At 46.5% G+C, this 58,404-nt stretch overlaps 3 protein-coding genes across 3 annotated transcripts; 2 read left to right on the top strand and 1 right to left on the bottom strand.

Moving 5' to 3' along the window:
* The first annotated feature begins 607 nt into the window (after positions 1 to 607).
* Chrnb4 (cholinergic receptor nicotinic beta 4 subunit) lies at positions 608 to 22,243 on the top strand. Its single transcript, XM_021172517.2, has 6 exons — positions 608 to 1,030; positions 5,547 to 5,695; positions 13,132 to 13,176; positions 13,280 to 13,389; positions 14,151 to 15,141; positions 19,765 to 22,243. Exons 1-6 carry the CDS (start codon positions 979 to 981, stop codon positions 19,903 to 19,905), a joined length of 1,488 nt encoding a protein of 495 aa, XP_021028176.1. The 5' UTR covers positions 608 to 978; the 3' UTR covers positions 19,906 to 22,243.
* A 1,019-nt stretch (positions 22,244 to 23,262) lies between these two features.
* Chrna3 (cholinergic receptor nicotinic alpha 3 subunit) lies at positions 23,263 to 37,652 on the top strand. Its single transcript, XM_021171529.3, has 6 exons — positions 23,263 to 23,465; positions 25,365 to 25,504; positions 25,602 to 25,646; positions 27,799 to 27,908; positions 32,970 to 33,981; positions 36,189 to 37,652. The coding sequence occupies exons 1-6, from the start codon at positions 23,387 to 23,389 to the stop codon at positions 36,315 to 36,317; spliced, it is 1,515 nt and encodes a 504-aa protein (XP_021027188.1). The 5' UTR covers positions 23,263 to 23,386; the 3' UTR covers positions 36,318 to 37,652.
* A 2,452-nt stretch (positions 37,653 to 40,104) lies between these two features.
* Positions 40,105 to 51,298, bottom strand: Chrna5 (cholinergic receptor nicotinic alpha 5 subunit). The gene is made up of 5 exons (XM_029482092.2): positions 51,218 to 51,298; positions 48,635 to 48,679; positions 46,628 to 46,737; positions 43,976 to 44,804; positions 40,105 to 42,692 (listed from the first exon to the last, which is right to left on the bottom strand). The coding sequence occupies exons 2-5, from the start codon at positions 48,659 to 48,661 to the stop codon at positions 42,531 to 42,533; spliced, it is 1,128 nt and encodes a 375-aa protein (XP_029337952.1). The 5' UTR covers positions 48,662 to 48,679; positions 51,218 to 51,298; the 3' UTR covers positions 40,105 to 42,530.
* Between the last annotated feature and the right edge of the window lie 7,106 nt (positions 51,299 to 58,404).

Here is a 58,404-nt window from a genome sequence, read left to right as displayed (position 1 = left end):
CCACACCCCGGCATCCTGTCGAGGACTGGGGTGATTTCTGGCTCTAACCAAGGGTCTGCTAGTTCCACTTTATGCGAAAGGACCTACCCTTGCCTTTAGCTTCCAAAGCCCCACAGGTCTCAGGCTTTGGCTTTCTACATCTCTTTCCCGGTTTGGGTTCGAACTTACTTTCAGTCCTGTTCGGTCTGTGGGTTCACCTTGTGAATCTGACCTGTTACTGCAGTTTAAGGAGGAGAAGATGTCCTCAGACCTAACTTCTCGGAACCATCTCCAAGGCATTTCATCATCGACTTCCGTGCTTGTTGGTTTGCTTTTGTTTTTAAACTCCCGTGCCGACATGTCAGATTATAGCAAGAAGAAATCGGGGAAAGCGACTGGACTTCTGTCTTATTTTTAGGTCCAGAGGTCGTCCCTTCTCCAGGCCAAGTAAGCTCTGTTCACTTTGCCCCTGAAGCTGCTGGGTGCCCAGGTGCAGGGCTGTTTTGACTTGTCCTCTAACTTTAGATCCTAAAAACCTAGCGTGGACCACCTAGGAGTGGGAAAGGCTAATGTATGCTCCTTTCAGCCACTTAAACTGCCTTGGGTAAGCCAGGCTAAGATTAAGATGGGTGAGGGGGATGCAGCCTGCCCTCTCAGACCCTCCCTTACCCTGTAACTCCACCCCTTCCCCAGTCCCCAAGACGAATGAGACAAGAGCTAGTCCACCCTCCGGAGTGCCACGCACTACTCGGCTCCTGAGTGTGGGAAAGTCTCGGGACCATCATCCATAGCCACAGGTTCCCCCAGACACACCCTGCTCTGGGTCTACCCCAAACTCCAGTTCAGTCCTCTAAGTGGGTGGGACCCACAGCAGCTTCCCAGGTGGGGAGCACAGGCTCCATCGGGTCCTAGTGCCGCCGGGCACAGAGAGACTGCCAGCTGGGACAGACGCTCACTCGCGGTTCCATTGTGGGGTGACCGGCAGCCACCCGGCCGGCCATGAGGTGTACGCCCCTGCTCCTCGTCTCTCTGTTTGCTCTGCTTCAGCGTGGTGAGTTCTTTTTAGAGAAGGTGGGAGGGACAAGGGTCGCAGTGTGGGAGGAGTGGCCGGACCAGCTGGGGAGTGGGCGGGGCAAGCCCTATGGGGATGCAGGCTGGCTTGGGTGGGTGGCCCGTGAGGTTTGGGGTCCCCGCTACCTTATTCCATGCTGCCAGGTCACCATCACTGACGAGTGTCTTCAAGCTGGGCAGTGTAGATCAGTCCCGGAGCTAAGAGTTCCCCAAAGGGTCCCCCGAGGCTCTTTCAACTCTAGTGAAGTGATGAACTTGCTACGGTATAAATGTGTGGGAGCAAGCCTGTTGTTTGGAGAGAGAGAGGGGTCACCAAGACACTAGCATTCCATATGTGCGAAGTATTTTTGCACTTTGGGGCAGATCTTCCAGATATCACATATATGGTGGGCACTGCCATGGCTGGTCCCTAACCCTGCTTAGCTGAGGGCAGGTTGATGAACTGGGGTCTGCAGCTCACAAACTTAGCATTGACACTGAAGAGACTCTCTCAGCTCTCCTCCCCAGGTTCACTCAGACACAGTGAGGGTTTCTTCCAGACTTAGCTACCCTCCCCCTTAAATTCCAAGGTCCTTTGTAGCTTCTACCCTCACCACCTCAAGCTGTGTGCACACCAGCTTGTTCTCTGAGCTCCAATGGACCCAGAGAACCAAGGCTGCATCTTCCTCCCATAAAGATCGCCTCCAGAAGGTGCTAGGATTGGGAGTGGGGAACATTCAACCTCTCCTAATCAAAGTAGTGTTGGCACAGTATGCATTATGGCTTTGGGTCACTGCTAGGTGCCCCTATTCTGTTACCCTCTCTCAAGCTCCTTATCTGTTCCATGACAACAATCCGCCTTGCCTGTCATCTGGCAAACACTGGCAGTATTTCTGAAGTATGGTCCCACTAGGCTGTCTGCACCTTCCTCTACAGACTCCTGAACCCCAGCCTAGGCTCAGGGGATCTGAACCTCTGGAAATGGAACCTGGGGAATCGGCTTTTATATAGCCAGGTGATTGTGACCTGTGGTTGGAGAAGCACTGATAGCATTTGGTGAGTTCCTTCTAAGACAGCGTTCTGAGTTTCTAAGATGCTCACAGCTACCCTTTAGTGAGCACATATCTGCATCTCACAGGCCCCTCCTCCACTAAGCACATGCCCTCACCTGGCAAGCCCTGCCCTTCAGATACACACTTGCCAATGAGATTCTGTTAACCATTGCATCCCCAGATAGCTCTCTATTTCTAGATTGGATATGCTTTCTCAGACTGGACACACAGAGAGACACTCACAATTCCACTATGGTTGAGAATCCTATCAGATTCTCAACCTTTCTCCTTTTCCTCAAGGGAGCATTCTTGCCAAGGAAAATCTCCAAAGGCAAGACCTTGTGCAGCAGCCAATGGGGCTCTCGGTTGTTTTTTTGTTTTTTTTTTTCAACATTGTATCACGATGACCTCTAGTGGTGGCTTATCTGCTTAACTGTATAAAAGTTTGACTCAGTGAAAGCCCTCAGGAGCTGATGGTGACCCTTTGACATGTTACTTATCTCTTGGATCTGATAGGCTCTGGAAAGCATTAGGAGTAGATGGCAAGGCCTGCCTATGTGCTCTTGGGGTTCCTTTCCACTTTGGAGGTGAAAAGAGGGGGTACATTTCAGCCATAACAGCCCTGCTGGTCATTTCACTTCTCTGCCCCATCCACAGGCATGCTAACACTAACAAACACAGATACAAGTGATAGGCCCAGCAGGGCGACCTCCCTCAGGGGCAAGTTAGCAGGGGTATTAAACAAGTACAGGGGGAAGGGAGGGCTTCTGTCTTAAAGAAACCCCTGGACCTGGCTTTGTTTGACTTGCTAGAGCCTAAATGGTCTAGGGCAGTTGTTCTCAACTTTCCTGATGCTGTGACCTTTTAATACAGTTCCTCATGTTGTAGTGACCCCCAACCATAAAATTATTTCATTGTTACTTCATAACTGTAATTTTGCTACCATTCTGAATTGTAATTTAAATATCTAATATGCAGGATATCTAATACGTGACCCCTTAATGGGTTGTGACACAAAGGTAGAGAACCACCGATTTAGGGGAACTCTGGGGTCCATAATTGGTTCATGAGATGGGGAGAGTCCCTTAAGTCAGCTAAATATTAAAGAGAACAAGCTGAAGGTGGTAAAGATTAGTACCCCAGGTGGGCTCAGAGCTCAAGCACAAGCCCCACCCCCACCCCGCCCTCAGCCTAGAACCTATAGTCCAGCCAGACTAGCCTCCCAGGGCAGCAGAGATAGATCTACACTCCCCTAGAATTGCAGGACTGGAGGTTGGGTGGTGCAGAGCCTATCCCAGTGCTGCCACAGACTGCCAGGTAGACCTTTGACAAGTTAGATTCATCTCTATGAAATGAGAGGTCAGCTCTAATAAACAAAAAATTGTGAGAGGAACCTAGATTTATCCTTTGGTTACAGATAGGCCCCAAGGGTATTTAAGCTGGTGGCTTGTGGAGAGGGAATTGAAACTGTGAGGAGCCAAGCTCAGAACCAGTCTACCCATATGCTGGACAACCCTCCCACCCTGCCCCCAACCCAGTGTGGGGGTGGGGCAGCAGGCAGCAGGTGTGCCTGGAGCATCTTTCTCAAGGCTCTAAATATTGCATCTGTTCTAGATAGGCAGCCAGTTGGAAAGCGCGTGGAGAAGACAGGGTAGCGGCTGCTCACCATGAACATGTGGCCAGCCCAGCACCCACCCACAAGTCTACTTCACCTTTGCTAGACTGGGGTGATTCACATTCTAAGTACTTGGCTCCATCCAAAGAAAGGGGGAGTTTGGTAAGATGTGAAGGCTCTTTAGGAAAGATCTGACCAGACTCCTGGGCTTGGTAAGATAGTCAGCACCTCACCAGCATCCCTACCCTGATCCCTCTAGCCTTAAAGCATGCTACCTTCTCTCCTTCCCTGATGGTGTTTCTTCTGACCATCCTCATCTCTTTTCCTGCTCCTGGGCATCCTGTTCATGTGCCCTTGTCCTTCCTTCCTGTCTCCTTCTTTTTCATGTCCCATCCTCCACTCTTCACAGTCTCCTTAATGACATCATAGTACACAATCCAGTCCTTAAACTTCACCTTTACCTCATTCCCAACACAAGAGACAGATGAAACAAAGACCCAGATACCACTTGGCAAGGAATCTCGGATGCGCAGGAGGGACAGATCTCGGGCTGTGGGTGCTCGGAGGGATGATGTCTGTCTGTGCAGGATGCTGATCTGGAGCTGGTCCTCAATGTGGCTTAAAGCCAAGAACTCTGTCTTACCAGAAACCAGCTGCCAGCTGGACTACTCCGTTTGATGTCTCAAAGAGACCTTGTGTTCTGTAGGTCAAAGTCTGGATCCAAGAAAGGCTCCCCTAGAATAACCTTGTTTCCTTATTTCCTTATTTATTGCATGTGTGTTATGCATGTGTATAGTGTAGCAGGTGCATATAGGTGTCTTTCCTTGAGCACTCTTTTTTTTTTTTTTTTAAGATACACTCTCTCAGAGTACCTTAAGCTTACAAGTTTGAGCTAGACTGGCCAGCCAGTATCATTCAGGGATATGCCTATCTCTGCCTGCCCCACAAGGCCACAAAGGTTTTTTGTGGGTGTTTAAAGGATCCAAGTTCAGACCCTCCTGCCTGCATGGCAGGTAGTTTACTGACAGCCATCTTCTTCAGTCCCCTTTGGCTTTTTGTTTTCTCTAGGAAAACACTACCACATACCCAGCTCTATCTACAAGCCCACGTTTCAGGAAATGTCCCTGGTAGAGGTACCCATATGCCTTCCCCAGGGCCAGGAACTGGTCCTGGGCTTTGCTGTTTATCCTCAGCACACAGCACAGCACCCGGCACAAACTCCACTCAGATGTTGGTCAGCTGGTGGGCTGGGAACAATCTCAGTGAAAGAAAGGGTATGCTCAAAACCCGGAAGTGAGACGGGTAAGAAGCAAGCGGTGTGTACGCCAGAGAAGAGTCTGGGGCAGTCCAGGGCAGGAGAGGTAAAGGAACGCTTAGCTAAAGGGTGGAACTGGAAGGACAAACTAGAGGAGTTGGGAAGTGGAGCAGATAGGTCTCAGTGGCCGGGGGTAGGGGGAGACGTTGGGGGTGGGGCAGGAGTAGAGAAGAACAGATGCCCAAGGTTGGAACAGGATGTTGCAGCAGGGAACAGCATTTGCTGCCAGGAAGAGCACGAGGAAGAGGTCTGTCCCAGAGGAAAAAATGACACAGACAAGTCTGTTGGCACCCCCACCCCCGCACAGCCTCACCCCCCAGGTCCCCTACTCCCCCCCTCCACCCTACTCCGCGTAGCTCCACCCACTGCAAGCCCCCCCACATAGCCCCACCCCTCAGTTCTCCCCCCCCCCCCCCCCCCGCCGAGCTCCAGTGCCCCTACACTCTGCTTCTCACAGCCCCCCTCTTCGCCGCCACAGCCACAGTGGGGTTCCTCCAGACAAGGGCCCAGCAGGTCTGACTATGCGATTTCCCAGGGGACTGCCGCCTGGCCAACACAGAGGAGAAGCTGATGGATGATCTCCTGAACAAAACCCGCTACAACAACCTGATCCGCCCAGCCACCAGCTCCTCCCAGCTCATCTCCATCAGCCTGGAGCTATCACTGTCCCAGCTCATCAGTGTGGTAGGTGCCTGGGCAACTGTGGCCTAGGGCTTAGGAGAAGAGGCAGGACTTTTTGGGGAGAGAAGTGGATGACTTTTCATGGTGCAGGGCTGGGAGTTAAGTGACAGGCATGTTACTTCTGACCTTGCCAGATGGGTAACACTCCAGACTGCTAAACTTTTCTTCTACTCTTTCTTCCTTCCTTTCTTCCTTCCTTTCTTTCTTTCTTTCTTTCTTTCTTTCTTTCTTTCTTTCTTTCTTTCTTTCAGTTTTTCGAGACAGGGTTTTTCTGTGTAGCCCTGGCTGTCCTGGAACTCACTTTGTAGACCAGGCTGGCCTCGAACTCAGAAATCCACCTGCCTCTGCCTCTGCCTCCCGAGTGCGCCACCATGCCCAGCTTCTTCTACTATTTCTCAAAACATATATTAATACATATGTTTGATGGACACATATTAATTTTCTTTTGTGGAACGTAGTGTGACGTTGCACATGTGTGTAGAAATATCCAGTCAATTATTATCAACCATGGGAACCAACTGCTACCCAGCTCCACCCTGCACCCATCTCTCATTCCTCCTCCAGGCACAGCCTTTTGTAAACAAATATTCCCCACTACTTTTTGGACAGTCAGGCCTTTCCCCCATATCTAAACAATTGACCTAAACTGTGAGGATCATGATTCCAGGTTAGGATTCTTTCATCCAAAAAAAGTACCACCTGTGCCTATTCTCTCTCTGCTCGGGATATTCTACCCCCTCTGTGCACCTCTGATTCGTAGTTGGAGCCATCTGAAAACCCATGCTCTCATGGCATTTAGTAATGGAACATCAAACGGAGAGTGGCTACAACAAAAAGGGCCATTCATCAGATCAAATGACCAGGAGCAGGTCAGTGCTTGCAGGGTTGCCTAACTCCATAATTCAATGGTGTCAGGACTCTAGGGCATAGCCAGAGATGCAAATGGTTGTGGGAAATCTTTTGAATTCCTTTTGGAATAACAACAACAAAACTCTCTCAGAGTCCTGCCCTCTTGATAAATACTTACATCTCACTGGCCAGGGCTAGTAACTTACATCTAAGCCTAATCAATCATTGGCCAGAGAATTACTTTGGCTGGTTTAGATCTGTCGGGGTGTGGCAAGGAGACCATGAGGTTTAGTTGTGAAAGAGGAAAGATAGAGCAGGACCATTAGGCAGGCATCCTATGGACCCCTTGTGGCCCCCTTTAGCTGGGTCTCCAACAGTCACAGCTCCCAGCTTGCTCAGAGACATCCTCCATGTTGTTAATTTGGTGGGGGAAATAGGAACCAGGCCAGGAGAATGATGGGTACAGAGGCTCAGGCCTGTGGATGAAGGTCTGGATGGGCACAGAAGGTTCAACAGGTGTGGGAAGGAGGGTGCCAACATTCCAGGTGTTCCAAGCTGGATTTGAGGCAACAGGGGCACTGAGGAAGGTGAACGTGATCGCAATTTCCTTCCTTGTTCCCCACAGCTATCTCAGCGTGGGGTTGTCTGAAGGAACCGAGGTTCCTTGTATACCTTCCCATGTCCCCACCAAAGGGTTAGAACCTTTGCCCCTGGAAACCACTCGGAAGAAGTGATCACATGGGTGATGTGTCTAGCCATCAGGTGCTAGCTGAGAGAGGCAGGCATCCTCTGCACAGTGTCACCTTCTCTCTCCAGCCCAGTGAGCCCGACAGGCTCCACTTCTCCCATCTGTACTGCTCAAGAAAGGTTTGCCCAAATTGGTAAACCTCTATCCCCTAGGAGGGAGCCTAGCCCCAGAGTGGGAAGAGGCACACAGCCTGCCTCTGCCCTTTCCCTGTCATGGAAAGCTGAAAGCAATGAAGGCTTCTGACCAAGCCACACCAAGACTACTGTCTGAGCATCCCCGACCGGCAAAGGCCTTGTACTTAATTAGCAAGCCAGCTGCCTGCTCTGGCAAGGGTAGACAGGCAGGCAGCTCTGGCCACACTGCCAGACTCAGACTGTTCCTGCCAGATCTGAGCTGTGGACCCTATGGAGTAACAGAGGCTTCCAGAAGCAGGAGAGAACACAGCCTGCAGCTTCACTTCTGCAAGTGCCCCATGGGCTGTCTCAGCCCCAAAGGCAAAACCCTTGGCTTCTATGGGGAGAGTTTCCTTCTGGTTTGGGGAAATGTATTTGGTTCTGAGGAGTGAGTGTTAGAGGCCTAGCCAGTTTAAAGATGGAATGTCTAGGGAATAGACTAGGAGTTTGTGCTGGGGGGCAAGCAATCTTTCCCACTCTTCTCTCTGAGGACTGACAGCCAAGGTCTTATACCAATGTTCCGTCACATTCAGCAGCCATTAGTGGAGTAGAGAAAAGTAAGAGGCAGAAGAAATGCACAGGAGAAATTTCTGGAAGATAGAAAAGACCCATATCTTTTTGTTTGTTTTTGTTTTAGAGGCAGGGTTTCTTTGCAAGGTCCTTCCTGTCCTTGAACCCACTCTGTAGACCAGGCTGGCTTTGAATTCTGCGGTCTGCCTGCTTCTGCTTCCTGAGTGTTGGGATTAAAGGTGGACGACACCACTGCCCAGCTAAAGCCTCCCATATCTTAAAATGAAGAGGCCGAGGAGACAGCTCAGTGGACAAAGCTCTTTCCCGTATCATTCAAGGACCAGACTATGGATCTCTAGAGCCCACCTAAAATCTAGGCAGACCCAGTGTCCACCTGCAAATCAGGGACTCAGGAGGCAGAGACAGAGCATCCCGGGGCAAGCAGGTTCTGTAGAAGAGCAGGAATCAGTGAGCTCCAGGTTCAGCAAGAGACCCTGCCTCAATCAGTAGAGCAATTGAAGATGATGCTGGCCTGTGGTTTTGAGCCTGCATACACACCTGTACATCTGTGCACCCACACATGTACACACGCACACGCACACACACACACCAGAGCAAAAACTGCATTTGTGAAAACTGGTAGGCAGGACACCAGACACTAGTATCACTCACTGTGGAAACCACGAGTCCACATAAGACAGTGTCTTGTTAGAGACAGGGTCTAGCTATGTAGTCCTACCTGTCCTTTACCTCAAGAACCTCCTGTCTCAGCTCCGTAGCTCTGCAGATGCTGGAATTATAGCTATGCACTATCATGTCTTGCTTTAAAACATTTTAAAAAGATAAATGGAGGTTTTCAGCTTTCATTGATGGCTGCTGGAGCTTTTCTGAGGAACAATTAGAAAGGCTGAACAAAATGCTGGCGCCTCAGCCAGGGCTTGAATGGCCAGCTTCCAGGAGGTGACCCTGACAGCCTATGGTGCCTTTTCCCACACTTGATGGCTGGCCAACAGTATCTGCCCAAGAAGCTAAGGCCTGGAACAGAGCAGCAGCTGTGGAGCTGGGAAGCTGGCTGGTGCCGGGGCCATCCCAAGGGCTGAGAGGATGCTCAAAGGCAACTTGGATCTGACCAAGGACATAGAAACCTGGTGAGGGTCCTGGAAGGGTCACCCCAGTACTGGAAATGAGCAACAACAGTAAATCAGCACACACACACACATGCACACACACACACACACACACATGCACACACATACACACACATGTACACACATGCACACACATACACACGCACATACATACACACACATGCACACACATACACACACATACATGCACACACTCATGCACACACACACACATACACACACATGCACACACATACACACACACACACACATGCACATATATACACACACAAAACAACAACGGTGTTCTTTTTAAACCAACTCAGCACCAAACTTGATTAAGATGATCTTTGTTCTGCCTGTGGAGGGAGGTGCAGTCAGATGGAAATTAGGCGTGGGGGCGGGGAGACGGTCCAGTCAGTATGATGATTGCCACAGGAGCATAAGGACCTCAGCACCCTGCAAACAGTCCTCTGACCTCTGACCTCTGACCTCAGAGCATAGCAGGTGCATGTATGAACATCCACACAAATAAACTAATGCAGTAAAAAAACTTTTTAAATATTTAAGTTTTATGCTGAGTGTATTTTATTTATGCTGCACAATTCAGAATTTTAAAAAACCTTTTCTTAAAATGAAAATAGCTGTCATTATATATTCAAGGAAATGATAATGGAAATTTTCTTCGTGAGCTAAGAACTTTTAAAAAGATCCAATGGTCTGATTTCTAGAACTCAAACATATCAGAACCTTAAAACTCACTGGGAAAAAAAACTTATCAGAACAAGACAGCCAACATTCCTTTCTTCCTGCTCTTCTCCTCACAACAGCCTGGGTTGTGGGTGTTACGGTTGGAGCCCAGGGACCATCGTGAACCACGTACATGAACCATCCAGTGAGGCAGCAGAGAGCTGGAGAGGCGCCAGATGGGCTTGTAGCGCGAGCATCGGGACATCTGTATATGAGCAAAGTGTCACACGGGGGTCGATTTTGTTCCTCTGATGTAATTACCTGGTTGAATTGCTCGAGGAAGTAAGAACACTGGGAATTAGTTAATAAAGAGGAAGCAGAGAGCACAGGATACATTCAAACGTATAAGGTAGGCCAAGAGGGCTGGGCCACAGAATAAAGGAGCCTAGGGCAGTAAAATAAGGCCGGGGGAGTTACCAATCTAACCCTGTAGAAGACAGGCAGCCTAAGTAGAGATAAGATTGAAGAGAAATGGCAAGAACTTTAGAAAACTCATTCTTCCTGCAGGAAAAAATAGGTGTGTGTGTGTGTGTGTGAGAGAGAGAGACAGAGACAGAGACAGAGAGAGAGTCAGAGAGACAGAGAGAGACAGAGAGAGAGAGACAGAGAGACAGAAACAGAGACAGAGACAGAGAGCTGCAGAATGGATTTAGACCAATTAGATTGTGCAGTGGTCCAGGTGAGGGTGCTAGCCTGAGTTATGATAATAGGATTAATTTATTCATCCAAAAATATTCATCAGGTATCCAACATATCCCTGTTGCTGTATTTTTTTTTCTCCTCAGTGTCCTTGGATCCTAGAGGGAGGTAGGGACAGTACACAGAATTATAGTGTCCAGGGCTAAAAGTGTTATGAAGACAGTATACGGCACGTATGGTGAAGGGAGGCAGGGTGCTATTTAATGTAGGAAAGTTGGAGATTTCTCTGATAAGGTGACATTTATGAGAAGTGAAAGAAAAAAGTCAAAACAGTGTGAGTTTCCAGGGAAGGAGAGCGTATGCAAAGGAGAAGAAGCAAGCATGGCCACAGTGGGGCTTGCAAAGGCAGAAGCAGGCATAGCTAAGGCCATAGGCCTGAGGAGGGCTTTGACTTGGGCTCTAAGTGAGCTTCGAAAGTGCTAGATGGTTTACACAGAACCATGGTCTAAGGACCTGAGGTTCTGAAGACCAGAGTGTCAGCCGGGAACCTACTGAGTTGTCCAAGGAACAGAGAGGAGTGGTAACAGAAATGGAGAGAAACAGGTGATTCTGAGATGTAGGGTGCTTGATAGATCAGGTTTGGTGTGTCAGAACTTCCGGGGTTAGTTGTTGTTGTTAGTGGGGACTCACGAGCTTTGTCTCTGATGTGCTGGTGTGAAGTGTGTTTGAGTTACCTAATATGGTTTGAATGTCAATGGCCTCCACAGACAGGCTCATGTGTAAGAATCCTTGGTCTCCAGCTGGCAAGACTCTTGTGAGAAGTTGTGGAATGTTTAAATAGTAAGGCCTGGCTGTCAGAAGTAGATCACTGAGGGTGGGCTCATGGCTTAGGACAATTTTAGCCTGGCTTCAGTGGTAGGCATGAATACCTGTCATCCATCTGCCACCACAACGTGACCAGCCACAAGCTTCCACACGAAAGCCAAAGCCCCAGCTACCCTGTATCCCTTGCCATGAAACTGTGAGCCAGGTCACTCCTTTCTTCCCCCTTAGTCACTTGTCAAGCATTTGGTTGCAGGGATGAACAAAATACTTCTTATGGGCATTGAGAATGCGAAGCGGGACCATTGCCGAGGTAAACCTTTCCTGGATGTGCATAAAGCTTTGGAACTGAATTGTACAGGGAATTGGGGGCGTATGTAGCTAAAGAATTGGGGAAGTCTTAGTATGCTATAACCAGAGTTTAATTGGGTCAATTTGGTAAGCTTTGTGAAAGAGCAAGATGCAGGGTGAGGGTGGCGGGGGGGGGGGGGGGGGAATGGGACGGGAAAGTCTAGGCTCATGAGATTTAAGAAGATATGTCCTGGAAAACACAAATCTGGTTCTGCAATGCCCATGCCCTAACAATGTGACTGTAGCTAAATTAAAAGACAATGGACTAGATTGCCTGAGGAGAATAAATATTAAAGCAGTATAACGTCCATGTTCTGGCATGATTAAACGCTTACTGCGTTTAGTGGGCTTTATATGCCAGGAAGGTATAAAAAAAAAAAAAAACCCATACTTTGGAAAGGAATGTGGATGTGGCTAAAGTTGAGGATGGATGGGGTTGCAGACGAAGTGGCTGTGGCTGCTAAACATGGTTGGTGTGATCTAAGAGAAACCAGGCATTGCTCTCTGGGATAAAAGGAGAGGCGCCCTGAGAGGAACAAGACTCCAGTACGGTACTGAAGCCTCAGTGAGTGAGAGGCCTGAACTGGGAGTGCTGCTGACTGGCTTCTCAAACCCACCACCAAGGGCAGGGGAGTGTCTTCTCAGGATCGGCGATAGGGCGCAGAGAGGCGGGAGTGGCTGTGCTCCTCTGTGCTCCTCTGGAGTCACCACCACAAGAGCAGCCACTGCTCTTAACCATTGAGCCATCTCTCCAGCCCCTCTCATCCCAATTGCCCTTGCTATGTTCCTCTTGCTATGTCTCTCGCTTTTGGAATGCAAATGCTTATGACATTCTACATCAGAAGTTACTTATCTTTTCACTTTACAGGGACTCACTGTTAAGAGAGTGTCTAGAATCTTAGAAGACTCCAGACTTTTACAGTGTTGGGACCGTAAGACTATGCAGCCTTTGGAAGTGGGAATTAAATGTATCATTACATTATAAGATGGCCAGGAGCCTGTGGGGACCGGCGACAAAGTGTGGCAGTGTAAATATGGACTGTCCTCTGCGCGTTCATTCCTTTAAACACTTGTTCCCCAGGAGGCTGCACTGAAAATGCTAAAACCTTTCAGAGATGAGGAAACGGGCCATTACAAGCAGGCTTGCGGGTCATAGCTTCATCCCAGTTCCAGCTCCAGCCTGTCCCTGCTTCCCACTGGTCGCCACAGTATGACCAGGTGTGAGTTCCACTCAGAGACTGGAGCTCTAGCTGCCATGCCTCCCTCACCATGAAACTGTGAGCTAAAACCAGTCCCTTCATCCTGAGCTGCTTCTTGTCATATGTGGTCGCAGCACTGCAAGAAGTAAAAACTACACCGCCCGAGAGAGATTTAGGTGATGAGCTTTTTGCAATAAAGTATATTCCACTTGTGTGTGTGTGGGGGTCCTCCTTCCAAATGAACTGATACCCCCCCCACTTCCCTCCTCAGAATGAGCGAGAACAGATCATGACCACCAGCATCTGGCTGAAACAGGTAAGTGCCTTGGAGGGTCCCCAGCCCAGGTGATGTTTCCTCTGGGGCTGCTCTTTGCTGACAGTGGGCCTACAGGTGACAGTGGCCTTGCCTGTGTACTTAGGAATGGACTGACTACCGCCTGGCCTGGAACAGCTCCTGCTATGAAGGGGTGAACATTCTGAGGATTCCCGCAAAGCGAGTCTGGTTGCCTGACATCGTGTTGTACAACAAGTGAGTGACGGGGTGGCCAAAGCCTAGAGTCAGGCCAGGACAGCAGGACAGCCTTTGCCAAGACTGTCTACTCCTGAATCCAACCGCAGCCTTCCTTTTCTACACTTCCCTCAGGCTTCTAGGCCTTGGACCTAGAGAAAGAGAGGTGATGGAGACAGAGTCTTCTGAGTGGGAGGGCGGGAAGGGAGGTCCAGAGGCCCTGTGCTGCTCAACACAGTGGACACTGGGCTAGCCGTTGGGCCCTCAGGCCAGTGCCTTTGCTTACAATCCTTGTCTCACCATTCTATTTCTTTGTGACTTGGTGGCTGTGTCAGTGGTAGGGGCTGCAACCTTGACCTGTCAAGTGTGCAGTTCATGATAGCAGCTGAGTCAGGAGGATCAGGAACCCAGGAGTTTGAGATCAGTCTAGGCAAAGAGAACAAGATGGAGGGAGACAGGATCAAATAAGACAAGGGTCCATATCTCTTCTCTCCTACTTAATCATTGAAGGAGCTTGGTGGAGTCCTCCACACTCCCCAGGCCTTGCTGTCCAAGCTGGAAAAGGAAGAACACAGTGAATACACTGCTTCTTTAGACTCCTGTGGGGCCTAACTGAGTTAATTCCGTGAGAGGCCTTCAGTGTCTCATGGTTTGCCGAGAAAAGCAGGCTTGTTTCAGTGAGGAAGGCAGATGACTCCCAAGGGCTCTTGGGGGTTCTGAGAACAGGTCAGGCCTCCTCTGTAGATCTGTGATGCTCTCCTCTATGTCCTGCCCTACCCCAGTGCCGATGGGACCTACGAGGTGTCTGTCTACACCAACGTGATCGTGCGCTCCAACGGCAGCATCCAGTGGCTGCCCCCTGCCATCTACAAGAGTGCCTGCAAGATAGAGGTGAAGCACTTTCCCTTCGACCAGCAGAACTGCACTCTCAAATTTCGCTCCTGGACCTATGACCACACAGAGATTGACATGGTTCTTAAATCACCCACAGCCATCATGGATGACTTTACCCCCAGCGGTGAATGGGACATTGTGGCCCTCCCGGGACGAAGGACAGTGAACCCGCAGGACCCCAGCTATGTGGACGTGACCTATGACTTCATCATCAAGCGCAAGCCACTCTTCTACACCATCAATCTGATCATCCCTTGTGTGCTCATCACGTCGCTGGCTATCCTGGTCTTCTACCTGCCCTCCGACTGTGGGGAGAAGATGACGCTCTGCATCTCGGTGCTGCTGGCGCTCACATTCTTCCTGCTGCTCATCTCCAAGATCGTGCCTCCCACGTCCCTTGACATTCCCCTCATTGGCAAGTACCTCTTGTTCACCATGGTGCTGGTCACCTTTTCCATCGTCACCACTGTGTGTGTCCTCAATGTGCACCACCGTTCACCCAGCACTCACACCATGGCATCCTGGGTCAAGGAGTGCTTCCTGCACAAGCTGCCCACCTTCCTCTTCATGAAGCGTCCTGGTCTAGAAGTCAGCCCCGCCAGGGTCCCTCATCCCAGCCAGCTGCACTTGACCACGGCTGAAGCTGCATCCACCTCTGCCTTAGGCCCCAGCAGCCCATCCAACCTCTATGGGAATTCCATGTACTTTGTGAACCCTGTCCCTGCCACTCCTAAGTCTGCAGTCAGCTCCCACACGGCAGGCCTCCCCAGGGATGCCCGGCTGAGGTCCTCTGGGAGGTTCCGGCAAGATCTACAGGAAGCATTAGAGGGTGTCAGCTTCATAGCACAGCATTTGGAGAGTGATGATCGAGATCAGAGTGTAAGTCACTGCCCTGCCCCCACCACTTACTTAAGCCACCCACATGGAAATGCTGTGTTATAGCTTCCTAGGTGAGGAAGAGTTAAAAACAGTCATCTTCCTGTGTTGGTTTGGGTTGACCCAAAGCAGTGTCTGAGATAGGGTTTGGGTTCAGGTAGCTTACTTGTGCTATAATTCTAGGAAACACAGTGAGGAGGTGGAGAAGGCAAGATAAAGGCAAAAGGTAGGCCGGCTCTAGGGTACCGGTGAGCCTACTGTTGTGGGTGCAGTAGCCCCATGGAGACCCCCAAGGAAACAGACAACTAGCCTCGGAGTGTCCCTTGGATGAAGGCTGGAATATTCATCCTCCAGCACCATCCCCCTCCAGTTGACATCAGCCCCTGGATGGGATCTCTCTCATGATTCCCTTTATGCCCAGTTGCCAGAGCAAGCACCCTGGGCGATAGAGAAAACCCTTACCAGAACCGAGAGGAGCAGCATGCCCTGGGGTAAACGGTTCTCAGTGGATTTGAAGGAGGTCCAGCCATCCTTAGAGAGCACAGCTTGGGCTGGCTGCTCCTATTCATGCCGATTTGCAAAGCAGCAGGAGTATAGAAACATCAGTAAAATAACTATTTCTACCAGGCTAATAAATTGTCATGTGACTAGAATTACAGATTTTCTAAAATGAAGTTAAGCTCTTCTTCCCAGGAAACCATGAATTCTATAGTCCCTGCACCTCAAATAGCGCCTCTGAGGACATTACGTATGTGTTTCAGTTTCACTCTGTTGCTGTGACAAACCAAGGATGAGTAGCAACTCCAGAGAGGGAAGAATTTTCTTGGCTTATACTTGTAAGTCACAGTCCATCCCTTAGGAAAATCAGGGCAGAAACTCAAGGTAGGAACTTAAAGCCAGGTCTGCTTACTATTCCAACAGGATTACCTCTAGCTGGGGGAACTCACCACAGCCAACAGTGATGACAGAAAACTTGGAGGAAGGCCCCTTGCTGGCTCACTCAGACTCATGCTGATCTAGCTTTCTTATGCATCCCAGGCCACTGTGCTTTCTTATGCATCCCAGACCACGGGAATAGTGCTGCCCACAGTGGGCTGGGCTCTCCTACATCAATTAACAATCAAGACAGTCTCCCATACACAAGCTTGAAATCCAGACTGTTCAAGGTAATCCCTCAGTTGAGACTCTCTTCCCTGGTGAGTCTAGGCTGTGCCAAGTTGGCAATGAAAACTAGCTAGGATTATGGGTAAGGAAGATTTTACAATGGAGACCTTCATGGTTAGACCTTCCTATGCATTTCTTTTTTGTTGTTTTTTTGGTTTTTGTTTTTGTTTTTTTGTTTTTCAAGACAGGATTTCTCTGTGTAGCCCTGGCTGACCTGGAACTCACTCTGTAGACCAGGCTGGCCTCGAACTCAGAAATCCGCCTGCCTCTGCCTCCCGCTGGGATTAAAGGCCTGCGCCACCAACCCTGGCTCTTCCTATGCATTTCAAATGCATGACAATGTTCCAGTTTTTGTGTTGCAACATTGTGTCTCTCCACTTGGCAGCTACATGAACAAAAGAGGGTTCCTTCCTTCTAATCTTTTTGCAATTTCTTCCTGACAACTGGAGTCTCAGGAGAGAATTCTGGTGTTCCGTTAGTTAGCACCGTGAAAAGCACGGGCTTCAAAAGTTCCCGAATCACACCGTGAGGAGGGAAGAAGAGATCTGCTGAGAAAAGAAAGACAGCGCCTGGTGCTCAGAGAGTAGCTCGCCCTGGAGCCTCAGCTTCAGCGGGGATCTTATTAGATTCCTCTCAAGCCTCCAACTCAGAATTTTAACCAGATCTCCGGGACCTCCTAGGCCCATTGCAGTCAGAAGCTCAGCTCTGTTGTATTTGATCATATTATTCTTTTTTTCATTCTCTTCTCCACTTTTCTCCCTCATCTCTTTGTGACTTGAGCTGGGCTTGAACTCACTACATACCTGAAGGTGGCCTTGAACTTTAAAAAAAAAAAAGTATCAATTCTTTACTCTTAGAACTGGCCTCATCGTCCACACCGCGGCCACTCTGAGCTGCCCTGCACATCATATTCCTTCTTGTGTGTATCACCATTCCTACTGAATCATGAGCCCTCACCTGTTTTTGTTGTCCTTCACCACTTCAGTCAAAACACTCAGAAGTGCTGGTGGATCTTCTCTTTTCTTGAGATAGTGTTTCATGGAGCCCAGGAACTCACTATGTAGTTGGGGATGTCCTTAAATTTCTCTTCCTACCTGTGCTGCCCCAGGGCAGGTCAGGCACATGCTACCACCTAGCTTTTATTCTGGTGCTGGGGATCAAACCTACGGTTTTGTACAAGTTAGGCGAAAGCCCTATCACTAAGCTGCACCCCCAGGACTATACCTTGGATTTCTGTCTTCCAGCCTCCACCTTCCTAGGGTTAGAATGACAGCCTCGACTGAGGTGGGATTTCTGGGGGAAGCTTTAGGAACCACTCCTGTGGGTCCCTGTGCACATCCCCTGCACCCCTGCATGAACTAGCCTTCATCCTAAGCTTGGAAATTGCAGGGCTTCCCCAAGAGGGAAGGAGCCAGGTAGAACTCAGTGGGATTATAATCACCGGTGTTCCTGTCGAGCCAAACTTACTCAGGTGCTCTGGCGGGAGTGGACAAACAAACAACTCTGACTCCTCCAGGGATCCTGGGAAAAGTCCTTATTCCACAATGGGAAGCAGAGGCCCAGAGATATCATCTGACTTGTCTGGGGCCACACAGCTGGCACACAGCTGCAATCCTTTGAACCCTAAGGCCCCTCTAAGGATCTTGCCCCATACTGTGCATATGACGGTGATTGGCAAACTGACTTTCACATATGTGGTTAGAGAAGTCTGCCTCCCCTCTCCTGGCAGGCTCACTCCTAAGCCATCCCTGGAGCTGTTTGTCATCTACAGCACTTTTGCCCTCCATGGTGACTAACTGGTCACTGTAGATAGCTCAAAAACATAAAAAGATGGAAATATGCCTGAAATTAAGGCTGTCAAAATGAATCCCCCAACCCTAATATCACTGTGTGGAGAGTCCTGCAGTGCCTTCTGGATCTTCGGAACAGGAATAATCGGTATTTGAGGGAGTGGAGGCTGGTCTGACATAGGATTATCCTGGAGTGTGACACACTCCATTGATGGGGCCCTGGAAAATTGGGTCACTGACGTCAGCTTGCCCACTGATGCCTGCGTTTCTAACTCTTGAGTCTTTGCAGAGCCTTCCCAGCTAGGGGGTGGGGAAGAGAGGCTGGGATGCTGGGTATATGGCCATTCTGTGGTACCCCTGAAGGCCAGCCAGGTTTCTACTAGGACCACATCCTGGGATTGGGTCTGAGAAGGTGAAGCCTATGTAAAGCAACAGAGTTGAAATGCCAGAGAGCCAGATGACGAGGCCAGAGGAGGTAAAGTCTTCATTATAGAAAATAGCTATTTCTACAGTCCACTGCTGTTTATATATTTTACTGCTGTAAATAGCGTGGAACTGTTTAAACTGTGGGGTTTCCAAATGTTATACAAGCCCCCCTGTCAAGCAGGTGGGCCCTTCATCTCCCTCTCTGCAGAGCTATCTCAGGCAGAGGATTTAGGGTTAAAAATCAGAGGAAGGAATCTTGTGATTCCCTAAGCTTCACCCATAACCAGATTTGGCTTTAAAATCACTGTGTGTGTGTGGTATATTTGGGTCTCTGTTTCTGCATCCATGGATTCAACCAACTGTGGGGATAATAATGGGTGGAAAAGGTGTCTTCACTAAGGTGTACTTCCCTCCCGGTGGTTAGTCCCCCCGAATACAAACAACTCGTTAGCACTTACACTGTGTTAGGAACGCACACGGTCTATAGACACTGTAACTACAGAGAGGGTTTCATGATGTCTTATGTCTTTATTGCTAAGATAAACTCCATGACCAAAACGAACTTGGTAGAGAAAATTTAGCTTACATATCCGGAGTCATAGCTCATCAAGGGGAGCCAAGGTCCAAACTCGAGGCAGGAACTGAAGCAGAAGCCATGGAGAAACACCGTTCACCTGCTTGCTCCTCATGGGTGGCTCAGGTTGCTTTCTTATACCACCTGGTCAGGACCACCTGACCAGGAGTGGCAACACCCACAGTGGGCTAGGTCCTCCACGTCAATCATTAACCACAAGAACGCCCTACAAACTTGCCTACAGACTAATATGATAGAGGCATTTCCTCAGCTGACGTTCCCTCTTCCCAGAGGACCCTAACGTGTCAAGATGACCAAAACCTAACTAGCATATATGAGTTAAATGCAAATACTGCACTCTTCCTGTGAGCTCTTGAGCAGCATCAGGGTTGAGAGGTCCTAGGGGATCCAGAGGAGACTGAGGGCGTCTGTACCGCCCAAGTCCCCATGGCCTTGCTACTCCCTCCCCCAAGCCCAGTCAGGTCCGGTGAGGTTGGAGAACATCATGAGGAGCCCAGCAGAGGTCGGCCTGGGATTCAGAACCTGCCACAGCAATGCCTAGTTCTAAAGCCCCGTGCTGCCTGTGTGGTGGTGCTCAGCTGTGAGGCTGTGACGCAGAGGGAGGAGCTACTCTGTGCTTGGCATCTGTAACCAGCCTCTGTTTGTCTGCAGGTCATCGAGGACTGGAAATTCGTCGCAATGGTCGTCGACCGCCTGTTCCTGTGGGTGTTTGTGTTTGTGTGTATTCTGGGCACCATGGGGCTCTTCCTGCCACCCCTCTTCCAGATCCACACACCCTCCAAGGGCCCCTAGGCTACCCAGCATGTTATGGGCCCCTGGGTTGTAGTGAGATGATATGAGCAGCCTAGTGGGCAGTTTACTGCTTCATCTGGGTTGTAGCTAATGAGACCCTAAGTAAAGCTAAGACTATTGGCAGTCAGCCCATCAATCTAGCCATGAGAAGGACAGAGATAGGTGGCTTGCACTGATCGCTCTGAATGCCTTCGAGTAAGACCCTTGAAGGAGGGGGATTAGGCTTGCTAAAGTCCATTCTGGCCTCCTTCCTTCCATGTGCCAGGCACTGGAGTCAGACAGCTGTGTATCATCCCATCACACCCCAGCCCACCTTCCCATCCATCTCCCTCCAATCCAGGCTACCCACTAGATTCCCTGGCTGTCTTTCATTTCCTCTCACACTTCCAGATTCTCCCAGGCTAGAACCTTCATATCTGCTGTAGCTATCGCCCAAACCTCAGACTCTAAATTCCCAAGCTTTTTACCTGTCTGCACTAGGCAGAGATCTACTCCCATGATCCTCTGCTACAATATGTCACTTCCTTGTACAAGCCTTCCCTAGCCATGCATTCCAAAGCAGCGACTCCCATAACCATATTAAACCTCCAGGTTTCTTGAGTGTCCTCCATTGGTAGCTGCAGTCCTTAGTTGGTGGCACACTCGTCACCAGCACCTTGCCCATTAAAGTCTATGCTCAACAAGGGCCGGAGTGTGCAAATTCACATTCACACTCCAGAGCCTGGGACAGAACTCTGCACACAGAAGGTGCAAAATAAATGTTTGTTGAATGAATGGCCCCTGCTCTCCTTCAAACACACACACACACACACACACACACACACACACACACACACACACCCTCTGAGTAGCTGTCCTTGGTCCCTACCTGCTTTCTGCCTTTACACCATGGTTGGTTCAGGCCTGTCTCTTTCTCACACTGATCTGTTTCTCTCACAGTGCCTTCCCCATTGTTGGCACTCAAGATACTTCTGGAATTAAGGAGTGTTAGTGGCTTTTTTAAACAAAATAAATGTTGAGCCGGGTGTGGTGGCACATGCCTTTAGTCCCAGCACTTGGGAAATAGAGGCAGGCGGATCTCTGAGTTCGAGGCCAGCCTGGTCTACAGAGTGAGTTCCAGGACAGCCAGGGCTACACAGAGTAACCCTGTCTCATAAAAAAACCAAAAAAAAAAAAAAAAAAATGTTGCTGTTTTCTTTTTACCCAGCTAGCTCCCAAATAATTTCGACTGGACTATTGTATTTATTTAATGAGTTTTAAAGGCACAACAACTGAGCAGCATTATCTATTTTAATCCTCTAAACTGATCTGGCTACCTCCCAGTCAAAACCCCAGTGATACTTGCATTTTAGTAGTGATCTGGCTCTCTGGGCTCCAGGTGTTTTCTTATGGTATCTCCTGGACTCTCTACCCAAAAAGAATCCCCACTTGTCTCTCTCCTGCCCCCTTCCCTGGATGGGAGGAAGTCTAGCCCTAGTCTCTCCCCTGCTTAGCCATTGACCAATCAGGGAATAATTGGGGAGCAATGTTTACATAACATTGAGACTGGAAATTCTCAGAATAAGAATTACAATCAAATGTGGGGGTATAGAAATCAGCGTTTGAATAATATAAAGGTAATCTTTACACAGGGTATTATTTCATGCCTACAAAGGGAAAGATTTAAAAAATTTAAGTATTATTTTATGTGTATGGATGTTTTACCTTCATGTATGTGTGTGTACCACATACATGCTAGTACCCCCCAGAGGCCAGAAAAGGGCACTAGAGCCCTGGAACTGGAGTTACAGACTTGAGCCACCACGCATGTGGTGGGAATCAAACCTGAGTCTTCTGGAAGAGCAGCCAATGCTCTTGACTGCTGAGTTTCCAGCCCCTGAAGGAGAATATTTTAAAGTGTTTTGTTTTTAGAATTAACCTACAATAAAGTTGACTTCTTTAAAGTTTAACATTTGTATAACCATCATTGACACTAGGACAAAAGAAAGATGTGTCACTCAAACTCGGCTACCCTGCATAGACCCAACCCCTGCACACTTAGCCCTGGCCACCCTTACCTTTTCTTCACTGCTGTGGTTCAGTATCCTCAAGCCTGCTGCTTAAATGGAATCCTTCAGGGTGTAACCATTAGATACTGGCTTCTTTCTGCAGGGTCTTTAAAAACAACTTTATTGGGTCAGCAAGATGACTCTGGGCGAAGGTACTTGCCTCTCAAGCCTGGTGGCCCGAATCTCATCCCTAGAATCATTATAAAGACTCAAGGAAAGAATCAACTTCACAAAGCTGTCCTAGGGCTTCTATGTGTGTGCATGTACACACACTTCCTCTCAGGCTTCCATGTGTGTACACGGCCATACACACACAATAAATAAAAATCTTTTGTAAATGATCACTTTTATTGAAGTATAAATTCACTCATTGTGCACTGGACAATTCCATGAATTTTAGTATGTTCATCACCGTGATCCAGCTTAGTACTGCTCCATCACCCTTACAAGGTCCCCAAGAACCATCAAGGAAGCCTTCATGGGCTAAGCCATCCCTGGTGGACGGCCAGAGAGGTCAAGAGACCCCAGAACACCTACCTTGTCACCGTCTATTCCTGGGACACATGGGTTTGCAGCTGGCAGTGAGACCAAGAGAAATCTATAACGGCCACAAAAGGAAATCTATGACGGTCACTATGGCAAGCCAGATCCTCTAGTTATTCCAACTTTGCTTATAAAAGTATTTATTTACTCTGCTGGGAATCGCAGCCTGGGCCTTAGGTATGCTAGACAAGCACTCTACTGCTGAGCTATAACCATCAGCATTTGTCTGTTTTCTCAAGGAGCATCTCTAGCATAGTCTAAAGAAAGTAGCGAAAATAATATAAAACCTCCCAGATATCATCACCCTGCGTCCACCATGGGGAACTCCTTGCTAATATTGTTTCCATCCCAAGCCATCTAGTCCCTCTTAACTGTATGCTGTGTGTGTGTGTGTGTGTGTGAGACACATAGACACACACACACACACACACACACACACACACAGAGCATCGTGCTGAAAATAGTTACTTTAAGAGCATAAACTTCCATGGTCCCCTTTTGAGTTACACTAGAGCTGGCACATGTGATAGGCCCCCAGCCCTCCTCAGAGCTGTACCTTCCAGAAAGCCAGGGCCAGAAATTTGACCCTTTTTTCCTGCCATGGTGACAATGCCTGATCCCGTCTGGTCTGTAGCCTAGAGGTTTCCAGAGTTCAGGGAGGCTCTGGGCGAGGCATCGAGGCATCGACGCCCCTCCCACGACCTGCCTTGGCCTCCTAGACTCCCCGCCCTGCGGCTGCTAACAGCGCTTGGCTGCCTGGGGTTCGTGCACTCGGGCGCGCAAGTGCGCGGGAGCTCGGCGGCGCGAAGCCGGGAGGAACCCCGCGTTCTCCGCACTAGCATAGCTGTGCTTGGGTGGTGGTCGGCACCAGAGTGTCTCCGGTCCTGTCCATGCGGTCTTCAGACATGGGTGTTGTGCTGCTCCCGCCGCCGCTGTCCATGCTGATGCTGGTGCTGCTGCTGCTGCCAGGTACAAGCGGGGAGCGGTCGGTCCGGAGCCTAGGCTGGCTGCGGGCGGTGGCCATCGGGCGGCGGGTGGGTCTCCTGTGCAAGGCTGCAGCCCAGGGCTCTGTTTTCCGCACGACTTTAACCACCAGAGCCTTAGAAGTCTAGGCACCCACTTGCCTTGAATCTCAGCGTGGCCCCACGGTTCTGCCTGTGCACGCGCATCCCAGTCCCTATCACTGAGTCCCTTGGCTACTCCTTTGTTCCCAAACCTGCTAGTTAGCTGAGGCTCGAGGCTAGCCCAGAACCGGCCCTCTGCTTCTGCTAGGGAGATAGAGGTTTGGGTCCTGGTCCCGAACGTCGCCCTGCAGCCCCGCTTCCAGCATCTGCCTCCTCCCACCGCTTGGTTTTATGTGGGAAAACATGCGGCCAAAGAAGGCTAAATATTTGTCTAAAGCTACCGGGTCGTTTTGGAGCTGGGGCTGGACCAAGCCTCTGGTTCTGGTCATCGGGTCTCTGCGCAAAATGATCGCGTTGCCTAGAGACCTTCGACGTGATCGCTCCTCCCAGGCCGTCGTGGAGGCTCTACGGGGAAGCCTATTAGGAGAAAAGCCCTTCCAGAGACCCAGGATGGCTGGCGGGTGAAGCAGAAAAGCAGCTATGATGTTCCCCTGAAGGCGGTCAGAGCATGCAGGGGCGAGGGGGACGACACCAGCTGTGCATCATCACAGTCTGCTCCACTGCATGGGTCCTGCTTAAATCTAAATCACAGCCTGAAGAAAATAAGTTACACCCCCCCCCCAAGACTGTACCTAGACTGACCCTAGTACTGTAAGCAGGCAGCTTGAGCCAAGATGTCTTGCTTAGTTGGAGTGGATTTGTTAACAAAGGATGCCCAGGGACCAGAGGTAAGGGCTGGGATGAGGATGTGAAGACAGCCCAGCCAGGAACCCGGTAGGCATCTTGGCTCCTAAGATATGATAACCGAGCCCCTGCAGAATTTGGAGAGAATGAAGGGGCTGTAGTCTCTGGCACGGTGGAAAACAGGGCTCCTGGCCTGGGGGAACCCCGAGTGGCTCCACCCCAGGGTGAGTCATCTTTCCACTTGGGCAGCAGGAGAACCACAACCTTCCTTGGAGGAACAATAAAGGTTTGAGCCGCTAATAGCTCTTTTTTTTTTTCCTCTTAGAAAGCAAGGTTAGGTGGTTATGTAAAGGTTAGAGTTTTATTAAGAAAACAAAAACCAAAACCAACCAAACAAGAAACCAGTATCTGGTTCTCCTGGGAAAGGCACTTCCCACCCAGCCTTATGACCCGCGTTAGATTCCCAGGACCCACATTGTGGAAGGAGAGAACTGAGTCACCCTCGGAGCCTGCCCACCACATGCCACAGCATTCACCCTCCTCCATTAATGTAATGAAAAAAAATTAAAGAAGAAAATAAGGAAGTCTTTACTTAGATTTAAGAGAGAGAAGGAGGGAGAAAGCTAAGAAAATGGCAGGAATACACACAGAGACCGTGTAGATTCTCTGATGAGGATCCCACCAAGCTAACAGTTCTCCAGCACTTGCCTCATGCCAGGGACTGAAGCACTTCACTTCCACCTTTGAGGTGCATTCATGCATACTCTTTATTTTGATAGTTCAGAAACGATGGTTCAGAGAGTTTAAGCTACTAGCCTAAGCGCACACAGCTTCCCCGGGTTTGCCGGGATTTTCCTTAGATGTAGCCAATTTCAGAACTCAGGCTTCTAAACCACTGAATGTGCACGACCTCAGCTTCCTAGCCTGTAACTTCCAGGGAACATTACTAGCCCGGAAGCCCGCGTTTGCAGAGTACCCTGGCAGACGGCAGTCTGTGGGCAGGCTGCCCTCTCTGGGAGAGGTGCATTTCCTCAGGGACTGACAGGGATACCTCCTTCAGTGGCCAGCGCCTCGGAAGCTGAGCACCGCCTGTTCCAGTACCTGTTCGAAGATTACAACGAGATCATCCGGCCAGTGGCTAACGTGTCCCATCCTGTCATCATCCAGTTTGAGGTGTCTATGTCTCAGCTGGTGAAGGTGGTAAGTGCTGGGGCCACACGATGTGCCCCTGGGGCTCTAGGGGAGTCTTCTGCCTTATTTTGGTCAGTCACCTGTCAACTTCAATCTCACTTTCTAGGATGAAGTAAACCAGATCATGGAAACCAACCTGTGGCTGAAGCAAGTAAGTACCCAGGTTCTGTGTACTGCTGCCCCCTGGTGGTGATTGCTTTATTTGTTGCTGGGGGAAAAGGGGAACTGGACTGGACACTACTCCTGGACCCGGGACAGGGTCACCTCACTGCTCTTGAGGGCTGACTCCCTCACTCACGTCACAGACAGACAAGCTACATCCTGGAGAGAGAATTCTCTCCATAGCCCCCCTACAAAACTGTACAAGCTGGGTGTGGTGGCTCAAGCCTTTGATCCCTGCACTCAGAAGACAGAGGGAGGTAGATCTTTGTGAGTTCAATGCCAGCCTGATATATATAGCAAGTTTCAGGACAGCTAGAGCTATGTAGAGGGACATTAGTCCCCCGCCCCCCCCCAAAAAAACCCAAAACCAACCAACCAAACAAAGCTGGTTTGGTCTACAGAATGAGTTCCAGGCCAGCCAGAACCACACACACACTGGACCCCTGCCCCCCAATTCTGGTAACACTTGCGAAGACATCCTTCCTTTCTCTGGCAAAGCCAGAGGTGGGTTCTGTTGCATTGTGCGTAGGGCAGGAGCAGAGCACTGGTGTTCTGTTCCCACATGTCCTCCCTAGGGAAGCTTTGGCCAGATCTTTTGGGAGACATCACAACATCTGCCAGCTCAGCCAGCCTAGCACTCAGCTCCTACAAGCCTTTGTTTGAAGAGGCTGGTGAGCCAAGTGAAGCGTCCCACCTACATGTTCCTCTGTGGCCACAGCCCCACCCTGCTTCCTTCTGGTGGTCTGTGCTCAACACTTTTATGGTCCTGTGGAATCACGGCTCCATTCTGAGGGGGGGAAACTCTTTTAGTTAGAAAGGATTATTCTGCTTTTTTGAGATGGGGGAGGGTATCCCATGTATTTCATGACAGCCTCAAGCTCACTGTGTGGCTGAGGACCTTGAACTCCTGGCCCTTCATCTTCCTAATGCTTGGATTATAGGAGTATGTCCCCATGCCTGGTTTATGCGTTGGTTGGGACTGAGCCTGTTAGATAAGCATCCTATCAAGTAAGCTAAGTCTCTACCCCACATATTCTGTGTGTGTGTGTGTGCGTGTGTGTGTGTGCATGTGTGTGTGCATGTGTGTGTGTGCGTGTGTGCATGTGTGTGTGTGCATGTGTGTGTATGTTTGTGTGTGTGTATGTGCATGTGTGTGTGTGCATGTGTGTGCCTGTGTGTGTGTGTGCATGTGTGTGTGTGCATGTGTGTGTGTGCATGTGTGTGTGTGTGCATGTGTGTGTGTGCATGTGTGTGTGTGCATGTGTGTGTGCATGTGTGCGTGTGTGTTTGCGTGTGTTTGTGTGTGTGTATGTGCATGTGTGTGTGTGCGTGCCTGTGTGTGTGTGTGTGCGTGTGCCTAGGCACATGTGTGAGGGTGTGCATATATGTGTGTGCATGAATTTGGAGGTCAGACGTTGATAGAGCCTGTCTTCCATGATCAGTCATTGCATCATTTGTTGAAACAAGGTGTCTCACTGAGCCTAGAGCTCAATGATTCTGTTGGTCTAGGGAGCCATCTTACCTCAGGGATTGTGTCTCTGCCTCCCTGAGATTATGAAGTGGGAGGGTTGTATGCTCAGGGATTCCATCTCTGCTGAGGATCCTCACACTTATGCAACAAATCCCTTATTCACCGACTCACCCCTCTTTTCCTATTTGAGACACGATCTCATAGTGCATGGCCTAGGACTCCCTATGTAGCTTAAGCTGGCCTTGAACTCACAACCCTCTTGCCTCAGTCTCATGCCACTACACCTGGCTGGTAAGTGATTTCAAAGTATGTTAAAAAAAAAAAAAAAAGGGGAGTTTAATGTATGAACCTAGTAGAAATCCAGAAGGCTGCCATCTTGGCTAATGTGATCGAAAGCAATGATTAATGGCTCCCGTTTGGTTGATAAGGATTAAGCTCCCAGTCATGAAGGCTGACTAGAGAGCAGGGGCAACCTGCAGCTTTAGCTCATGCTGTCTGCCCTGCTGCCCCCATGTTGCTCCCTTGGCCAACATTTTCTGCAGCAGGGAAATGGCTCAGTGACCCTAAGCAGGGGTGGCCTGTCACCATGGTGACCATAATGACATGTCTGTCAAGAGAAAGAAAACCTGGATGGTCCTTCTACTGTCTTCTCCCCACCTCCTTTGGTCAGATCTGGAATGACTACAAGCTGAAATGGAAACCCTCTGACTACCAAGGGGTGGAGTTCATGCGAGTCCCTGCAGAGAAGATCTGGAAACCAGACATCGTGCTTTACAACAAGTAAGGAGCTGACTGTCCCATACTCTTTTGGTCTGGAAGACTGGGCTCTGGGTCCTCCAGCCACTCACTATGCTTATAGTCTGGGCTTTTTTCGGCATTTTCTGAAAGGGGTCTGCTTACTCATTCACCCTGGGGCACTGGGCATCCGTTATGCAGTGGGTACCATAGACGCCAGTGAGCCACAGAGCTGCAGGATGCTGAGTGGTTCCTTCCATGTGTGGCTGGAAGAAGGGAAAGGTCACCAGAGAAAGCTGCTGGAAGGAAATGCCATTGAAGTGGGCCTTGAAGGTCACATGGGCTTTGGAAGAGGGGACCTGCAGCAGGGAAGGTCCGGGGACGCAGGAGAGTATGCCATGGGTAGCTAGAGTGACCTCACTATCTGCACTGTTGGGTATGAGGCTGGAGCAGCCCCGGTGTATGGTGTGGGGATCTGGGACACCAGGGGAGGGGCTTGCACGTGGCAGCGGACACTAGCTCTGCAGGCAGGGATGGGAGGAGATGGCTGTCTCACCCTCTTTGAGAGGGAATACTCGTGAGAGAAAATCAGGGCTGGGCAAGACTCAGAGGTTGTCCCAGGCTCCCAGGCTAGAGACCAGAATAATCACTGAGAAGCTGCTAAACACACATCTTCCTGGGGTTAAAACATTTTTTCTTTGTTTTTTTTTAGTGTCTTCTCTAAAGTTTATATACATATTGATATGTCTCCTTTATAAGTGCCATATTCTTTAGCATGGCTACCCAAAGGATTTTTATCAGTCTCTGTTCATTCCATTTCCTGCCACAGATAATTTTTTGTTCCGAGTGGTTCCGGAAGAGAGTTTTGTGGGGCATGGGGTGTTGAGAGTTCTGAGATCTCATCGCTTCTTGGCCTTTTAGTTAAGATCAGTGTGCAGAGTTCTGAGATCTCTACAAAGCTGCCCCAGCCTCGACTGACTTCACTGCACCCCTCTGTGTATTCTCACTGTAATGATTTCTTTACATTTGTTTATTTGTGTTGGAGGTGCAGTACCCTCGTGCTGGGATTGTCAGTGCTCATCACAGAAGCTTCTCCGTATGGTCCTTTTCTTCGAGAGGTGGCTATTTCTTCTATGTTTATGACCCTGGAACTCACTCTTTGGACCTTGAGACCCCATTTTTTCCTCCCTATGTTACCCCCATTCAGCAGCTAATCCTACCTAGCCCCTGGGTCTCATGATGCTCTGGCCCTATGCCCTCAAATGCTGACATTCATGAGACACCTGAACCATCGCTAATGGTGTGGATAGTGGGCTTGTCCTGCTGTTGTAGGTGTCCCATTGTTCAGCTTTCACGAGTCTCTGCTGCCGCTGTGATTTTCTTTCTAGCTGTGCTCCATTTCCACACATAATCTTCTCATCTTCTCTTGTATGTAAGGACCTTTGCCGATCCCTTACACTTCTACTGCCTTTTCTCATTTTAACCAACTCAAGGAGTCCAGCGGTAGAGCAGCTCAGACCCTTGCTGCAGCTGTTGTTTCTTTGTCTCTGTTGCCACCCATTTCTTGAACTCCCTCCATATGTGTGATGGGTAGAGATTTTCACTTAGGTTTTCGGCCACTTGTTTGGTCAACAAATACAAGGGCGCCATGTGGCAAACACTGTGCCAGATTTTAGTCTCCTAGTGGGTCCCTGTGTTCTGTGACTCCTGGTGGCACACGTTTTTAAATCCCAACCTGCACAGCAAACAGGCCTTCTGGTATGGGCAGGCACAACCAGGGGCTTCTGTGGCTATAACAAGTGAACAGGATCCCCGGAGACCACAGGGATGAGCCGCTGAGTCAGAGCTGGCCTTCCTCTGGTACTTGTCCATTGAATACACACAGTTTGCTGATGCTTCACTTGGGGGCTGACGTTCTGAAAAGCCCAGGCTCTACCCACAGATGCTCCGTGGACCTTGAACAAATCAACCCTGTTCTTTGGCCTTCAGTGTTCTTTTCAGTGACATGACACAATTGAGCTATAGAAGAGGCATCCAGATACCCTGGAAAGACCAAGTAGTAAATAATAATAATAATAATAATAATAATAATAATAATAATAAATGTAAGAAAATTTAACATTTTTTGAAAGTAGAATTTGAGTAGATGCAGTTTCTGTCACAGCTATTCAGCTCTGTCCTTGTAGCTCGAAGTAGCCACTCAATAGACAACACATGTCAACAACTTTGTTCCAACAGAATCTTGTGGGAATCGTGATTAGGAAGAGAGCAGTGGTTAAAGCACTCCCTCAACATAATCATGAGGACCAAAATTTGAATTTCCCAGAACCCATGGAAGTGTGTGGCAGCCTTGGAAGGCAGAGACAGGGGCACTCCAGGCCATCACAAGTAAACCTTATTGCTACTCTGAGTTTGATTAAGCAACTCAGGGTAGGTAAGCTCTAGGTTTGACTGAGAGATCCTGCCTCAATGAATAAGGCCGAAAGAACAATCAAGGATGATTCCTGACATTGCTCTCAGACTCTACATGCACTGCATACAGGCTCACCCCACATATGTGCCCACATACACACAAATTTACATGCACATGTTTGCATAACACAAACACACACACACATGGAAGAAGAGAAAAATGGGTGGGAATATGGAGGGGATGTTTCTTAGTTATGGTTACTGTTGCTGTGATGAAACACCGTGACCAAAAGCAACTTGGGGAGGAAAGCATTTATTTCATTCACAGTTCAGCATAACAGCTCATCATCAAAAGCAGTGAGGACAGGAACTCATGCAGGGCAGGAACCTGGAGGCAGGAGCTGAAGCAGAAGCCAGAGGAGGGCTGCTTACTAGCTTGTTTCCCATGGCTTGCTCAGCCTGCTTTCTAATAGAACCCAAGACTACCAGCCTAGGGGTGGTCCCATCCACAAAGGGCTGGGCCCTCCCCCAGAATCAGTAATTAAGAAAATGCCCTTCAGGCTTTCCTACAGCCCAATCTTATGAAGACATTTTCTCAGTGAGACTCCTTCCTCACTGATGAGTCTAGTTTGTGTCAAGTTGACATAAAACTAGTCAGTGCAGGAAGGCTTCTGGCCATAGTTTCCCAACTCCAGGACTGGGCCCTGAGCTTTGAAGGTAGGTTCCTTAGTGCCTTGTTGAGCCTGGACACCCCAAGTAACCTTGTTCAGGAGGCCCCTGTATTCTATAGGGTCCTCAAGATTCTGCTCAGCTCTCATAGGGCTCTGGGGATGGGGTGTTGTACTGAGTCTAAGCAGAGCCCATCTGGAGACTGTATAGAGCTCTGCCCTCTCCTACTGCTCCTTTCCTCCAGAGTCATAAGGAATTAAGAATTTGGAGGGGTTAAGAATGTAGAAAGCCATTGGGCAGGCAGAAGTTAACCCTTGCCTTTAATCCCAGCATCCAGGAGGCAGAGGCAAGAGGATCTCTGAGTTTGAGGTGAGCCTGGTCTACAGAGTGAGTTTCAGGAAAGCCAGGGCTACACAGAGGAAACCCTGAATCAAAGGAGGAGGAGGAGGAGGAAGATGAAGATGAAGATGAAGAAAAAGAAGAAGAAAAGAGATAGAAAGATAGAAAGAGAGAGAGAAAGAAAGAAAGAGAGAGAGAGAGAGAGAAAGAAAGAAAGAAAGAAAGAAAGAAAGAAAGAAAGAAAGAAAGAAAGAAAGAAAGAAAGAGGAAGGGAGGAAGGAAAAGGAAAAGAAGACTGTGGAAAGCTGGTAGAGAAAGCCAGGCAGGGGCTCAGGCATTGAGTTGTCTCATGTAACAGCTGTTCTGCTCAATGGGAAAGACAGAGACCAGCAGGGAGGAATGAATTATACCGGAACATTTCTTTCCAACAGCAAATCATTTTTACACGACAATCAAAGGAGCATGAAAATCCTGAATGCCTCCCACTACAGAAGCTAAGAAACCCACAGAGCTGATGCTAGATGTCGAGAGCCTTCAGTGAACCAGGCATTGGTGCCCCACACCTGTAATCCCAGCATTCGGGAGGCTAAGGGGGAAGGATAGTGAGTTTGAGTCTAGTCTGAGCTACAGTAGCATGTTCTTATCTACAAAGGAAAAAATCCTTCAGTGGGAGGGACTCTTGGAGAACCACGTGACTTTTCTGTCAGACGACTTCTCTTGGCCACCAAGATGGAATGCGGAATACAAGCTCTACAGGGAACTACTGAGCTTGTCATGAGTTCATCTGTTAAGAAGTCAGTTTATAAACACGAACAAGATGATTCTAAGAAAACTGCATCATCTATATAAAAAGAAAGGCAGGTGCTCATGGCCAAAAGAAAGACTAGAAACATGGGGGTTGAGTGGGGGCAGCTAGAGAGGAAAGCAAAGGGGCTTGCTGGCTGAGTTTGATTTGAAAGTGTTGAACAAAGTCAGAAAACATGGTCTTCTATTGGAGAGTAGCGTAGGGAGGAAAGAGGGGCAGTGGCAGAATTGGGGTCTGGTGGAGAAAATGAGCTCCCTTGCTAGGGTGAGTTTTACAGCAGAAGCACCTATGGCTGGCCCATGGAACCATTCCCAGGTCTGCCGTGGGGTTTCACACATGGATAGAGCACTTGGTGGAGACAGGCTATAGAGGTGTTAACAAGGTCCTGCCTGCCTACTAGTATTCCCAATGGCTCCTGAGACACCCATCTCCAGGACAACATTCATCTCATCACAAAATCGGAGCCCAGTGGGGCCCATTTTGGGTACTTAGAAGTCTCTATAACATCAAGCTGGAAATTGTACATTCTGAAATGTACTGGGATATGATCGGCATGGCGGTGTGTGGTGGGGAGTCTAGGAGATGGGGAGAATGTACTAGGAGAAGCTGGGCTGGAGGTGATAAGTGTGGCAAATCATGTGCCAGCAGAGGCGGGGGTGGTGGTGGTGAATAACCAATGTGGGTGAGCATTGCTGGAGGAGGTCTAGCCTCAGTATCTTCACTGGAGAATGGGGCAATTGGCACAATGACTCTTATGGCCCGTTGATCTCTCATATCCCCTTGTTTTATAAATTGCCACTTGTTATCTTCTGCACGGGAAGCCAGGCTGGGTGGCTATAGAGGGATGACCGTGAATTGTGTGCCCCACTGTGTCTTCCCAGTGCCGATGGGGATTTCCAAGTGGATGACAAAACCAAAGCTCTACTCAAGTACACAGGAGAAGTGACTTGGATCCCTCCGGCTATCTTTAAGAGCTCGTGCAAAATCGATGTGACCTACTTCCCGTTCGACTACCAAAACTGCACCATGAAGTTCGGCTCCTGGTCCTACGACAAGGCAAAGATCGACCTGGTCCTCATTGGCTCCTCCATGAACCTCAAGGACTACTGGGAAAGTGGCGAGTGGGCCATCATTAAAGCCCCGGGCTACAAACATGAAATCAAGTACAACTGCTGTGAGGAGATCTACCAAGACATCACGTACTCGCTGTACATTCGCCGCCTGCCGCTGTTCTACACCATCAACCTCATCATTCCGTGCCTGCTCATCTCCTTCCTCACTGTGCTCGTCTTCTACCTGCCCTCCGACTGTGGGGAGAAGGTGACGCTTTGCATCTCCGTGCTCCTCTCCCTGACTGTCTTTCTCCTCGTGATCACCGAGACCATCCCTTCCACCTCACTGGTCATCCCCTTGATCGGGGAGTACCTCCTCTTCACTATGATTTTTGTCACCTTGTCCATCGTCATCACAGTCTTTGTGCTCAATGTGCACTACAGAACTCCGACCACACACACAATGCCCACTTGGGTCAAGGCTGTGTTTTTGAACCTTCTCCCCAGGGTCATGTTTATGACTAGGCCGACCAGCACCGAGGAAGACGCCCCAAAGGCGAGGAACTTCTACGGTGCTGAGCTCTCAAACCTGAACTGCTTCAGCCGTGCAGACTCCAAAAGCTGCAAGGAAGGCTACCCCTGCCAAGATGGGACATGTGGCTATTGCCACCACCGTAGGGTAAAAATCTCAAATTTCAGTGCCAACCTCACAAGAAGCTCCAGTTCTGAGTCTGTTGATGCGGTGTTGTCCCTGTCTGCTCTGTCACCAGAAATCAAAGAAGCCATCCAAAGTGTGAAGTATATTGCTGAAAATATGAAAGCACAGAATGTAGCCAAAGAGGCAAGTATGGTTTTTATTATGGCTTCCTTGTGCAGTGATGCATAGGGCAGAGGTTAGAAAATTAGACTCTTGGGGGGTGGGGCAGATTGCCCAGCAATTAAGGGGACTTGTATCCTTGGTAAGGATACAAACTTGGTTTCTAGCACCCACATCAGGTGGCCCACAATGCCCATAACTCTAGTTCTGGGAAATCCAACACCCTCCTTTGGTCTCCTCAGATAAACACACACACACACACACACACACACACACACACACACACAGAGAGAGAGAGAGAGAGAGAGAGAGAGAGAGAGAGAGAGAGAGAGAGAGATTAGCCTTGAGTCAGAAGCTGTGTTCAGACCAGTTAGATGCCCTTGGATAGATTATTCACCTCACTTGAAGTCCAGGCTGGCCTTGAACTCACAATTATACTGTCTCAGCTTCCTCTGTAGTGGGATTCCAGGACTGTGTCATTGTATCTTGTCTCAGATTTACACAGGGATAAGGGTCATTTCTTAAATCAACATTGATATTAAAAGTATTGATCATCAAGGAGTCTGCTGAAGCAACCCCGAGACTGCACTGTCTTTATCCCCATTTTTCAGATGAGGACATTGATACCAAGGGAGATGAAATTTGCTCAGACCAGAAAGGAGCAGGGCTTGATTAAAACTAAAGTTTGTCACCTTTTTCTACAGGCTGTCTTCTATAGCCTAGGGGATGTTGTTATTTGTCCTGTAGAGGGATGTGTAAGACTCAGGTTGTGGACCTGAGTGCTTATAGACAGGTCTCATGAATTCAAATAGAGTCACTTATGTCAAACAGGGCATTAGGATTCTAACTTGGCCACAACTGTGACTTCATGGTGTCACAGAAAGGACACATTTACTCAAGCTTATAATGGTGAAATAGAAACCACATCTCCCAGGCCATTTCAGTGTGCTTAATTGAATTACAGAATTACATGCTGCTGCTTCATTATGTGATCATTGCTTCAGATCAGTTGACTCCTGCGCTCTCTCTCAGCGCAATTGTGGTTTCTCTGCTTTCTGAATTGTCTGGGAGTTTAATTACCATAGATTCTCCTTCCTGTTTCAAGCCTAAATTGAAGCTCATTATATACAATTATTCTTGCTCTTTCTTCCATCTTTGGCTGTACCGTCAGCCATTATGTCTGCTGTTCAGCCTGTCTGGCCATACAACTGAGGATGTCATTTGGTAAGGTGGGCAGTTTAAAGGGAAGTAGGGACAAAGAAAAATGTTAGGCTTGCCCGATGGGGTTATTTCACGTTTGGAACAGATGTTACACGGAAATTAGAATCTAAAACAAGCATTAGTACTTTGAAACAATGTTAAATGATGTTGGGTTAAAGTCATCATTCTAACAAAGGCTCCAGACCCTCCTGTAGAGGTATATTAGCTTTAATAACTGGAATTCAATTTAGAGAAAAAATAGATTTTACACACACACTTCTGAGTGGTGGTACATACTTGTAATCACAGCTCTCAGGAGGCTGTGACAGGGTGATGAACAATTTGAGCCCTACCTAAACTGTGTAGACATGAAGACCAGACCTTGCCTTGAAAGAAAAATGTATTCTCATTAGAAACAGAGCTAACATAGCACATATTTTTCTTCTGTTCCTCCACTACATGAAACCTGAGGTTAGTAGATATATTAGTACTTTTCCTATTGCTGTGACCATTTGCCTGATAAGAAGCAACCTAAGGGAGGGTTTATTTGGACTTACTGCTCTAGGGAAAATGGTCCATCATGCAGTCATGGTGGCAGGAGCATGAGGCAGCTGGTCACAGTGCATCCAAGGCCATGAAGCAGAGAGATGAAGGCCACCATTCAATTTACTCTCCCATTTGTACTCTTCTAGGACCCTAGCACAGGGAAAGATGCCGACCATGGTTAGGGTAGGTCTTTCCACCTTCATCAGTCTAATCTAGATAGTCCCTCATGGTCACCTCCAGAGGCAAACCTAATTAGATAATCTCCCCTGAGTATGCCCAGTGGCTTGTCTCCTAGGTGATTGTAGATCCTGTCAAGATGACAAATCTATGGTATTAACCATCACCATAGATTTCCTCAGATCATATCAATAAGTAAAAAAAATATTTCTTATATATTAAAATGGCTTCTTTACCTTACAAGACTTAATACTGAAAACTGACCCTTCTCCTTCATGTTCCATTTTCTCTTATTTTTTGTTTTCCAGATTCAAGATGATTGGAAGTATGTTGCCATGGTGATTGATCGCATTTTTCTCTGGGTTTTCATCCTGGTGTGCATTTTAGGAACTGCAGGATTATTTCTGCAACCCTTGATGGCCAGAGATGACACATAAACTGAGACCTGTTCGCCAAGGCTCACCTGTGCTGATGCAAGGGCACTTTCTCAATAGCACCACACTTTATCCGATCACTGGCTTGGAGTTTGCTATTTCAAGGGTTATTTTCAACTCATCTTGATTTTTTTTTTTTTTGTAAAAAAGAAATGTGGGAGAAAATGTCTAGTTATTTATTAAGGATAAATGAACATTTTACTATCCCCATGATTGAAAACTAGATAGATTTTTTTTCTGTTCATAAATATTAAATCCATGGGCTCGGGATCTCTATAGAACTCAGTCGTTCAGCCCATAAACTACTTGAAGTTATAGAGTATTCCAGCAGCACCCCATCACTTCCATTCTTTACTATTTTTCCAAAGGCTTACACCTCAATTTTGTTGCTGCTAAACCCCACATATCAGACCCTGAGATGTGACGCCTGGTCTCACACTCATTGTTAGTAAACTACCATAGTCTGTTCAAGTTGCTAATTTAGAAGAACATCCCATAGAGCCCTGAAAGACTTTAATCCCAGCACTCAAGAGGTAGAGTCAGAGGCAGGTTGGATCTCTGTGGATTCCAGGCCAGCCTGGTTTAGTTAGTGAGCTCCAGCCCAACCATGGCTGCATAGTGAAACACTGTCTCAAAACAACAAGATCACAAAAACTGGGCAGCTAAACACAAAGTTATTTCTCATAGTTTAGGATCTTGAGAAGTCTAGGATCAAGGTGCCAGCAAGACTGTCTGCGGAGGAGTCTTCTTCATAAAGCATACCTTCCAGTGTGTCTCCATGCGGCTGAAAGGGCTAGTGTTTCTGGAATCTTAATTCCCTTTGTCAAGGCATGCCCTCGTGACCTAAAACCCCAAACACTACTGCATGGTAGGTTCGCACATGAGCTGCAGGGAGTCATCCAGACTCTAGGATGTCAGGGTAAGGCTTCACTACTATAGCACTAGGGTTTGGGCTCCCTAGAGTCAAGTTGGGATGAGAGATGTGTGGACTTCGGCAGCCGATGGTTCCTGCCCTCTAGGATGCCAATACAGGCCTGTGTGCTTCGGTTGTCAGAGCACCCAGAATGTAGGACGTTGTCAAAATTAGTTATGCTTGAGAAGCTATTTGAGCGAATTGAGTTTCCCATATTACATTTCCAAATCTAAACCACAACTCCTAGAGTTCACAGAGACCATTTTGAGTATTCTCACTAGTTTTTTTTTTCCTATGCAAAAATAAAACCTGACAATTGCAATTCACTGTGGCTCATACTTCAGTAAGTCAAAAGGAAGTGTGTTCTATGAAGTTTGTTGGCTTACAAATGTCTCAACAGTGATTGAGATATAGGAGATGGGGGATATATACAAACTAAGATAGCTAACAGCAATTTACATTAAACTAGTTTTTATTAGTGTTTCCTCATATTGTTAAGCACCTGAGATAATAAATTTTAAAGGAGGAAATGTGTATTTGGGCTCATGGTTTCAGTCCACAGCCACTCATGTGGTCTATTCCTTTTGGGCTTGTGATGAGACAATACTTCATAGTAAAAAGTGTATGATTCATCAATGACATTCACCCCAAAGCAGCCTGGAAGCAGAAAGAATGGGGAAGAAGCTGGGCTCCTGTTTTTCCAAGAGGGATGCACTCCCAATGACCAAGCTCCTTTCTTCTTAGAGGTGCCACACCTCCGAGTAGCACCAAATAGGCTGATGACCAAACCTTTGATACACTGGCCTTTGGCACTTACTCAGAATGTGGCCTGGTTTCCAAAGACTTATGTCCATTTCATAATTTGTTTTTTGCAAGAGTTCCCAAAGTCTTAACTGCTTCAGAATTGTTCCATAGTCCATGTCAAACTCGGCAGAGAAGCTATAAAAAGATTATAAATACCCAGGATACACTGACACTAGGTAAACATTTCTATTCCACAAAGGAGCACAGATGTGTAGAAAAGATCAGATCAAAGCAAGAGCAAATAAGCAGGGCAGACATCTGGCCTCTGGCACACACAGTGGCAGTGTGTGAAATCCCAGGGGTGCAGGCAGTCCTGTTCCTACAGACTGGCTGACTGCATGCAGCCCCTGTGCCTGTTCTCTAGGGCTGGCTGAACTTACCTCACACAGCTCTCCTCAGCAGGCACTCCACAGTTTGTCACCCCTTGCTTTCTGGGGTCTCCATTGTAGATTCAGCTTCATACTCTTGTTTCCAACATATTGCCAGTTTGAGAGCTGATAACCTCTGAAATCTTTGTGGAAACCTCCAGGATGCCACAACTCTTGCACTTTGCATGTCTGTAAAATTGGCATTATGTGGATGACGGCCAGGTTTGCACAAGCTATATAGGGCCTACTCGAGCATCTGCAGATGAGGAAGGAGTTTCAGGGCAACATTTTCTAGATTGCCTTATGGAAGGAGGCTGTCCTGGGTCTATTTAGGAAAAATGTCTGCATTCTTTGAGCTTGCAACAGGCACAAGTCTGAATGATTCACAGTATTGTATTATCCTGGTGCCAAGCACGTGACTTCCCCTTTAAAATATATTTTTACTCATTGAGAATTTCATACATATTTTGATCATACTCATCCTCTCCTCTTACCACTTCCCAGACACATCCTCTCTTCTTGACTCATTCAACTTTGTGTCCTTTAAAAGTGATAATAAAAAAATACATTTATCAGACCAATTTGGGTTGCCCAAGCATTCTTGGGTATATGGCCTCCCATTGGAATGTGGTCAGCTTACCCGGGGCTACTCTCTTAGCAAAACATGACTCTTTCTCTAGTGTCTAGCAACTGCCAGCAGTCAGTCAGCTAGGAGCAGGACTTCACGCCCAGCTTTGCTCTTTGTGATGAGATTTTATCTAATTGTATCAGATATCTTGGCCTTGCACAGGTCTTGTGCATGTTATCACAACCCCATGAGCTCATATGTGTAGCTGCCCTTCAGAAAACACATTCCTTGTAGTCATCCAACATCTCTGGGCCTTACACTCTTTACTGTCTTCTGAAGTGGTCTCTGAGCCTTGGGAAGAAAGGGTGTGGTATACCGTGTCTCATTTAGGCCTGAGGATTCTACAGTTGCTTATGCTCTACACCATGGCCAAGTGGCTGAGAGATGTATTTATCTAAGGGTAAAACAATTAGTCATTGGGTATCAGTTTAATAGTATGTCCACTTAGCAGAATAGTAGCAACATGTTCTCCCCTAAGAGCCCATTACCTGTCTAGTCATGGGTTCTTGGCCATTGGATGGTACCAGGTATGAGCTTTGTCTTGTGAAGGATTTAGACTCAATCAGAAAGTGGTTGGGCACTCTTGGGATGTTCACATGCTATCATGCCAGAGGGTGAATCTTGCCAGGCAGCCATTAGTATCGTTCATAAGGTTCACAGTCAGTTGGTGATTGCTTTTGTCCTCTGGTTGCATGCATAGCACCTTCCACACTATGAAAGCAGTCCAGTCGGGATGAACCTTCCAAGTCAGTACCAGCTTCATTTTTTTCATGTTCCATGACTTAAGTATGTGCTAATTCAGAAATAGGGTCTTACCCTCAAGTTCTGGTGGGTGGCCAGAACATTGGTAAGAGCGTGTCTGGTCTGGTCTCAAGTCCTCGTACAAGTAAGTGCTTATACATCCTAGGCTTTCTCTCTCCCACTTCTTCAAACCTTTCCAGATTCTATCTACAGAAAAAAATTCAAAGGCTTCAGAGCTACACCATTATTTATTATCACAATAACTACCCTTTTGTGTGGCTGTTTCCTCCAGGTTGAAACATCCCCTTCTAGGGGGAGGAGGGATGCTCACCAGATTCATGAAACTCACAGGACTTACCAGACTCCCAAGATTCATTCCTGAATTGATAAAAATAGCAAACAACAGAAAAGAGGAAACTGCAGGACTGTTATCTGCAGGTTGTAAAAGTTGTTACCCAGGCTAAGGTGGGCTGTCCATGGTTTCTTCCATGGAAAAACCCCTCCCTCCATGTTCCTATAAGTAGCCACAGTAAACTCACTGGTTTCCAAGCTGTACTTGGACAGAATTATCTCTTTGTTTTATGCCTACCTTTTTAAAGTCTAGAATGACTAGAAGTAGACTCCAGAGCAAAAGTCACGCCAGAGATTTCACTTCAGGGTACTAATATTCTATTAGCTTTTTGCTATTATGGGAAAAACACTTGAGATAATCAAGAAAATACTTGAGCTAATTAAGAGAAAGCTTTGTTGTTGATCATGCTTGCAGAGACCTTAGTTCATGAATGGCTCTTGCTTTGAGGTCATTGTCAAGATGGTATATAACAATGGGAGACACAAAGCAGAGCCAAGTTGTCTACCTCATGGTGTCTGAGAAGCAAAAGGAAGAGCTGGGGTCTCAATATCCTCAAAGGCACACTCCTAGAGACATAATTTCCTTTGCTAGAGCCTTTACTCCTGAAGATCCCACCACCTCCCAAAACCATCATGACCAAGCTTTCAACAATGAGCCTTTGAGGGACATTTACTAAACTACAGTACAGACTTTCACTCACTCTAACAGTCGTAAACACAATAATCACAATAAAATTAAACTTGACAGAGTCCATCCTGCCTTCCAAAGAATGCTGACTTGAATTTAAGTTGTTGATAATATATTACTAATAACCAAAGATGTTGCTAACTTTACAAGTAAGAGTTGTGAATCGAACACAAGCTTTTGGGTTATAGCTGAGTTGGGGCACTAGGGATGAAGTTTAATTACTTTACCCATGTTACATTATACAGTACTGACTGATATCATACCTAGTATTAGGCTAGCTAGACAATATCTAAAGCACTTTGCTCTAAGATTTGACAATTATAATTGGGGTGAAAGATGATTGAGACATGAGAAGATATGACAGTGTGCTTACATCAACTCAGAAGGGCAATTTTTGTTTGTTTGGCCTTTGAGACAGGGTGTCCTACTATAACCCAGGATGACCTACAACTCACAACAACTCCCCTGCCTCTGCCTCCTGAAAGTAGAGATGACAGGTATGTATGAGACACCGTTTCCAGCCCAGAATGATTTTTTCCACAGAACTACCAAGACAGAGACATAGCATCCCGTTTTGAGACGGGAATCTGTGCAACTGCAGTATTATTCTGAAATCAGAGATAAATAAGTAGCTCTCCTAACCAAAGAATATGGACAAGGCGACTGAAGTCATTACAAAGGATATGCCACTGCAGGATTATAAAGTCATTACAAAGAATGTCTGCAGGAGTTGCCTGTTATATGTTTTCAGTGGACAGTAAGCTGCAAAATTAGTTAGCACAGAAGACATTCCATATTGCCATATGAAGAATAAAGTAGGCTTAAGGAGTTTCTAGTTACCATTTTTCACATATTAAAAATGTCAATAAAGAATAGCATCCTATCAAGTGTGGTGTGAATAGGGATGGCTCTCATAGACCCATAGATTGAATGCTTGATCACCAGGGAGTGGCACTATGAGGAGGTGTGGCCTTGTTGGAGAAAGCGTGTCACAGGAGGTGGGCTCTGAGGTTTCAGCAGCTCAAGTCAGGTCCAGTGGGTCATTCTCTCTTCTTGCTGCCAGCCAATCCAGATGTAGAAAACTCTTGTCTTCAACATTATGTCTGCCTGGATGCTGCCATGCTTCTGCCATGACAATAATGGACTAAACCTCAGAACCAGTAAGCCAGCCCCAATTAAATGTTTTCCTTTATAAGAGTTGCTGATCATGGTGTCTCTTCACAAAAATAGTTATTATTAAACTAATTAATTAGCTTATCTCCTATAAAAGTATGATGTGTTTTATACCCATGAATACAGAACAGGGCAAAATGGAGCACACCCATAGTCCTAGCTACTCAGGAGGTTTAGGGCCAGCCTGGACAATTTAACAAGACCCATTCTGAAAATTCAAAACCACACAAATATATGCTTTTACTAGATGTGGAGGAAAGCTTTAAACACTCTTCAAATATAGTTGTATTTTCCAGTACTCCAAAGATGCCCTTCATCACTGGTTGCAAGTTAGTAGGATTTACCAGGATGCGATGGTAGGCCTTCACTAGTGCAGGGGGACAGTGTTGGTACTCAAGGCTATTACTACAGTTTTAATGGACAACATTAAGCCAATGTCAGAAACTGCTAATCTGTTACAGCCTATATCAAATTGTAAATATTTTCATAATGGCATACGTGTCCTAAGAGCTGCTTGACTGCTCACTAAATCCAGTGTAATTTCTTGGTTTCACTTAATTGTGTTTCCAATGTGAACTGGGACTATTATATTGGCCCATTTATAAATAACAGGAACAAAAAGCCCTAGAGTCCCAATGACTGAAACCAGAAGAAACGTCCATAAAAACATCCGATCAAGAACTTGGGCTATGAATTTCCAATCTTCAACAACCTGTTAAAAAAATAAATACATATATAAAGCTGTATTTTAGGATAAAAAACAGAGTTAGAGATAATCATTTGCTGTCTCCTACGCCCAGATCTCTAAGACAGACTAGTATAATTTATTAAATCCCATTCTAAATTTAAATTTGGAATTTATAGTCATTAAATTCTTACCTTTTAAGATTCCATCAATATCTTAAACACTACAATAATTCAATTATACTGCCATAGAATACTACATTTAACAAGTACCAGTTTGTTAGAAGTAAACTGGCCACAGTGGTAGGAGCATGTAGTACCAGCTACTTGGAAGACTGAGGCAGGAGGATCAGAAGTTCAAGGCCAGCACCTTGGAACAATAACAAAGAGTTAGTTCAAAGTCATAACCTGCACATGGCAGTATTTGCTGAAATCTCAGCATTCAGGAGGCTGACGTGAAAGGATTGACAGTTCAAGGCTAACCTGAGCTACATAGTGAAACTTTCTTTAAAAAGTAAACGGTGGGGGCTTTGGCATAATGGAACATGCCTTTAATCCAAAAGGGGGAATTTCTGTAACTCTGAAGCCAGCCTGGTCTACACATCAAGTTCCAGTCTAGCCAGGACCTTAAAGTGACTGTCTCAAAAAAAAAAAAAAAAAAAAAAAAAGGAAGGGGAAGAGAAGGGAAGGAGTGAGGGGGAGGGGATGAAGAGGGGAAGGGAGGGAGGGAGGCGGGGGCACTATTACTGCTTTCCTGAAAACTCTAAAGTATAAAATAACCATGAGAACACCTTATTCCTTTTCTCTATTTTATGGTTATTTATTTCACTTTGCTTTTATTAGACATAATCTCCCTATGTAGCCCATGCTAACCATGAACTTCCTAAAGTACATCCATATAGAGTCTAACTTTCAATCCTCCCGCCTCAGCCCCTGAATGGCAGAATTATAGCCATGCACCTTGCTCTTTTCAATTTTACTAATATTCATTTGTAAACAAACTACAAAAAGATGTCTTTATGCAAAGTATCTTGGTTGTACTTTTAAGGTCTACATTAGACTCATTCTTCAGAAAAGGTAATTTTTGATAAACTATAATGTAAAAATTCAGAAACAAAGTTATGGAAGATAAATCTAAATCAGTAAATTATTCCAGAGCCAAAGAACTAGGTCAATATTACTATCCCTTCAAATGCATACTGCTAAACTTTCTCCAGGGTCATTCAAGACGCTCTGGGGAAATGGAGGGTGAGATTCATGTAGATACCCCATGCGGGGGTGTTTGCGGGGGTGTTTATACTCGCCACAAACCTCGCGGACGTCGTTCTCTTTCACTACGTGTCTCGTGATGTAGCGAATGCAATCGAGCGCGGCCTCCAAAGTATTCCGAGATTTAGGTCCACCGCCTTTCTCGGCTTCTTCTCTCTGAGTGAAGTACCTATCGGCATGACTTCTCATGCAGAGCAGTTTGGGAAGCTTGTGGAGAAATATCTTACGAACCCACGGCGCCATAGCATTGTGTGTGGAAGAGGAGCGGTGGTGGATGTTGATGGCAAAGACAGTCACCATAATGGATAGGGTCACGAAGATCATGGTGAACACCAAGTACTCCCCGATCAGAGGTATGACTTTGGAAGATGACGGTATAATCTCCTCAATCACCAGCAGGAAGACAGTCAGAGAGACCAGCACCGAAGTGCACAGGCTAATCTTTTCACCTTCGTTTGAAGGGAGATAGAAGACAACCACGGTCAGAAACGAGAGCCCGATGCAGGGTATGATAAGAAACAGGGTATAGAAGAGAGGCAGCCGTTTGATCACGAAGGAGTAGGTGATGCAGGGGTACCAGCAGCAGCTGTCCGTCCGGTTCCCCTTGCTCCCCATTGCGCTCATGATTTCCCATTCCCCATTGTCAAAAAAGTCTGTTCTGTCGACATCTTGGTCCTCTAGGATTATATCGACCTGGGATCCATCATACGTCCATGAGCCGAATTTCATGGAGCAATTTTGGAGATCAAATGGGAAAAAGGTCACATCTATAGTGCAAGAACTTTTGTAGTTTGCTGGCTGCGTCCAAGTGACAGTGCCATTGTACCTGACAACTGTTTTCGTACTGGCCCCTTCGAAACGTCCGTCTGCACTAGAAGAAACAAAATAATAGTGCCGAAGTCAAACAGCCCAAGGACACATTTGATAAGCCTAATTTAAAAGGAACCTGGGGGTAATAGTGTGAAATGAGTTTGAAATTACTGTCTGCCCCAATGCCTGCTCCACCCACGGGGTCACGCTTCGTGGACATCTGTCTATCATGTAAGAATTCTGCTGGGACTGAGCCTGTTCTTCCCTTTGTATTGTGAGACGGGCAAATCCAAGTTTCTCAAAATGTTGAGATTTTAGTTATTGAAAAGATGCCACTTTACATACAAACAGGATCGGGCTGTCTATATACTGGGCACGCAGAAAGGCAGAGCCCGAATCCACATCCCTAGACTTTCTCCTCCACCAAAATAATAGATGCTTTCTACCCTAAGAGGAAGGACTATCTGCACCATGCAGGGCACACCTGGATGCTCCTGTACGGGGAAGGCACAGCTGCAGGCAGAAGCACCTGATTCCTTCATAGTCTTGCTCTGTATCTTGAAAGTCCTGTGAGCTTTTCACAGTGCCATGCAATCTATCTATGCTGAGTCATAACAATGTTTTCATACAGAGAGCAGCTGAGGCTCATGGTGCTGCATCGTGCTACCTTGCAGGCTTTGTTCATGCTTTCATATTAATATGGAAGCAAAAGGTTTCAAACGATTGCTTTTGCACAGCATTTGATCTGTCTGCATGCCAAAGCTTTTGTGCAAACAGGACAAGGTGCTTTCGGTTACTGAGAGGGAGAGAATGTGCCAGAAGCTGCCTCGTGTTACCTTACGAGCCTTCTCCATCCTTCCATATCAGGGAACACAGAAGTAAAGGCTTCAAAAGATCATTTTTTGCATAGCATTTGCTCTAAAAGCCTTTTGCAAATAAGACAGGGTGCTTTAGGATACATGCAGACTCTCACATTTACTCTGAGATGGCCCTGGGAGGGGAGGGGAGGGGGAATACAGCTGGTAACTGACATTACCATCAAAAATGAACCCCAAACTCCTCACCGTGGAAAAATGGATTGTGCCATCATGACAATGTATTTACGTAATATTAAAAAACAGGGTTGACCATAAACTGTAACCTCAACTAAAAAACAAATCCCCTGAAACCTGGAAGTCTGACTTGAATAAGGGGTAGGTGGAGATGCCAGTGTCTTGGGGTGAAACCTTACTGTACCTGGTGGCGCACGCCTTTAAGCCCAGCACTCGGGAGGCAGAGGCAGGCAGATTTCTGAGTTCAAGGCCAGCCTGGTCTACAGAGTGAGTTCCAGGACAGCCAGGGCTATACAGAGAAACCCTGTCTCAGAGAGAGAGAGAGAGAGAGAGAGAGAGAGAGAGAGAGAGAGAGAGAGAGAGAGAGAGAGAGAGAGAGAGAGAGAGAGAGAGAGAGAGAGAGAGAGAAAGAGAGCGCTTTGTGATCACAGACAAGTGTAACTACCTTAGGCAAAGTACGATGGGTGGCGCCCAGCACGTAAGCTCGCCATGAGCACACTGCCAAGCACATAAGTTTACTGTATGTGTAAATGAACCACAACCATTACCTCTATCTGATAATGCACACCACTTTTCTTTATTCCACATTGGCCATGTCCTTTTTCTTATTTCAGAAATCAGATAACACTTTTATGATAAAAAAAAAAAAAAAACCAACACACCAAAAAGGGCAAAGGATCCACAGCACACGTGCAACAAAGAGACACAAAGTCAAGTCATTTGATTTCATAGCTAAACAATTTGCAGACAAGAGGAAAAAAAATTACTAGTGTCTAGTAGCAATACAAGTTTTCTTTTGGAAATGGGAAATAATACTTAGAATATGACTTACTTATCAAACAAAACGATGTCTGGGATCCACAGAGAGTCTGAAGGAACACGTATAATTTTTATTCCACCATAGTCATCAGGATTCCATCTTAATTTTACATCTATCCATTCCTTTAAAATGAGAAAGTCACCTCCATTTCAATCAATCAATAATGAAATAAGTTTAAACTATACTTTTTGTCTTACCCAGTACTATAGGCATGAATCATTTCTGCTCTAATTCAGTAAACCTCGACTAATAATAAGCCATTTCTCTGCGCAATGCCTCTCGCTGTGGTCCTGATGGGGCACAGGTGAGGATCATGCTATACATTCAAGCTTCTCTACTTGGCCCCTCTTCTCCCACCAGCTGATCATACTCAAAACCTGAAGCCATGGACCAGTCCCTAAAGTCCAGGTTTAGGGAAAACGTTCTCCTTCCCAGCTGTACTGAGCCCTGATTTGGTGGAAGGAGAGTTGGATTTATTACACATTCCATACACGTAAGTGTTCTGCTCAGTGCCCAGGCAGTAACAATTCTGTGACTGTATCAAGCTAAGAAATGGACTAGAGATGTAGCTCATCAGTAGACCTGCCTGGCATTCTCCAGGCCCTAGGTTCAATCCCCTGTGCAGCAAACAGACAAAGGAACAACATCAACCTGCCTTTTGTAAGTCTGGGATTAGGGAACTGGTGGTGGGTATAAATAATCAGAGACAGAGAAAGAATAAACAATGGGGGGCACTCAACAACAGCCAGAGACACAAAAATGGTGGCCCAGAATTTAAAAGCCCTTCATGTAAAAGGCACTCTGCCATAAAAATAATTCATTACAAAGGGGTCACTGGGGAATGCGAAGGGGGCTGGAGGAGGGTGATTACAGGGTGGATGGACATGGTCAATGCATGAGGTCTGCATGCATGAAAATATCACAGTGAATCCCAGTAACATGCACAGTTAGCATGTTAACAGTGATAATAAAATAACTAGTCACATCCTTATCCTGTCCCGTTGCAATCAAATTAAAAGCCAGAATCCTGGGGCTAGGCAGATGGTTCAGGACGAAGAACACTCGCTGCTCTTGGAGAAGAGCAGGTCCAGTTCCCAGGACCCACACAGCAGCTTACAACCCTCTGTAATGCCAGTCGCAGGGGATGCAATGCCTTCTTCTGGCCTCCTTGGATATATTTCATGTATGTGTGTATATATGCAGACTAAATAACTCATACATAAATAGAAATAAATCTTTAAAAAAAAACAACAAATAAAACTCCAACTCCAAATCCTTGTGGTGTCCTATAAACTAATACTCTAGTGGCTTTTAATATTCTAGTGGCTTCTTGTTGCTCCTTTGACCCCATCTCCATACCCCGCCCCATGGCTCACACACCTCTAGCCACACTGGTTCCCTTACTAGATGCAATCGGGCATCTGGGCCTTTTACTTGCTGGCCCCTCCACCCAAAACAGTCTTGTCCCCTAGGTGCCCACTAGGCTTGCGTCATCTCCCCTGAGACTTTGTACAAACTTTGCCTTTTCAGTCATTTTTATGGCTTGGTTGGGTGTTTCTTTTTGCTAACAAGTGTAGTAGCCAACACTCTCCATCCTCTTTGCCACGTGACCTCTCTCAGACAGTCGGCCTCTAAGGCACTATGGCTCACTCTCTTTCCACTTGGATGAAGTTTCTGGGGAACAGTGAGTTCTGTCTGCTCCATTACTGCAGTTTCTCCAGTGCTTAACACATATCAGACCCACAAAAAATGTCAACTAAAGAGGACACAGTGGTGATCCCAGAACTTGGGAGGATGAAGACGGAAGACTGAAGCTGTATAACAAGACCCTGGTTCAAAACAAATATACACGTTATGCATACATCCATGCACAATGAGTACAATAGCTCCATCTATTTATTCTCAGCGTTCTCAACCTGACAATCCACAGGGCACACACGCAAGCTCCTCCTTGCTGTAGCCTGTAATGAACAGTGTAGCCAGCTGCTCGCTCCGTGCCTGTGTGATTGCTATACACACCTGCTTCAACCAGACGTTGGTGGTCATTAGCTGGTTTTTCTCATCCTATTAAAAAAAAAGAAGTAAGGTTGCTTATTTCTGTTACATAGGAATACTTCTTTAAGAGTGTGTATATTTGTGGCAGTTGCTGACAGTGGCAGGCGTCACTCGTAAACCTGTCTACTTTTCTGAGTTCTGTCTCAAAAAAAAAAAAATTATAACTTCATTTTCTCCTTTCTAGTTCTTGAGTATTAACTGAAACCTCAAGTATGCCTTCCCTGACTTTCTGGCCTTCTCTGTTTTTCTGAAGACCCTGCCCTCTCTCTCTAGCTGCTCACAGACCTTCACTGCTGACCCTAACTCAAAAGGTGTGGCTTTCCTCTCCGTCTCCCTCCTCCCTGCACCTGTTGAGATTTACAGCTGCCCTGCCCTGCTTCTCTCCCCGCCTTCCCCACTCTCTCTCCCTCTCCTCTCTCCCCTCCCCCCTCTCGCTCAAATTTTAATAATATGGTCCTTAAGCTTAAAAAAAATACAATCGGTACATTTCAATACAAATGTTCCTCTCCACATGGAATGAACATTTTGCTAATTCATCTGTTTTTCAAGAAAATAAGATTAATCTGCTATTGTTCCTCTAAACATTCTGTAGTTCAGATAAACTACCCTAAAGCCGACCACTAGCGATTCTATATTTAGTTTTCGGGGTCTCAACTACTACATTTCCTCAAATTCAAGAGAGGCTCTAAGATACAACATCCCTTAGCTCTCAAAGGGTGGGAGAGCGTGTGCTACCATATTCAGCCCGCCCTTCTTAAAGGAAGGAGAATTCAGACATTCGTGTACAAACATGGTATCATTATAAGAAGACTAGACAAGTTGATGCAAGTAAATTATAGGAGGATTTGAGAGAAAAGCAGTCAGCAAAATCGTATCAAGAACACATCCCAGGGGCTGGAGAGTTGGCTCAGTGGGTAAGAGCATTTGTTGTTATTGCAGAGGACCTGGGTTCAACTCCCAGTCCCACACAGAGGCTCACCACGCCCTTAGGCACCAGACATGCTCGTGATGCACAGAAATGTATGCAGCCAAAGCACTCATACACACAAAATAAAATAAAGAAATAAGAATCCCAAGTTTGTAAAACAGGCACAAGGGAAAAAATGGCAAGAAATACAAGACATTGTATTTTTTAAAAATACAGGGTCTCAGGACTGGCTCAAGCTCTCTGTGTAGCAGAGGATAACCCGGAACCCCTGATTCTCCTGCTTTTACCTCCCAAGTGCTGGGATTATATGTGTGAACCCCACTCTTACCTCATTATCAATTGTTAACATTAGTCACCAATGGACGGTAGAATACGAATCTGTTTATTTGTACATTTTTACACTTTAAAAACTCTCTAAAAATCATGTGTTACTTCTGTAATCATGACATAAAGGTACACTAGTGTTACTTTTAATATAAGTAAATATTTGTTCATTATACTAAAAACAATTGTTGGCATTATCAGACCAAGAAGAAATTAGTTTTTAAAGTGTGAGTTTCTTAGGGTAAACACTGAGAAGCAGGTAATTCATCACTGATGAACAACACATAAAATCTCTCTGGAAATATTGTTTTATGTGTATCAGTGCTTTTCCTGCATGTATATATGTGCACCATGAGCATGCCTGGTGCCTATGGAGGTCAGAAGAGGGCACCAGATCCCCTAAAATGGGGGTTACCAGTGGTTGTGACCACTACGAAGGTGCTGGGAAGCAACTCTAGGCCCTCTGCAAGAGCAGTCTTAACCTCTGAGTGCTCCCTCTGCAAGAGCAGTCTTAACCTCTGAGTGCTCCCTCTGCAAGAGCAGTCTTAACCTCTGAGTGCTCCCTCTGCAGGAGCAGTCTTAACCTCTGAGTGCTCCCTCTGCAGGAGCAGTCTTAACCTCTGAGTGCTCCCTCTGCAGGAGCAGTCTTAACCTCTGAGTGCTCCCTCTGCAGGAGCAGTCTTAACCTCTGAGTGCTCCCTCTGCAGGAGCAGTCTTAACCTCTGAGTGCTCCCTCTGCAGGAGCAGTCTTAACCTCTGAGTGCTCCCTCTAGTCCCTGATATGTTTGAAGTATGATTTTTTTTTTCTTGAGACAAGGTTTCTCTGTTTAGCCCTAGCTATCCTGGAACATGCTTTGTAGACCAGGCTGGCCTTGAACTCAGAGATCCACCTGCTTCTGCCTCCCTAGTGCTGGGATTAAAGGCGTGCGCCACCACTGCCCATTGAAGTGTGATCTTGAAACAATGTTAAGATAATCTATGATTCTCAGACCTCCCAGCACAGGCTCACATACATTTAAGGGGAACTTCAACATAAAATGTTTTGATATGTTTAAATTTCATTAAGGATGGACCTATTACTAGCAAATGAAATAAAACTATTTCTAAACTTCACAACAACATATAAATGGTATTCCTATGCCTGTGGCATACTAGCAATTGTTTCCTGAAGAGCCCCTTGAGTGAAGGGCTACATTTGGTCACTTTGGCAACCTCTAGTGGCTAACTCACACCTGGGGAAAAAAATTGGTTTTCCCTAAGTGCTAAGTGGAACATGTAACGGCATGTATACTTACCACGTCCACTAACTGAGATATTGCAAGGCCAAACTTGATTTTTATCTTGTCACTCAGGTGTTCCACAGGACGAACCCACTTTTCATAGTCTTCAAATAAATCCCTAAACAAACTGTCTTCATGTTTTGCAGCAGAGGATAGTTCAGGCAACCCTGCATAACAAGTTTTTAGGAATTAGTTTGCTGGCTGCTCTCCCCCAAATAGCCATACTTTAAGAAACTCAATGTTATCAATAATCCAATTAAAATTTAACTTATTATTGGTTTTGGTTTATTTGTTTGTTTAAAACAGGATATCAAATAAATTTGTTTGTTTGAAATAGGCTGGCCCTGAATTCCCTTTTACCAAGTACAGCCTTGAACTCCTGATCCTCCTGCCTCCACCTCCAAAGTACTGGGATTATAGGCATCCACCACTGCATCCATCCAGCTCATTTTTAAGATTTCTTTTTATTTTAAATTGTGTGTGGAGTGTGTGTGTGTGTGTGTGTGTGTGTGTGTGTGTGTAGAGTGTATTTGTGTGTGTGTGTAGAGTGTGTGTCCAAGGTGTATGTGTGTGTATGGCAAGGGTATGTGTACTCCATAAATAGAGTGCCCATAGTGGTCAGAGGTGTCAGATTTCTCCCAGAGCTGGAGTTGCAGACGGCTGTAGGCTGCTTGATGTGGATGCTGGAATCAAACTCAGGTCCTCTGCAAGGACAGTATGTGCTCTTAACAGATGAGCCATCTCTCCAGTCCCCTAATGTGACTTTTAAAATGAAATACTAATACAAACACTATGGTCAAGTTAGAGATACTCTGGTTCACATATAATTCTTAGTTAAATGAGATTAGTCACTATAGAAATATTCCTAATTGCAGTGGCAGGGACGAGGGAGGGACTAGGAGGGAAGGAGGGAAGGGAAACTGCAATAGGGATGTAGAGTAAATAAATAACATAATTTAAAAACTAAAACTGAAAATAAATCAAATAAAATCATATAAAAATGTGAGAAAAACAAAATATCCTGAATTCCTTAATAAACATTCAGAGTTAATACAGAATAGCTTAACATTGAAATACCAGTGGCTGGTTTATTATTATTATTATTTATTTATTTGATTTGTTTCCTATGGTAGACTACAAGAACTTGAATGTAGCTTTGGGTCCAATGCCTCATGCTGCCAAAACAAAAAGTAAAGGCTTTTCAACTGTCAGGGATATAGATGGGGATTGATGTAAAAATTCTAAGCAAATAGGCTTAATAAATTCTAACTTTGCTTCATTAAAAAAAAAAAAAGACCAGATATACTGAAGTAAAGTCCATTGATTAACTAGAAATATTAAGGTCTGTACTTTAGTTGGCCTAACTTTATATATTAAAATATTGACAGAATTATTTAGGTGTGTTTTACTATATATTTCTATAAAACTACTTTGGGTCCTAGGTCTTAATGAAGCTCAGCAGTGGGGGTCCTGGAAGCTCTGCTCTCTATTAGAAAGAGACTTCCAAGGGCATAATGACAACCTTCCCCCAAATGGCCCTGCCAGGTTTCCCATCGCAGTGAGTGGGCCCGGCCGAGGTCTGGTTCTTTAGTCTAAAAACTGTGTGTTACACTTGACACCACTCTCTCCCTCACTGCTCTACATAATCAGGAGTCAAACAGACTTTGCCCCTAAAAATTCTCAAATGCATAAGTTTCCTACTTTCTCTGCTGTTACCTGCCTACCACAGGCTACCTGAATCTCCCTCCAGAACTAGAGAAATTCTACTAGAAGTAGTCTCCGGGGGGGGGGGGGGGGTTGAAATGGCTCAGCCATTAAGAGCACTTGTTACTCTTACAGAAGACCTACGCTCCGTACTCAGTACCCATGTGGCAGCTCACTACCATCCGTAACTCCAATCCCAAAGGCTCCTGTGCCTCTTCTGACCTCCCAGGACATAAGGTGCACATGTGGTGCACATATATGCACGCAAGCAAAATACTCATAAACCCAAAATACAATAAATAAGCCTAAAAATTAACCAAACTGATCTCTAACTGATACAGATGAGGGACTCTTCCCATACCCCTGAGCACTGAGCAGGCACTAAAATGCTGTTGAAATCAGTTACCACTAGTGAACACTAAGGTTAAATGTGCATTGTAAGCTCCTCTTCTGCTGTCCTTGTCTAATAACTAAGCACACACCGGGGCATGAAGACAGCGAATTAGCAGCTCTCAGACTCTCCCTCAAGCCTCCAGATGACTTACGCAAAAGAACAAATGGGTCTGAGAGATAACCAGATAGCCCTGAAATCTCTACAGATACCTCAAGAAAGCTATATACTGACTGCAGCTCATCATGCTGGCTCCTGAAGGGGCAACCTTGGGACTGCCTAAACAATTGTACCATATTTCTTGCTGCCACAAGCATCAGTGAACTCTAGACCACCCTGCAACCATTTCCACTTTGGACAGAAGGGGTTGGGGGGACTCCTACTGTTCCTAGAGCAGGGGCTTTCTGTGACTGATGAAATAGCCTAGGTAGTAAAGGCACTTGCTGCCACGCATAATGACCTTGGGTCTTGCATGGTGGAAGAAGGGAGACTCTTGATAGTCATCTTCTTGAGAAGCCCCTTCAGGAACCCCATTCTCACTGGAAACAGGCACCCTGAATGGTCCCACCAGTGGCTGAGTTGGACAGCAAAACAGTTCAAGAGTATCCAGAGAAGACGACAGACAGAAACAGAAATAACAAGAGAATAGAAATCTGAAATGAATAGAGGCTGGAAGGGGTCAGAGAGGAGAACCGACAGGCTCTGGTTGAATTGTTCCAGAGAGCTGTCAAGTCTTCAGGGTTCAGCCCGCAGGCTGACAGCTATAACCACAGCCATGCCAAGAGCCAAGAGTTCGGATCCCAGAAGCTGGAAGGCCGGAACACCTAGAGGTTACTGCCTGACCACTGCTGCCAAACACTGCCAGAATCTAAAGCTGCTGGATACCAGCATTTGAGGAGTTTCTCTGCCTGACTGAGACTTCTGTCCAGGTAGAGAGAAGAGCCATGGGGCAGGCGATCAGTTATAGAGCCATCTTTGCAGCACTCCACTTACTCACCATGGCTTGGTTCTCAGCAAAGACCCAGGCAACCTTTTCAAAACATGGACTGGCTGACGCTACACATCGGCCCAACAGCCTTCTTCATGGGCCTGTCCCTACCCTCTGCTGCCATTGCTCTCCTTGGTTCCAACTGCACTCAAGGGGTTCAGCTTCTGACCTAGCACACCTTCCCATCTCTGAGGCCCATGCCCTTCCTTCCCCACATCCTGGCTAAGTCATTCATTCTTCAGATCTCAGCAAACATGTCTTCCTTGAAACCCCTTTCCTACCCTGGTTCTCACTGGGTTTCCGTAGTAGCTGGTGTTCTCATGCTAATTAATTTGCAGTGTCCTGCACTTAGACTAAAAGGAAGCCTGCCCCCAGTTGGCTCTGATTGGGAAATAAAGTTGCCAGCAGCCAATGGCTGGGCAGGGAGAGAGAGGCAGGACTTTTGGAACTCCCAGGCAAGAGAGAGAACAGATGCCCCATGAAAGGGGTGTAGGATGGTCCACGTGGTGAAGGAATAGGAGAATAAGACGGCCGAAATGTAGGTGCAAAGGGAAAGTGGTCCCATGGGAGCTGCTCAGAAGGAAACAGAACAACAAAGATAAAAATATAGATTTAGAAAATGTTAACTCAGGAATACTGGAGGGGAGTGTGTGCTAGCTTCAGGGAGGTTTGGAAGTGCCCAATCATTAAGCAAGTTAGACATATTAGAATATAAAGGTTGTGTGTATATGTCTTTTCACTCAGGAACCCAGAGCTGTTGGGCATGTGCAGAGCCAGGAGCATAGAGTAGATGGTTTAAATATTTACCACGACAGTTCCTCTTCATAGAGCCGTGTTCCTCATCTGTGCTGCAGCTATGCAGTGTTGAGTGTTTATAATTAGAGTCTCTCTTCCTCACTCTGTGTTTTTCTCATCCATGTCTCTACACTTAATAACAGACACAAATAGTAACCATTCAGTCTGTTCAGTGAACAATCATATAACTGAATAAGTGAGGCAGTGACCCACTTATTATCATATGCTAAATCTCATTTTTCTCTAACGATTGAGAATGTTACCTTTGGTTGTGGAATAACTGGCATGAGAGCTATTTTCATTTTCTCTGAAGCTCACCAGACTCATCTTCTGACAATTATAGGGACTTTGACTCAGCTTTGAACATAACACACTTGCTAAGAGTTCAAGAGCTAAGGCTGGCATAGTAGCATGCACCTGTAGTCTCAGATACTTTAGAGTGGCGGTTCTCAACCTTCCTAATGCTTCTAAATACAGTTCTTCATGTGATGAACCCTAATCATAAAATTATTTTCATTGCTACTTCATAACTGTAATTTTGCTGCTCTTATGAATTGTAATGTAAAGATCTGATATGCAGACTATCCGATATGTGACCCTTGTGAAAAGGTTGTGTGACAACCCCCCAAAGGGGTCGTAACCCACAGGTTGAGATCTGCTGCTCAGGAGGCAAAGATAGAGAATCATTTTTGCCCAAGAGTTTAAGACCATCAAGACCCCTTCTCAAAATCAAAACTTAGAATTTTAAAATATCCAGGCTAGATCCCTTTCTGGTCCCTAATATTTACTATGTGACTTCATGGCCAGTGTCCTAATCTGTCTGCATATGGTTCTCTCCACCTGTGAAAACAGGTATAGAACAGTGCCTACCTTAAAGGGCTATCGTGAAGGCTAGAAGTGTGTGTGTAAGTGCCCGCCCCAGCGTGCTCTGATTCCACAAATCATTGCTACAGTAACAGAAAACAATAAGCCTCTATAGGCAATCATCCAAAAGCAGTGCAATAAAAGCAAGCAGCTCCTGCAGAGCCTTTCTGACGCCTACCAATATCCGACAAAGATAGTTTCCAGGCAGTCCAAGGCAAGAGGACCCTGCAAAGATACAGAGGAAGAATATGTGTGCGGTACAAGGCACTCTTGATATGGCACGATGACAAAGCTTTCTCCAATTCACCTGTGTGGGAGGGGCAGGGTTGCTTGGGGAGGGGTTTGTTTTAGGGAGGGTTGTTAGTGGGGTTGTTGGGGAGAAGGGGTTGCTTGGGGAGGGTGTTTTGGGGGTTACCTTTGAGTCAGTGTCTTACTCCATCACCTAGGTCAGCATACAATCCTTTCTCTTGTTGACTCTACTTCCTGGGTACTAGAGTCACAGACAGTTATGTGCTAGCACACCTGCCTTCAAGCCTAGTCATTAAAACTAATGAGTATATTATCAGTGTACTAATTGCCATAAGTCACAAATCATAAAATCATAAAAAAACAGGGAACCAAGTAGTTAAGCACATAAACACTCCATGACGTCATTCCCCTCAAGTCTTTGAAAACACAACAAAAGAAAGACTAAGCTGGACAGCTAACACATGGAACTATACATGCCATTAACATCTCAAATGATTCACAGTTTGGTTTCGCACATTCAATTTTAATTCTGAATATCAACTGTCTCGAGTTGAAGAATTGGAATATGACATTTAAGTGTTTTCATAAATCCCGGGATGATCATACCCATACGGAATTTTAACATTTAGGGAGCTAAAATGGGAATATCAAGACCTCCAGGCTAGCAAAGGTTCAAGGTCAGCCTGGGCTGCCTAAAGACAAAAGCTTAAAGTCAAGTAATTTAGAAAAGAACTACATTTATTTTCAAAGAAAAGACTCTTGTTCCTTAATCTTACTACGGTGAAGAAGAAAGAACAGAACTGTGGAGCTGCAAATCTTCACTGAATGCTTGGCATCCCTCCAGGCCTTTCACCTCTATATGCTACAATTTCTAATCTATATTTAAAAAGGATTATCTTATTAGCAAAGTATAATTGGTAATAATGTATGGCAAGAACTCTCAATCCATTGTACTAAAAGCTCCCTCCCCCTCCAGCACCCACTCCCCAGGTTCAGAGAGTTGAACCTGAGGCCTTCTATCTGCTAGGCAAGTGTATTGGCTGGTTTTCCGGGTCAACTTGACACAAGCTGGAGTTACCACAGAGAAAGGAACCTCCCTTGAGGAAATGTCTCCATGAGTCCAGCTGTATGGCATTTTCTCAATTAGTGATCAAGGAGGGGTGGGCCCAGCCCATTGTGGTCCTATCCCTGGGCTAGTCCTGCGTTCTATAAGAACGCAAGCTGAGCAAGCCAGGGGAAGCAAGCCAGAAACATCCATCCCATCAGCTCCTGCTTCCTGACCTGCTTGAGTTCCAGTCCTGACTTTCTTTGCTGATGAACGTGTAAGCTGAGTAAATCCTTTTCTCCCCAACTTGCTTCTTGGTTATGATGTTTTGTGCAGGAATATAAACCCTGACTAAGACAGCAAGTATCTACCACCAAGCCACACCCTCGGACCTCCTCTTGCTTTCTGTGACAGGCTCTCAATAAGTTTCTACGGCTGAGCCTTAACTCACTCTGTAGCCCAGGCAGGACAAGGAACTGTGACTCCTACCTAAGTTTCTCATTTGGCTGAATTTACTGGCCTGGGCTACTAGGACTGACTACACTGGACCAATTTTATATGTTTTAATTTTTCATTACAAAACATTAATAAACTGGATATGGTGATACACATCTTTAACTCCAGAATGAGGGGGGTTGAGGCAAGAGGATCCTGAGTTCAAGGCTAGGCTGGGCAACATCCAATGTAGGACCCTGTGTTTAAATAAATAACATTAAAAAAAAAAAGATGACCTCTACTTAGCTGTTTTACTGCTGTGTTAATCAAATAAAAATAAATAAATTTTCTTATTATATCAGGTAGTGTCTAAGTAATTTAAATATTTATTTTTATTTTTTTTCTCTACACCTGCCCAAGTGCTCAGCTGTGAAACATGTGCATGCAATGCCTCTGCATTAGGGACAGAACAGAGCGCAAGGACACAGTGCACGCCCTACTGGGATGCAGACTTGTACATGTCGTACTTAGAATTCTGTGGTCACGCAGAGGACACCCCACAGTAAGAACGGTGCTTTCTGGAATGTGTCCAATACACAACCTTCAAGCTTAAACATGGCCACAACTTTCTAATCTAAACAGAAGATTTCTTGACTTGGCATGACTGACATTTTGTGACCAGAGATTCTTTGCTGTGTGAGAGCTATCCTGGACCTGTATATTTCCGCTTC

Source organism: Mus caroli, unplaced genomic scaffold (assembly GCF_978045245.1).
Source record: "Mus caroli unplaced genomic scaffold, Mus_caroli_1 scaffold_11, whole genome shotgun sequence".
Lineage (NCBI taxonomy): Eukaryota > Metazoa > Chordata > Mammalia > Rodentia > Muridae > Mus > Mus caroli.
Note: the sequence above shows the minus strand (reverse complement) of the source record. Positions and strands in the feature narration are given on the sequence as shown.

Excerpts from the sequence above, each read along its gene's own strand:
- Chrna5 (XM_029482092.2), bottom strand. The coding sequence starts at position 48,661 with ATGACCACCAACGTCTGGTTGAAGCAG. Across the intron at positions 46,738-48,634 it reads CCAACGTCTGGTTGAAGCAG|GAATGGATAGATGTAAAATT; the intron begins GTGTGTATAGCA and ends CTCATTTTAAAG. Across the intron at positions 42,693-43,975 it reads AAGAGAACGACGTCCGCGAG|GTTGTTGAAGATTGGAAATT; the intron begins GTTTGTGGCGAG and ends TTTTTTTAACAG.
- Chrna3 (XM_021171529.3), top strand. The coding sequence starts at position 23,387 with ATGCGGTCTTCAGACATGGGTGTTGTGCTGCTCCCGCCGCCGCTGTCC. Across the intron at positions 25,505-25,601 it reads TGTCTCAGCTGGTGAAGGTG|GATGAAGTAAACCAGATCAT; the intron begins GTAAGTGCTGGG and ends CTCACTTTCTAG. Across the intron at positions 33,982-36,188 it reads CACAGAATGTAGCCAAAGAG|ATTCAAGATGATTGGAAGTA; the intron begins GCAAGTATGGTT and ends TTTGTTTTCCAG.
- Chrnb4 (XM_021172517.2), top strand. The coding sequence starts at position 979 with ATGAGGTGTACGCCCCTGCTCCTCGTCTCTCTGTTTGCTCTGCTTCAG. Across the intron at positions 1,031-5,546 it reads GTTTGCTCTGCTTCAGCGTG|GGGACTGCCGCCTGGCCAAC; the intron begins GTGAGTTCTTTT and ends GCGATTTCCCAG. Across the intron at positions 13,177-13,279 it reads CCAGCATCTGGCTGAAACAG|GAATGGACTGACTACCGCCT; the intron begins GTAAGTGCCTTG and ends CTGTGTACTTAG.